The sequence below is a fragment of the Megalobrama amblycephala genome, linkage group LG7, assembly GCF_018812025.1.
Source record: "Megalobrama amblycephala isolate DHTTF-2021 linkage group LG7, ASM1881202v1, whole genome shotgun sequence".
Lineage (NCBI taxonomy): Eukaryota > Metazoa > Chordata > Actinopteri > Cypriniformes > Xenocyprididae > Megalobrama > Megalobrama amblycephala.
This window is the reverse complement of record NC_063050.1, coordinates 56,148,261-56,211,466: the sequence shown is the minus strand read 5'-3', so window position 1 is coordinate 56,211,466 and position 63,206 is coordinate 56,148,261. Positions and strand designations below refer to the sequence as shown.

At 37.2% G+C, this 63,206-nt stretch overlaps 3 protein-coding genes and 1 pseudogene across 3 annotated transcripts; all 4 read right to left on the bottom strand.

The window, feature by feature from the left end:
• Window positions 1-3,048: 3,048 nt before the first annotated feature.
• On the bottom strand, window positions 3,049-37,508 carry appa (amyloid beta (A4) precursor protein a). Its single transcript, XM_048198192.1, is given in 19 exon segments — window positions 3,049-5,084; window positions 5,168-5,314; window positions 5,496-5,578; window positions 7,617-7,670; window positions 8,069-8,263; window positions 10,134-10,233; window positions 12,218-12,346; window positions 14,341-14,499; window positions 14,871-14,945; window positions 15,981-16,114; window positions 17,010-17,177; window positions 18,595-18,628; window positions 18,630-18,711; window positions 18,713-18,829; window positions 20,431-20,621; window positions 20,847-20,959; window positions 21,044-21,173; window positions 21,328-21,495; window positions 37,298-37,508. Coding segments are annotated over 19 exon segments (2,241 nt in total). The 5' UTR covers window positions 37,358-37,508; the 3' UTR covers window positions 3,049-4,982.
• Window positions 37,509-38,151: 643 nt separating this feature from the next.
• Window positions 38,152-44,682, bottom strand: cyyr1 (cysteine/tyrosine-rich 1). Its single transcript, XM_048198191.1, is given in 5 exon segments — window positions 38,152-38,833; window positions 40,671-40,773; window positions 40,776-40,833; window positions 42,352-42,451; window positions 44,273-44,682. Coding segments are annotated over 5 exon segments (474 nt in total). The 5' UTR covers window positions 44,352-44,682; the 3' UTR covers window positions 38,152-38,699.
• Window positions 44,683-49,763: 5,081 nt separating this feature from the next.
• On the bottom strand, window positions 49,764-51,487 carry LOC125273172 (annotated as a pseudogene).
• A 4,324-nt stretch (window positions 51,488-55,811) lies between these two features.
• On the bottom strand, window positions 55,812-62,163 carry adamts1 (ADAM metallopeptidase with thrombospondin type 1 motif, 1). Its single transcript, XM_048198189.1, has 8 exons — window positions 61,284-62,163; window positions 59,536-59,876; window positions 59,324-59,456; window positions 58,784-59,241; window positions 58,257-58,443; window positions 57,993-58,171; window positions 57,709-57,884; window positions 55,812-57,607 (listed from the first exon to the last, which is right to left on the bottom strand). Exons 1-8 carry the CDS (start codon window positions 61,867-61,869, stop codon window positions 56,893-56,895), a joined length of 2,775 nt encoding a protein of 924 aa, XP_048054146.1. The 5' UTR covers window positions 61,870-62,163; the 3' UTR covers window positions 55,812-56,892.
• Between the last annotated feature and the right edge of the window lie 1,043 nt (window positions 62,164-63,206).

The window sequence follows — 63,206 nt, the reverse complement described above, 5'->3', positions numbered from 1 at the left end:
TTATATAAATACATAGGGTACAAAACGTGATATATGTAATTCCACGTGCCACTACAGGAATATACTGAAGCTACAAAGGGCTGTAAAAAAAAAAAAAAATAAGCCATCATTAAACACTAATTATAGATTGCATATGCATTATTACAATTATTAATAAATGCAATATTACATAAATATTAATAAAATATTTATTAATTTATTATTCAAAAAATATAAAAAATAAAATAAAATAAAAATATAAACCATCATTAAACACATGATGGTGCTTAATGATTATTATCTAATTATAGAATATTATAAATAATCTATTAATTAATAATATTAGATCATATGTAAGAAATATTACGTAATTATTACATTATGTAATAATGTCATATTTATTACATTAATATTTTTTTAATATTTATTTATTTTTCAAAAATATAATTTATTCAAATAAAACATAAAAATGTATTTATAATCAATTTATTTTATATTATATTATAAAACTCTAAAATAATTATAATTATAAATAATTTATTAATTATTAATTCATTATAATATAATAAAATATATGATAATATAATACGTATATTATTATATTATATCATATTGTAATATTATATACCATAATTCTGTTATAATATTAACATGTTAAGCACAATATTATCAGCGTGCTTAATTTCTAATTAGAAACATTAGTTTAAATGTGATTAACATAATTAAGCACATTAAAATACAATATTTCAATATAACAAATAATAAGACGTGGTAATATATCTTTCTAAATAAAATCATTACCTGAGAATTCTGTTCACATGAGCACAAAGCCTAATAAGACTATATATATATATATACACACACTTGTTGAGGTTTGTCTACACAGCTGATGTGTTTGATTTTGTTATATTGATGGTGTTCTGCACACATTACAAAAGAGCCATGGCAAACAGAGTCTGTATGTACATTCAAAACTTTATTTATGGAATACAGTGTAGAAAGCGCAGTTGTTTTCCAGTCAAAGCAAATGATACACAGAAAAACGCCACTGAAAGAACCTCATCACCATCTGCAGACCATTCGGCATCTCTAACCACAGCAGCCCACACTGAAATTACCCACGATGCATCACTGATCTGAGAACAGGCCGTGTGAATGAGTGACGGTCATCACTGAGATGATTCTGTAAACGATTGATTGACATTCATTAGACGGGTCGATTATGGATTATGAAACTGTAAATCATTTCACACTGGTCACACCAGATTCTGGATGCCACACAATAATAACCATCAGATTATACTAGTAACCTGATAACCAGCCACACATTCGGTCATGAGACACTTTCTAGAATTGGCTACAACAAACACAACAAGAGGTGTGAGACAAACGTGATGCTCTATGCATCAGAACAGATTCGAATCTCCTCCAACTCATATTTCACCCCAAAATCAAAAGAAAAATGAAATAATATTTTGCATGAAATCTTAGAGCCATTCATAATTTTTTTGCATTGCAACATTATTTTCATGTCAATTAAGCACATAATAAAAAATAATAAATTAGCATTAAATCAGTTCAGTACAAATATGACCATGATAAATACTTTAAAGTGGCTATACTGTATGTACAATTCAGAAACCCTTGTTGTAGCGACACCTGTGGCTGTTGAGTGAACAGCAGCTGCAACTTATTGCTCGTGCTCGCACTAATGTTGCCTTTGGCTTGCTTAGTTGGGGACACTTGACATTTGATATTCAACAGTGCTTTGATCTGCCTGCACTGACACTATTCTTTAAGAGATGCTGTGCAGCCAAAATTATACACCAGTTATCACTGTAAAGCTGCTTTGACACAATCTGCATTGTAAAAAGCGCTATATAAATAAAGGTGACTTGACTTGACTGATCCTGATGCCATCCACAGCGATGTTTAGATGAATATGTAAATGTAAATATATTCGTTTTCCTCTCAATAACGAGATAAACACAACAAACCTGACTGAAAACAGCAGTTTCGTCATAGCGATGTGGATATGCTTGAGATTCACAGGCATCATGTCGACAGATGAGGTAATTTAAATCACACTGGTATGATAGTATGATTATAAAGTAGACTGTAGACTAGATCTTACTAAGCGAGACTATATGTAGCCACGCCTTTTCAGCGCTGCGCTCGTTGTCTTGTGACTTCCGGTTTGTATTTCCACAGCGATCTTACATATTTATCGTTTTAAAATCTTCCCGGTCTACTGACATTTGTTAAGACATCTGATTTAAGCAGTGCTCATGATAACTTTTGTCAACTGTACAATAAGTATCCACTTCACCAGCTAATTATTCTTTGACAGCGATGCCATTGAAATATACAGGACTACCGCAAAACCGGAAGTTCGAAGATTCTCAAGATCGCTGCGCGCATGTTTCTCTGGCACATAAGGTCTTATCTTTGCATGACACGTTGATATTACAGTACAGAATAATTCTTCTGACATTTTCCTGAACATAAGCATTCGTTTGTGGTTCTCGGGAGCGCGCGTAACGTCACATCCTTCTGATTTTCCCGGCAAAACCGTCCCGAATCCTTCACATAAACATCTACAGGCACACTCAGGAAATTTTGGAAGGTCTCGTTTTTTAAGTTTCGTTACAAGCTGTTCACACATTAGCATTAAAAATCAATTAAAACATGAAAATTCTAACATACAGCCCCGTTAAATAATATTTAATTATTTTGTTGCATTATAAATGAGAATTTGGGGTGAAACGAAATATAATGTTGCAATGCAAAACAATCTTCTGGCTGTTTTCTTTCGATTCTGCAGTGAGATGAAGGCGTTTATCTCTCAGTGGATCCTGTGCAGCTTCACCCTGCAGTGCTGCATCTGTTTCTGCAGCAAAGAACGAAAACTGAGAGGAGAAATGAAGAAGAGAGAGACGTTTTCTACATCTGCGAACACAGAGTGATCTGAGAACACAAAACAGACTGGATACAAACATACAGAGAACGACCCGAAAACCCGCCCGCCCCGAACACCCGCTTAAAAAACACACAACCACGAGTCCAATGGAAAATCAAAATTAAATAGCTGTTTATAAAGGAGTAAATAAATCTCTGAAATGCATAGAACGAAAACATTAAAGACAGTAAATGTACATCGACAGCCACCGCTGATAAAAAAAATATTGAAGTAAAAGCATGGATCCGTTTAAATCGAAGTTGTATCAAAGCAGAAGCCAATTGAGTTTATCATTTTTTTGTGCAACTCAAATCACATTTTCACAAGTTACTGTTTAACCCTGCTAAAATGTCTCTACGTGAGAAAAGACCAAGATCCAAATAGTTTTTCCATCATTTTTTCTATCATGCACTACATAGTTACAACTAATCTTTTTTGCATTACTTTAATATTGACAAAAAAAAAAAAAACTTTTTTTTTTTGGCAAATTTCTTTTTTTTTTTTTTTACAATTATTCTTTTTTCTTGAAAAACAAACCAGAAACAATCAAACAATTTCAAGATCTCATTCAGAAGGACATCAAATTTACCACTAGATTTTTTTGTGACTGGTTTAATGATCACCAAACACAGCGCAGCTGCAGTCAGTGTGCGATGACAGGAGGGAGGAAGAGGAGGGAAGGAGGCGTGTCTGACGGGATGAAGTCTCGGACGTTCACCCTTCAGATCTCCCAGTGTTTCACTCGTTTAGTAGTGAGAGCAGACGGTGCAGGGGACACGACACGCCAGTCACTCGCCGGCCCTAAACGCTGAATCTGAATTGTGCATTAAACGGAAAAAAAAGCGTTAATCTGATCATGTTCATGTTCGTCCAGCCAATGGGAGGTCGTGGTTGAAAAATCTGGAGTGAATTCAAATTTGAATTATGCATTTAATTTGAACTGTGATTTGAATATGAACTGAACTTTAGTGGTGCATTCAATTGGATTTGTGATTTGAATTATAGATTCAATCTGACTTGAACTGAATTTGAATTATGCGATCAATTTGATTTGAACTGAATTTGAATTGTGTTCAATTTGATTTGTGATGTGAACTGAATCAGAATCATGCCTTCAATTTCATCTGAACTGAATCAAAATCATTCCTTCAATTTGATTTGAAATGAATTCGAATTATACGTTTAATTTGATTTGAAATGAATTCGAATTATGCGCTTAATTGGATTTGAAATGAATTTGAAGTGTGTTCAAATTGATGTGATTTGAAATTGAATTATGCGTTCAATTTGAATTTCAAATTAATTTGAAATGTTCAATTTGATTTCAAATTAATTTGAAATGTTCAATTTGATTTCAAATTCGAAATTCTGCACTCAATTTGATTTTAAATTAATTCGAATTATGTTCAATGTGATGTGAATTGAATTTGAATTATGCGTTCAAATTGATGTGAACAATTCAAATTGTGCTCAATTTGATGTGAACTGAATTCAAATTGTGTTCAATTTAATGTGAACTGAATTCAAATTGTGTTCAATTTAATGTGAACTGCATTCAAATTGTGTTCAATTTGATGTGAACTGAATTCAAATTGTGTTCAATTTGATGTGAACTGGATTCAAATTGTGTTCAATTTGATGTGAACTGAATTCAAATTGTGTTCAATTTAATGTGAACTGCATTCAAATTGTGTTCAATTTGATGTGAACTGAATTCAAATTGTGTTCAATTTGATGTGAACTGGATTCAAATTGTGTTCAATTTGATTTTAAATGAATTTGAATTATGTGTTTAATCTAATTTGCCATTTGAATTCCAACTGAATTTGAATTGTGCATTCAATTTGAAACGGAATCTTCAACAACCTGAAACTGATCATGTGAATGTTCGTCCAGCCAATGGGAGGTCATGTTTGATTGACAGTCACGGGAACTGGCCAATAACAGGCGTGATGTTTATGACGCGGTGAGATTCGGCTGGTGTCTTCTGCAGCGTCTGGAAATGAGGAGGGTAAGGGGAAGGTGGGGGGGGGGCATTACGCCATCAGTTGTGGATCTGCTCAAAGAACTTGTAGGTGGGGTTTTCATAGCCGTTCTGTTGCATCTTGGACAGGTGACGTTCCTCCGGGGTCACGGCAGCGTCCACCTGTCAATCAAATCAATTCGCATTTCACTCCCATCTAATGTTCCAACATTTCAGCTCATTTAATTCATGCTGAACTCACTGACCTCAATGATTCCGTGGTGGATGGACGTGTACTGCTTCTTCCTCAGCATCACCAGGGTGATGACGATGATGGTTGCTATGACAACGCCTCCGACCATCAGGCCAATAATAGCTCCCTTATTGGAGCTCACGTCCTCCGCAAAGAAAACCTGAACACCAGAAACAAAAGAGAAGCACATGAGGCATCACCTGCGGCGAGATTACAGTCGCACCGGCTGTCCTCTCAACGGGGTTATGTTGCCATGGCGACTGCATCATGTAATACAGCCACAAGGACAACACGAAAAAACCTATCCTCTGTAATAGTTTTACTTATGAGCATGTAGGTACCAGTTTCTGGTGGTAAACTTCGCTGTGTCTCTCTTCGGCTTCCATCCGCAGCTCAGGAACATCGTCAGGCTTCAGTCCAGACACTGAACAACAACCACAGAGACGGAAAATAAATATCGCAAATACACAGATTTTAGCGTTGTGTTGCATTAAGGCCTGTTCACGCCTAGGACAATAACGATACAGGTGTAGTTTTAAAAATCGCTCTAAATATGAAAGAATAGCAGAGTCCACACCACAACTAAAATGATAACGACAGAGGAACGAACATTGTTGGAATATCTTTCAGAACCATTTATTTCCAATTGAATGATAAAAACATTGACATCCAATCAGAATCCATCCTGCTTTAATTACGCGTTCAATTTAATTTGAAACGAATTCACATTGTTCAATCTGATGTGAATTGAATTTGATTTATGCGTTCAATTTGATTTGAAATGAATTTGAATTGTTCAATCTGATTTGTGATTTCAATTCCAATTGAATTTGAAGTATGCGTTTAATTTAATTTTAAATGAATTCAAATTATGCATTTAATTTGATGTGAACTGAATTCAAATTATGCATTCAATTTGATTTGAAATGAATTTGAATTTTGTGTTCAATCTGATTTGTGATTTGAATTCCAACTGAATCTGGAATATGCGTTCAATTTGATCTGAAATGAATGCGAATTATACTTTCAGAATTATTTTTTTCCAGCTGATGAATGATAAAACATTGACAGGCAATCAGAATCCATACTGCTTTAATTATGTTTCATTTGAAAGGAATGTGAAATTGTTCAAATTAATGTGAATTGGAATTGAAGTATGCATTTAATTTGATATGAAATGAATATTGGTGAATTTGATGTGAACTGAATTTGAATTATGCGTTCAACTTGATATTAACTGAATGCAAATTGTTCAATTTGATGTGAACTGAATTCAAATTATGCATTCAATTTGATTTGAAATGAATTTAAATTGTTCAATCTGATTTGTGATTTGAATTCCAACTGAATCTGAATTGTTCGATTTGATTTGAAATTAATTCAAATTATGCATTCAGTTTGATTCACTTTCAGAATGATTTTTTTCCAGCTGATGAATGATAAAAACATTGAAAGCCAATCAGAATCCATCCTGCTTTAATTATGCGTTTAATTTGATTTTAAATAAATTTGAATTGTGTTCAAATTGATGTGAATTGAAATTGAATTATGCGTTCAATTTGATTTTAATTGTTCAATTTGATTTGAAATGAATTTGAATTATGTGTTCAATTTGATGTTAACTGAATTCAAATTATGCATTCAATTTGATTTTAAATTGAAATTGTTCAATCTGATTTGTGATTTGAATTCCAATTTAATTTGAATTATGCATTTAATTTGATTTTAAATTAATTCGAATTATGCATTCAATTTGATGTGAACTGAATTCAAATTATGCGTTCAATTTGATTTTAAATGAATTTGAAGTATGCGTTCAATCTAATTTATGATCTGAATTCCAACTGAATCTGAATTATGCATTCAATTGGATTCACTTTCAGAATGATTTTTTTCCAGCTGATGAATGATAAAAACATTGACAGCCAATCAGAATCCATCCTGCTATTAAAGCTCCAGCATTTAAAGTGACAGACAACAAAATTGCAGCACGCCTAGCCTTATAATAAACAACGATATTGTTCGCTGGTGTGGACGCTAATATAGTTATCATTCTTGTAGGAATGATAACGAGCTTGTTGTGGGTATTTTGCGCATAATATTACTCATTCCCACAGGTTTCACACTCACAACAAAAACCGCTTCTCAAACAGCTCGCGGGTACCAATTAAGTTCTTTTTCGTGGCTTATTGCACTTATACAGTCAAATACACACAAAATTGTCAAAAGGCCTGTCTTGGCGAGTATTCAGGTAAACAGTCAGTTTTGGAAAGTAAAAAGAAAATGCACATTGTCTAACTGTATATTGGATCTGTGCATTCGCTCTTAAAGTGACAGCAGCCTACTTACTGTAGTTCAAAGTTTCAAATAACGCCTCCCTGTGCTGTGTGTAAGCTATTGCAACAAAATTACAGTTGTAGAGTAACTGAATGAGCAGATACACATTTCATCCTCTCATGTACCTGGTCGGGTCGGGAGGCCTCGGTCTGCGACGGGTCGGGCATCTACCGGCTCAACTGCAGAGAGACACGAGTCGTCAGTTACTGATTCACTTCATACACACATCAAAACAATGTCAGCTTTGAAGAAAAGTGGCTGTTTTGCCAACTTAATCTGCCTTTTGATTGACTAATAAAGCGCAGAGCATCATTCTGAGTGCCGTTCACACACAAAAACAAAACACTTGCACCTTTGATACTCTATTTTGTTCATTAACAAAGATTAATAAATGCTGTAAAAGATATTACTCATTGATAGTTAATGCTATAACTAATGTTAGGGTTTGAGCAGCACGTTAATGAATTGCTAATTTGAGGCAGCAGATCTCTGTGTTCCTGTGACGGCGGATGTCAGATCTGCTGCCATATGGTGTTCTTGAGGCAGCCAGGGCTGCTGGGATACGTCCAGCTCATACCTTCGTTCTGTGTGTTGGGCTGGTTGAAGCTCTCGGGGTGAATGAAGCCGAAGCCCTGCGTGTCTTCAGCGGGCAGCAGATCCAGGCTGGCGGTGCTGTCGGGCATCAGGGCGTCGTTACCGTAACTGACCCGCACGTCGCTCTGCAGGTTCGCCAGCTGAGCCGACATCTCCTGCTGCTCGCGCTGCAACAGCTCTGAGACACACACACACACACACACACACACACACACACACACACACACACACACACACACACACACACACAGCTTCAGATTAATGACCCTTAATAATGTGTGGGAATACAAGTCTACAATAACACAATGTTGGCATAATTGTTCATCCAAAAACGACAATGAGGATTTATGAGATTTTTTCCTTTTTATTATAATTTACAACATTTTTAATATGATAGTTTTTTATTCTTTCTTTTTTTTAATTCTTTAATTTTTAATTCTTTATTTTTAATAATTTTATATAATTTTTTAAATTAATAATAATTTTTTAAATTCTTATTAAATTAAATTCTTTATTTTTTAATTCTTTCTTTTCTACATTTTAATTCTTTATTTTTTAAACATTTTTATATAATTATTTTTATTTTTCAGTTTTCATAAGTTTTATTAATTTTGTTGAATTTGTCGTCACTTTGTTTTTTTTAAATGTCTATAATTTTTATTCATTTTATTCGTTTTAGTTTCAGTTATTTTAGTACTTAGTTAAAAATAAAGAAATTCCTTGACAACATTTTTAATATTATAATGATAGTTTTTATTAATATTTTGAATCAAGTTTTATATTTTGTTGTAATTTTGTTGTGTTTTTGTCATTTTTAATTCTTTTTTTTTAATGTCTGTTTATATAATTTTTATTAATTATTTATTTATTCATTCGTTAACTTAAAAGTTTGAATAACTTTATCTAAACAAGAAAATTTTAATTTTCCTTATTTTTTTATTTATTACTCATTTTATTTATTTTCATATAGGAACAGAGTTTTCTTGTTATAATAAAATTATGTTTATCAATGATAATGTTGCATGTTTATTTTTATTAAAATTCATTTTATTTTTCATATATAAACTGAGTTCTCTTTATTATTGTTATTATATAATTATAATAACAACAAAACAAATGATAATTATTTTTATAATTTTCTCATGATTATTCCCACTAGATTCATTTTGTTGTCATTTTTATATATTACAGTAAAAGATAATGCAGATACAGCATACACTAAATGCAGTAATACAAATAATTACGTGTAAACAATTTAATATTATATATATATTTTTTAATTTAATTTAATTTAATTTTAATTAAATTATTTTTACAGTAATGAGAACTAAAAATTTTTTTACCAATTATATTTTAAGTGGGAAAATGTTTTTGTCCTTTGATATCTGTCAAAAAATAAAAGGAAATTATTTTTATTGTAAAAAGTAAAAATATATATATATATATATATATATATATATATATATATATATATATATATATATACACAAATTTTAAAGCTATTCCAATATGATTATTATGGTTTTATATTTAAATATTTTAAACGTAAAATGTTTACATTTTTAGATTTTTTGTAGTTAAACTTAAAGGCATACTTTGACAAAAATAAACTCATTGTGATGCTGAACGGGAGTTTGATGATGGGCAGAAAACGATGCGGTGAGCAAATGAAAGAGAAGAAACTGCAGACATCAGAAAGAGAGAGCGATGATGAGGATACGACCGGATTACAGAGGAAACTCCATGCTGATCAGAGCTTTAATTACAGACACACTTAATGACAGACGAGCTGCTGCCGAACGCAGGACTGAAGCCAGAGAGCAGGCGGCCGCGGCTCACAGATGGTGCAGTGACGCACGCCACAGATAAACGGCAGTCGATGAAGGGCACGTGAGATCAAGACCGTATACGACATCTGACTGTCCACGTCACTCGATCGATATATTCAAATGTGAAATAGTTCGTCATCATTCACACTGATGACTCTCTTTCCTAAATAACATCATGCAGTGATCATGAGCCGTCTGTTTTTATCGTCACAAACTCACCGACTTGGTCCTGGATATCATCGGCGACTCCCGGCACCTTGTACAGCAGCCCGAGAGACTGATTCATCCGCTCCTCGATCACACGCAGATGGGTCAGCACCTGAGGTCAGAGGTCAAAGGTCAATGAGCTTTTCATCTTCTTCAAGATCCAGCTAACTCACAGTGTGCTCATCTTCACAGGCTTCAATCAACAGCTTCGATATAAAAAACTAAGTAAACTAGCTTGCTGTCTATGGCCTACATAGACAACATGTGACTGATTTAAAACGCTCAACGTCAGTCAGTCAACTAATCATTCATTCCAATAGAGTGACGAATAGTTTGATGGTTTATAATATAATAGTTTGTAATAGTGTGGTAAAAACAGTTTTAAATTAAATTAAATTATTAAATTAAATTGGTGTGGAGAATGGATGGATGCAAGGATATATAAAATAAAATAAAATAAAATAAAATAAAATAAAATAAAATAAAATAAAATAAAATGTCACGCAATTTGAGGAGTGTATTTAATCAAACACTTATATTCGTAAAATAATTAAATGAAAATAAATTAAAGTGGTGTGGAGAATAGATGGATGGATAAATTAAATAAAAAAAAAAAATAAAAAAAATAAAAAAAAAAAAATAAAATAAAAATAAAATATGGTCACCCAGTTTGGGTGTGAGTGTATTTAATCAAAAACTTTAATTAAATTAATTATTAAATGAAATGAAATGAAATGAAATTATTATATTAAATGAAATGAAATGAAATGAAATTAAATTGGTGTGGAGAATGGATGGATGGAAAGGTAAATAAAATAAAATAAAATAAGATAAATAAGATTTAAAATAAATAAATAAAGTAAAATAAGAAAAAATAAAAAAATAAAATTTAAATAAAATTAAATACAATAAAATAAAATAAAATAAAATTAAATAAAATTAAATTAAATTAAATTAAAGTGGTGTGGAGAATGGATGAATGGATAAAATAAAATAATAAAATAAAATGTCACGCAATTTGAGGAGTGTATTTAATCAAACACTTACTTATATTCGTAAAATAATTAAATTAAAATAAATTAAAGTGGTGTGGAGAATAGATGGATGGATAAATTAAATAAATAAAAATAAATAAAAATAAATAAATAAAATAAAAATAAAATAAAAATAAAATATGGTCACCCAGTTTGGGTGTGAGTGTATTTAATCAAAAACTTTAATTAAATTAATTATTAAATTAATTATTAAATTAAATTGGTGTGGAGAATGGATGGAAGGATAAATTAAATAAAATAAGATAAGTAAGATCTAAAAAAAAAAAATAAAGTAAAGTAAAATAAAATAATAAAATTAAATACAATAAAATAATAAAATAAAATAATAAAATTAAATACAATAAAATAATAAAATAAAATAAAATAAAAAAATAAAAAAATAAAATAATAAAATAAAATATGGTCACCCAGTTTGGGAGTGAGTGTATTTAATTAAAAATGTGTATTCATGCAATAATTCAACAAATCTCAACACATAAATAAATGATAACACAAGCCGGTCAAAAATAAGAAATGGCAGGAATCCTGATGCACAGATGAAATATATATGAGAGGCCATATTAAACATTTACATCAAATACTGTATTCAAACCCACACCAAAACTTCACTTGCTTAACTAGTTCACAATTACTCTCTCTCCAGTGATCAATCTCACTCAACAAAAGCATGATATAATAAAATAAAAAAATAATATATCTTTATCAGTATTACATCAGTGAGGTTTCTTTTGTTTACTTTAGTTAACATGAACTAATGAAAATGACAAGCATTAATTGCAGCATATTAAAAAAAAAAACTAAACATGAAAAATAAAATTATAAAAATAAAAGCTAATTCAAAATATTAATAAAACTAAAATGAACCATGATGGGGCCTGAAGTGTTAACTTTACATTTATACTGGCTTCGTCAAGTGCAATAGTTACGGGGAAAAAATATTAATTATTAACATAAAACATACTGTACTTGGGAAAAGCACAAGAACACTGACTGTGAATAATGTGATGTTAGTTATTATGCGTCACAGCGAGCGTCACGTACCTGCGGCCGAATCTGCGCGGCCTTCTTGGGGTCGACCATGCGCACGTGTTCGAAGTGTTTGAGCGTGTGCTGTCGGTCCTTCTGCTCGGCGCGCACGTACTTCTTCAGCAGGCTGAACACATGCCGCGGCTGAGAAGAGGAAGACGGGGAATTAATGCACACGGATGCACTTTCTTTCTCGCATTCATAAGTAATATGATTTGTGCATCTATATCCTGCATCCCAATTCACCTACTTACACTACGCCCTGAAAGTATGTACGGCTTTTGTGAAGAAAAAGTACATTCTTTAGTTAAGTGAATCCTGTCACTGTTTAAATCAATCATCTTGACAGTTAAAGTCCTCCATAATCAATTCAGTTTAATTACTATATCAGAATTAAATGTGTAAATCTAAATCTCAACGCAAGCTAAAAAAACAAGACTAAACTAAAACTTTATTTTACATTAATTTGTTTTATTTTGTAACTCCTGAGCCATGATTCATGAAGTGAATCAGTTCATTTGAGTTTCAGAAAAGATTCACATGTTCATTTGACTTCCTGTGTGGCATTTCAGTGTTCAGTTAATATTTTGTTTTCAGATCTGATTTAATTAAATAATTCAGTGTTTTTACTATTTTTTATTAGCAGTATTTAGTGTGAATGTACAGTACAGTCCAAAAGTTTGGAACCACTAAGATTTTTAATGTTTTTAAAAGAAGTTTCGTCTGCTCACCAAGGCTACATTTATTTAATTAAAAATACAGTAAAAAACAGTAATATTGTGAAATAATATTACAATTTAAAATAACTGTTTTCTATTTGAATATATTTGACAAAGTAATTTATTCCTGTGATGCAAAGCTGAATTTTCAGCATCATTACTCCAGTCTTCAGTGTCACATGATCCTTCAGAAATCATTCTAATATGCTGATCTGCTGCTCAAGAAACATTTAATGATGTACAATTGTACAAAATATTTGTGTACAATATTTTTTTTCAGGATTCCTTGATGAATAGAAAGTTCAAAAGAACAGCATTTATTTGAAATACAAAGTTTCTGTAGCATTATACACTACCGTTCAAAAGTTTGGGGTCAGTAAGAATTTTTATTTTTATTTTTTTGAAAAGAAATTAAAGAAATGAATACTTTTATTCAGCAAGGATGCATTAAATCAATCAAAAGTGGCAGTAAAGACATTTATAATGTTACAAAAGATTAGATTTCAGATAAACACTGTTCTTTTGAACTTTCTATTCATCAAATAATCCTGAAAAAAAATATTGTACACAAATATTTTGTACAATTGTACACATTAAATGTTTCTTGAGCAGCAGATCAGCATATTAGAATGATTTCTGAAGGATCATGTGACACTGAAGACTGGAGTAATGATGCTGAAAATTCAGCTTTGCATCACAGGAATAAATTACTTTGTTCTAAATATATTCAAACAGAAAACAGTTATTTTAAATTGTAATAATATTTCACAATATTACTGTCTTTACTGTATTTTTAATTAAACAAATGTAGCCTTGGTGAGCAGACGAAACTTCTTTTAAAAACATTAAAAATCTTAGTGGTTCCAAACTTTTGGACTGTACTGTATAAACTACTGTTCAAAAGTTTGGGGTTATTAAATGCTTTTCTTCCGCAAGGATGCATTAAATTGATCAAAAGTGACATTTATAATGTTACAAAAGATTCTATTTCAAATAAATGTTGTTCTTTTGAACATTCTTTTTTTTTTTTTTTTTTGAAAATAAACTGTTTTCAACATTGATAATAATCATAAATGTTTCTTGAGCATCAAATCATCATATTAGAATGATTTCTGAAGGATCATGTGACACTGAAGACTGGAGTAATGATGCTGAAAATTCAGCTTTGATCACTGGATATAAATTACATTTTACTATATATTCACATAGAAAACAGCTATTTTAAATTGTAATAATATTTCAGATTTTTTCATGTATTTTTGATCAAACAAACACAGCTTTGGTGAACAGAAGAGACTTCTTTCAACCGACCCCAAACTTTTGAACGCTAGTGCATGATGCATGTGAGTTTTTGAACGTGTTTCTGCAGGAACCGCTCGTGTGTGGATCTGTGGAACATGTTAAAGGACAGGCGTGTACCCGGGGCGGATCGGCCTGCAGGGCGGACAGGTAGCTCTCGAGGGCCAGACGCCGGCGGTCATTCAGCAGCGCCTCCACGCGAGCCATGTGCGTCTCCACCAGCTGCTGGCGCTCGCTGGCCGCCTCCTGCTCCAGTGCCTCCACCTTCTCCTGGAAGTGCTGCGGGAAAACGGACAATCAAGCAAAGCCTCATGGAAAATCAAACCATATTACAATAGAGTGCTTCATGGAAGAGGGCGGAGCCGAAGAGCTCTTTGTTTTGCATGCTCAGTCTCTGATTGGTGGAATTTTCTGTAAAGCATCATGGGTAATGTAGTTCACTAGGAATTCTGCTGATAAATGTGATTATTTTAAAACTAAGTTGAAAAAATGTGGGCTGGCGTCTTCAATAGAGGCAAATACCTCATTTAATATCAATTAATGGTTTATAACTTAATGATGGAAAAAAAAAAAATCACTTTTAATTTAATTTGAAAATCACTTTTAAAAAATTTCTTCCTGGTAAAGGTTGTATTAAGGACTGAACTGACCTGGATCACGGCCTTCTTGTCATTGCGCGGTAAACTCTTCGCCTGTCTCTCAGCCTCTTCCCATTCCCTCATCACCTACAGAACAAAATCACATGACATCATGTTATATTAAATGCCATATTTCTATAGAAACATCTTCATTCACACACATTATATAGTAAAATTTGGGGTTAGTAGGATTTTTTAAGTCATTTATTTTGATAAAAAATACAGTAAAAATTGTGAAATATTTTTACAATTCAAAGTAATTGTTTTCTATGTGAATATATAGTAAAATATAATTTATATCCAGTGATCATTCACACACATTATATAGTAAAATTTGGGGTTAGTAGGATTTTTTAAGTCATTTATTTTGATAAAAATACAGTAAAAATTGTGAAATATTTTTACAATTCAAAGTAATTGTTTTCTATGTGAATATATAGTAAAATATAATTTATATCCAGTGATCATTCACACACATTATATAGTAAAATTTGGGGTTAGTAGGATTTTTTTAAGTTAATTATTTTGATAAAAAATACAGTAAAAATTGTGAAATATTTTTACAATTCAAAGTAATTGTTTTCTATGTGAATATATAGTAAAATATAATTTATATCCAGTGATCATTCACACACATTATATAGTAAAATTTGGGGTTAGTAGGATTTTTTAAGTCATTTATTTTGATAAAAATACAGTAAAAATTGTGAAATATTTTTACAATTCAAAGTAATTGTTTTCTATGTGAATATATAGTAAAATATAATTTATATCCAGTGATCATTCACACACATTATATAGTAAAATTTGGGGTTAGTAGGATTTTTTAAGTTAATTATTTTGATAAAAAATACAGTAAAAATTGTGAAATATTATTACAATTCAAAGTAATTGTTTTCTATGTGAATATATAGTAAAGTGTAATTTATATCCAGTGATCAAAGCTGAATTTTCAGCATCATTACTCCAGTCTTCAGAGTCACATGATCCTTCAGAAATCATTCTAATATGATGATTTACTGCTCAAGAAACATTTATGATTATTATCATTATAAATGTCACTTTTGATCAATTTAATGCATCCTCGCTGAATGAAAGCGTGAATTTCCCTGCGTGTCGAACCTGAGACATGCGCTCGCGGTGTTTGGCCTCCAGACTCTCTTTGGCCTTCAGGAAGTGAGTGTGTTCGTTCTCATCCGCCGGCGTCTCCAGATATCGGTCCACTGCATCCGGAGGGCTGGAGGAGGGAGTCGGCACTGCGGACCGGAGAGAAAAACGCTTTTATTTTCGTGTTTAAGTCACAGATAATCTCTGTAATGTATCTGTGACACTATAAAACAATGCTGTTGTAAATGATTCACATCTCAAACAAGCATCAGAATCTGACCTGAAATGGCTTGACAAGCACAATTTTATGTCTCTTGGTGATGCATTACTTACCATATCAAAAGACTTGATTGAAAGCATGACTTAAAAGACACTTACTAAAGTCTAAACAGCATTTGACAGATAAAGTCATGAAGAGAGAAGCGAGGAAGTTCAAGGTTTGTAGTGAAGACATTGAGATAAACCATTTTATGCATGCAAATGAAAAACACACACTTCAGTTGAAGAATAATTGAGTTACAAGAGAGAAATTCAGTGAGAAGATCCGAGTTAATCAGCAGCCAAAGCCAAACTCACACACACACACACACACACACACACACACAGAGCGTGTCACAATAACACACGTGTGTGTGAGAAAGAGTGAAAGTGAAAACGCCCGTGAGAAACTGACAGTCAGTGCAGATCAGCAAGAGTCTCATACTGAAGGAATAATTCAGCTAAAATTAATTCACTCGCCATCATGTCCTTCCAAACCCGTGTGACTTTATTTCTTCAGTGAAACACAAATGAAGATGTTCAGTGTCTATCAAGCTCCAGAAATGTATCATAAGCCTTGTGAAAAAGACGTACACTTACTTCTACGTATTATGGAAATAATATACTTATAGCAATATTTTTAGACAGTTTATTGCATGTTAATTGCAGTTAACTTGTTAAACGTCTCTTGTTGTGTTTCGCTGAAGAAAGCAAGGCGTTTAATGGGCATGAGTGCGAGTGAGTGGAGTGTTAGTGGCACACGTGGCGGTTCTGTCGGTGACTTACACACGCTGCTGCAGACAGACAGACAGTACTCCTCCGACTCAAAGTTATTGCGGTTTCCTCCGCAGCCTCCGTAGATGAAGGGCGCACAGCGGCCCTCCTCGCGCACAAAATACCAGCGGGGCAACATGGCCCTGCAGGGGCCCGTCTCTGCGCTCGCAAAGCACACCTCTGACGGGACACACACACGCAGACACGCATGAAGAGCAGCGTCTGACGACATGAGAACTAGTGGTCGATCCGATATATCGATATTTGGCTTCAGTTTTTAATTATCTGCATCTATTTTGACAGCGTGTGTGACTTTTATTTTGAAAGTGTTGTGAATGGCAGCGAATGAGTGTCCGAGCGTCTTCATTAGGTTACTGTCTCTGTATAACAGTTCTGTCTAATAAATGTGACTTTAATTTTGACATAATATGTGACTTTTATTTTGAAAGCATTGTGGATGGCAGCGTCTGAGTGTCTGAACGTCTTCAATAGTTTACTATCTCTGTATAACAGTTCTGTCTAATAAATAGGGTGACTTTTTTTGACACTGTGCAGAACTTTTATTTTTAAAGCGTTGTGAATGGCAGCGCCTGAGTGTCTGAACGTATTCAATAGTTTACTGTCTCTGTTAACCAGTTCTATCTAATAAATTATGTGACTTTTATTTTGACATTGTGCATGACTTTTATTTTGAAAGTGTTGTGAATGGCAGCGCCTGAGTGTCCGAGCGTCTTCATTAGTTTACATATCTGTTTAACAGTTCTATCTAATAAATGATGTGACTTTAATTTTGACAGCGTGCGGGACTTTTATTTTGAAAGTGGTTGTGAATGGCAGCGCCTGAGTGTCTGAGCGTATTCAATTAGTTTTATCAGTCTCTGTTTAACAGTTCTATCTATCAAATTTGATGTGACTGGTTATTTTGACATAATGCAGTGACTTTTATTTTGAAAGCGTTGTGAATGGCAGCGCCTGAGTGTCTGAACGTCTTCAATAGTTTACCGTCTCTGTTTAACCAGTTCTATCTAATAAATTATGTGACTTTTATTTTGACATTGTGCATGACTTTTATTTTGAAAGTGTTGTGAATGGCAGCACCTGAGTGTCCGAGCGTCTTCATTAGTTTACTGTCTCTGTTTAACAGTTCTGTCTAATAAATGTGACTTTAATTTTGACATAATGAGGGACTTTTATTGTGAAAGCGTTGTGAATGGCAGTGCCTGAGTGTCTGAACGTATTCAATAGTTTACAGTCTCTGTTAAAAGTCACATCATTTGTTAGGCAGAACTGGTTATTTTGACATAATGCAGGACTTTTATTTTGAAAGCGTTGTGAATGGCAGTGCCTGAGTGTCCGAACATCTTCAATAGTTTACTGTCTCTGTTAATCAGTTCTGCCCAACAAATGATGTGACTTTTATTTTGACATTGTGCATGACTTTTATTTTGAAAGTGTTGTGATGGCAGCACCTGAGTGTCTGAGTTCTTTAAAAAGAGACCAGCCTCAGGTCTGCATTCAGAAGCATTCGTGAATCACATCTGTGCGATATCGCTCGACCACTAGTGAGAACAGCATGTGACCGGATGCGCTCGCTCACCTCGCACCACCTCCTCCACCGACTCGGTTGTCGTTGGTCGTGGTGGTCGTCATGGCAACGCTCGTGCTCTGGCCGATGTCGCGGCGCTCGTCGATGACCTCATCATCTTCGTCCTCCTTTCTCGTCCTCGTCTCCGTCTCCATCCTGGTCGTTGTCCACAGCCTCGTCCACTTCCTCGTCCGGATCCTCGTCATCCTCTACAACAGCAGGTTCAGTGTCTGCGTCTCGAGTCATGCTGCGGGAAAACATCAAAATGCATTTGATTCGTCAAAAAGCATCTTTATAATCCTGCATTATAATACCGTCATATTGAGACACCGTCACCATTCAATCAGAGGGGAAAAAAATATCAAGTCCCATCCTTCATCTTTTTATTTAATATCCTTTCTTACTTGGAGAAACATGACCTCCTGTTAAAAATGGCTAATTAATTATAGAAAAACAAGTGAAAATGTGCAAACATCATGCTAAAATGCTAAATCATGTTAACCACAAGCAAAATTATGTTAACATAGCATAGCACAGCCTACGTGTGCTAAGACATGCTAAAAACATGCTAAAGACATTTTAACATGCTCGCAATATCTAGTGAAACGTTAGCATCAATGCTAATGAAATGCTAATCGTGTTAACATTATGAAAACATATTATAAATCTTGCTAAAACATGCAAACAACATGCTTAATTGTATTATAATGCTAGCAACGTGACATCAAGCTAGCAACATGTTGTGTTAATATAATGCTAATAACATGGTAATCATCTTGTTAGAACCATGCTAACCATATTAGCATCATATAATCACAATGTTAATTGTGTTAACATCAAGCTAACGACATGCTAATTGTGTTAACATAATGCTAATAATGTTATCATCTTGTTAAAATCATGACATCAACATGCTAATCATGTTAGCAAAGTCTTGCTACGCGTTAAAACATGATAGCAACATCTAGTGCAAAAATGCTAACATCATGTTAACGAAATGTCAATCATGTTAACATTATGATAAACATATTAGCATCTTGTTAAAACATGCAAGCAACATCCTATTGTGTCATAATGCTAACAACATGCTAATTGTGTTAGCATTATGCTAATCATGTTGTAATCTTGCTAAAAACATAATAGCAAAATGCTAATCATGTTAGCATCATACAATCACAATGCTAATTGTGTTAGCATTATGTTAGCAAACATGCTACTTGTGTTAACATCAAACTAACAACATGATAATCATGTTAGAATCATACAATCACCATACTAATTGTGTTAACATTATGTTAGCAACATGCTACTCATGTTAACATGATAAAAACATGTTAGCAAAATGCTAATCATGTCTGCATTATGCTAGCAACATACTGTACTTGTACTTGTGTATTCATCAGGGACAGTACATATAATCAACACTCTGTGATCTAAATGTGCCAGATTTAGCTAAAACATGGACATCTCCTCTAGTGGTCTCGGTTAACCCTTAAATGCCTGAATGTTTCGCCAATCATTATTACATATGTGGGTCTTTCGCGACCCGGATCAATATCTAACACTAAACACTGCGGTGATATAAAACTCTACTGGTATTTTAATAATTACAAAAGTATAAAATAAAGCAAGGTGGAAGGGTTAAATTTGAGCAGATGTTTTAACAGGAATACAGAGAAGGTTGACGTCTAACTGTATAAAACGGGTAGTGAATGACATCCTGGGTCTCTAAAGACCCGAGGTGTGCGTTTAAGGGTTAATGTTACATAGATTATATACTCTCACTATATTTGAGGATTTCAGGCACCAAATAAGATCTCTGAGCCAGTATGGAGGATCAAGATGTACCTGTTCTCGCTGTAGTCTGTCTCCGCTCCTCCCCACCAAACATCAGAATCATCCTCCTCCACCGCAGCGCTGTCCGACTCCTTCTCCGCTTCCGCAGGGCAGCAGACGAACTCAACGCCACGGAAACGGTCAATACCGCACGGCAACAGCATCCCATAATCATGGAGATTCATGCTACGGTCGCCGCATGACTGTAGAGAGATGCATTAGATTGAATCAGCGCCAAGACGTGCGTTTATTGACATTTAGTTAATGTAATAGATCATCTCTCTTAACATCATTTCACTCCTGGTATGAACATCTATCATTCTGTTTCTCCAGTAAGAGCACACGTGCGGTTTGACCTCGTATAATCCGTACGGCACTAATTAAATAAGCAGCAGTGTGTATTGAGAGTGTGTTGTGTGGTTTCTGACCTCTTTGGCAACGGTGTGCCAGTGCAGGTGACTCTCACACATGTCCATGCGCTCCTGGTGCAGGAACTTACACTTATCGGGAACCAGCAGAGCGTCGCTCACGAACTCTCCCACTGACAGAGAGAGAAACGGCACATGATGAGCACAGAGAGGACGTGATGATGAACACCGTGCAGCGTGTGACCGAACTCACTCACCCAGGCAGCGGTAGGGCACCACGATGTGCATGTGACTGCGGCACTGCTTGCGGCCCTTCTTGCACCAGTCCCAGATACTGACGGGCTGATTGGCCTCCACCACATTCGTGATCTGAAGCTCTGGATACACCTGAACATGACAGACGAAACACTCGCGCTTAGTGCTTTTTATATGTGATGCATTCAGAACATATGCACTTTATTATCTATCTATCTATCTATCTATCTATCTATCTATCTATCTATCTATCTATCTGTGTGTCTGTCTGAGTGTCGATCTTCACCTCCTGGCAGTACTGCAGGATTCCCTCTTTTGTTCCGATGCAGCTCTTGGTTCCAGACGGATCGGGTTCCCATTTTCCGGTCTGAACGTTGATGTGCATGTTGAGTTTCCCGCAGAACATGGCGACCTGCGGCTCGGCCAGCAGTCCAGTACTGGAGTCTGACGGCACCTGCGAGCAGAACAAAACCACAACTGTCACCAAACTGAAACATCTGCAGCCTTAAAAGGGACCTATTATGCCCCTTTCACAAGATGTAATATAAGTCTCTGGTGTCTCCAGAATGTGTGTGTGAAGTTTCAGCTCAAGTCAAATTTGCCCCTATTTGGGTGTGAGCAAAAACACACCGTTTTTGTGTGTGTCCCTTTAAATGCAAATGAGCTGCTGCTCCCGCCCCCTTTCCAGAAGAGGGCGGAGCTTTAACAGCTCAACAACAACAAAGCGCGAGAATCTCACGCAGACAAAATGACGAAAGTGTTCAGCCTTACATTGTTAAAACCGGAGTCGACACTGATGGAGAGACTCAAGAAGAAGTTACAACTTTCTGAATGGTTAGTGGATAAATTTATGTTGATTCAACTCATCCACTAGCATGTGCCGTCATGTTCATCTTTTGTGTTGAATTGACCCTCGTTTGTGAAGCAGTCCGGCGAAAAATGACGGCATGACAACAACACTCTACTACAACAACTCTTCCTCTTCTCTAAAGCAGCCCAACATGGCCCCGCCCCCCTTGTTGTGTGTTCTCGGGGGCGGGGTTTATGTAAATTTTGGGGTTTGTCCCTACCAGCTGTTTAAAAAGTGATTTCTGTAAAAGAAAATATCTCTCTTTGCATTGAACTTTGAGCGTCGTAATATTGCAGATGTTGTTTATGCTCAAACAGCAACATTACACACTAACTAAAGTTAAAAAAGTGAAATCATAATCAAGGATTTCTTTAAAATCAGAGATATAAAAGTCCTGGAACGAATTCAAAGTCCGTTCCCACCACCGGTGAAGGTCAGGTTTAGTACAGAAGGTGGATTAGGATGAAGTCAAAACACTAGGATTGGCCTGATATAACGGCAGAACGTCAGTCTAAACATGTCAGACCTTGACAACATAAACAAGCTGCATGTTCAACTTTTATCAGCTCTCAGGACGTTACTAAGTAAACACTGCCTCACGCCTGAGTAAATAAACTCTTCCTGGGTCACAACAGGTCAGTAAACGATTACTCAAAGTGTTACAGGAGAAATCCATCCATCAACACTGATTTAAACTAACTACCAAAGGAAACTTTTCAAACATTGTGGGAACGTTACTTTTGAATGTTCTCTGAACGTAACATTTAGAAAATGTTAGATCCACTAAAAAACATTCCATGAACGTTGTATGAATAACGTTTTTGTGCTAACGTTATTAAAGACCAGATAACTTTGAACAAACGTTCTATTAACGTTACTGGTAGAACGTTTGTTGAGAACCGGGATAATGACAGTTTCAGTGAAGGCTGAGAAACGCTGCTCAATGAGGGCATTGTTATCCGAAGGACAAAGACACGTGAGGGAGGGCGAGACAGACAGAAAGAGGAAGACATGCTAACGTTTTGTGCTCGCTAATCTTATTAGCAGACCCAACGTGTTGGCAAGAAAACAACGTCGTATTTGTGATCAGGCTGTGATGTTATGAATAGAGCAGCGTATGAGAACCATCTGATACGAGACTGAACGCACAACACCGATGAACCAGTCAAAACACTTCAATCTGATGAACTTTACTCCAGAAAAATGAAGGTTGCACATTAGCATAATTTCATTTATTTATTACAATGACTCTTTTAAAAACTAAAAAATGAACTGCAACTGAAAACAGACTCACTAAAGGATAAATGAGGGAAAAGTATGATTTCTAGTCATGGAAATTAATAAACTCTTTAAAAAGTCATGGAAGTAGAATAGCCATGTGTGAGTTAAAAATAATTTTAAAGTGCCCCCATTATGCTATTTTAAAGGTTCCTAATGTTGTTTCCAAGGTCAAAAACACTTTAATTTTCTCATAATATCCACTGCAGCATCAGCTCTTTTCTCTCAGTGTCTGAAACGCTTCGAATCAAGGATTCTGACTCTCTAAGCCCCGCCTTTCTGAGAGCTGCTCTGCTCTGATTGGTCAGAAACCAAACGCTCATTATCATATCTGAATCTCAGCTCTTGATTCACAGTGATACAGTAACGATGGCGTCGGGTTTACCGTATCAATCTCATCAAAGTGGATTTGATTTGGCAGCAGAAAACAGCATCTTCTCGACACAAACTCTTCCAGTCTCAGATACAACTACAGTGATTGAGGGCGGGGCAAAGCAGATGCTGTTCGCTGGCAGCCAATGAGCTGTCTTTATGCAAATTAGTTACAAACCTAGTGAGAGAAGTGAGACTGGAATTGCTGATGACACAAAACATGAAACATGAATAAATGTAAATGCAAACAAAGTTATTTTTGGAGAATTTCAGGGTGAATTGTGCAAATGTGTGTTGATTTAATAGAAGCAGACACAGATTATCCTACAGAGCTGCAAACCCTGAACACACACATTTACTTATCTGTCTAAATAGGAAATGTTGCATAGAATTCAGTTGTTTTATATATATATATATACACAGTACAGTTCAAAAGTTTGGAACCACTAAGATTTTTAATGTTTTTAAAAGAAGTTTCGTCTGCTCACCAAGGCTACATTTATTTCATTAAAAATACAGTAAAAAACAGTAATATTGTGAAATATTATTACAATTTAAAATAACTGTTTTCTATTTGAATATATTTCACAAAGTAATTTATTTCTGTGATGCAAAGCTGAATTTTCAGCATCATTACTCCAGTCTTCAGTGTCACATGATCCTTCAGAAATCATTCTAATATGATGATCTGCTGCTCAAGAAACATACAATATATATATATTTTTTTTTAGGATTATTTGATGAATAGAAAGTTCAAAAGAACAGTGTTTATCTGAAATCTAATCTTTTGTAACATTATAAATGTCTTTACTGCCACTTTTGATTGATTTAATGCATCCTTGCTGAATAAAAGTATTCATTTCTTTAATTTCTTTTCAAAAAAATAAAAATAAAAATTCTTACTGACCCCAAACTTTTGAACGGTAGTGTATAATGCTACAGAAACTTTGTATTTCAGATAAATGCTGTTCTTTTGAACTTTCTATTCATCAAGGAATCCTGAAAAAAAAAAGTACACAACTGTTTTCAACATTGAAAATAATCATAAATGTTTATTGAGCAGCAAATCAGCATATTAGAATGATTTCTGAAGGATCATGTGACACTGAAGACTGGAGTAACGATGCTGAAAATTCAGCTTTGCATCACAGGAATAAATTACTTTGTCAAATATATTTAAATAGTACACAGTTATTTTAAATTGTAATAATATTTCACAATATTACTGTTTTTTACTGTATTTTTAATTAAATAAATGTAGTCTTGGTGAGCAGACGAAACTTCTTTTAAAAACATTAAAAATCTTAGTGGTTCCAAACTTTTGGACTGTACTGTATATAAGTTGTTATATATATAACGTTTTACTGTCCCCCTAAAAGGAGGTTTTGTCTCACTTCTGGATATCCATATAAATTAGTAAGTAGATACAAACACACACACACACAAACACACACACACACACACACACACACACACACACACACACACACACACACACACACACACACACACACACACAAACACACACACAAACACACACACAAACACACAAACACACACACACACTCTAAATTAAAATCCTTCCACCTCAGGCATTTCTTCACACAGCAGCACATGGCATCCCGACACGCTGACATGTGTGGGATCACAAGGTTAACCGGGGATATGGGATAAAGCTCCCATAAAGCTGCTGGTCAGTGTCAACATCATCTGAGTGTTTGAGCGTCAAACTTCCTGCTGAAGACCAGGAAAACTCAAGGGAAAATCTATCTCACGAATATAACTTTTTCCAGCTTTGTCAAGATCTAAAATAGCTACTGATAAGTGCTATGTGTTAAAAATATACAAATACTTATCCCAGAGTAAAAAATCAACCAGTGAGCAAATATTTGATTAAATGCCTTTAATATGTTGAATTAAAAGGTTTAAGATTAACTGTAATCAGCCACTGGAAAACTAGTACAGTTAACCAATAAACACAATCCAGACGAATCCACGTCTACATTTATCCACATGCTGAACTGAAAACCTGATAACAGCTCACATGATATAAGAAGGTCATTCAGTTCCTGGACAAACAGATTGATTTTGATCAGAATGAAGAAGAAAGCCAAAATATTAAAATGTCACAGATGTATATTTACTGAGTAATCCACTATTTTGTAGAGGAGGTCAAAATGACCATTTTCACCTGAGATTTGGAGCCAAATTAGAGGTGTGTAAACGTGACTTTAGAAAGATGGCAGCATCATTATTTTATTTTTACACAGAGATTGGTTAATCTATTAGTGAAATCTGTTGACTTTAGCAATCTTTGTTTCATTAAATGAAAACAGTGACTGTTCAAAAATGGGAAAGAAGCACTTTTTGTGTTTTTTTCCCCTCAAGTTTGCATGCCTGTAACTCAAGAAGTGTTAAAGATATCTTAATATCCTTGTAGATTCTGATTCTTCATAAACTTTTCTTTTGGTGTCTTCAATTTAAAGGCCCAATATGGTTCATTTCCAGAGATATGGAGATCTTAATGCGGCTCCATGAGTAAACTGGTAAGTTGTAACCACATTTTCAGCGGTCAAAAACCAAATGTGACCCACTTTGCATACAGCTGATACTTTTTTAATTTAAAGAGGAATATCTGAAGAACAAATAATGTTGACACTACAAATCTAAATTGTTTTTTTTTTTTTTTTTTACTATTAACAGTATTGCACAGAATATACCTGTCTGAGTGCCATAAATATTATTTTACAAAGTTTTTATAAAACAAAAATCTATTTTACAGACTTATTTTTAATTTTAACATGTCTCCACACACACACACACTTACACATTTACAGGGAGAAAGTGAAGTGAAGACGGTTCACACTAAAGCTTGTAGCCTTAAACTGTTCTCATGAAGGCAGAACTAAACGCACACACACACACACAGCGCTGATATCCCGTCTGTGCACTGATTATGAGTGTGTGTGTGTGAGAGATAATATCCGCTCCTGGCTGATACCGGATCTTCAGGGTGGGTGTGTGTTACAGTGATTACAGGCCAGTCATTTACACACACACAGCGACGCAATCAAGACGTCTGTTCCCACAGAGACTGTTGCTATGACCACCCCCACCCCCCAACTCTGCTGCCATGGCAACGGTCAGCCTCACGCCCATTAACCCCCAGTGTCCTCTGGGAGAAAGTGTCTCTGCCGAGGGGCTCTTCTCAGACGACAGGAGCCTCTCACACACACACACACATTTAAAATCTCACACACATAAAATCACACACACACACACACACACACACACACACACACACACACACACACACACACACACAATTCTATTCATGGCATGACAATTGTTACAAAGTATTGCCAAAGCATTTATATCATCAACATACAGTGAATCACATGCACAAATAGAAACATAAAAAGCAGAACGATCAATCAATCAACATTTAGAATTCTATGAACAATTTAGAATTCTGTGTGTGTGTGAGAACACATTACTGATTAGTCGACTCCTCCCTCTTTTTGTGACAGGTATCAATGTATCTTCCTGCTAGTAGGATCTCTTTTTTCACCTGATAAATGTTGTGTTTTATTGTTTACTTTTATGAAGTTAGGGTAAAGTATTTCAAATTTTGGATAAAATGTCTTTCTGATTTCCTCATGGTTGGGGCAGCTGGTGAGGAAGTGTTGCTCTGTGTCCAGTACGGGCAGATGCGTCTCTCTGGGCAGCAGTTCTGTCTGTATCTGCCCGTCTCTACAGTCAGCGTGTGATTGCTCGGTCTGTACCTCGTCATTCTTCTTCTTAATTTAGTCTTTCACTGTACTCGGATATTCTGCTGTGGTGTAGTCTCTATTTAGGGCCAAATAACATTCAAGTTTACTTTGTTTTTCTGCTGTTTCAGTCCAATAGGTCAGGTAATTGTCTTTTTGTGCTTTTGTAACTCTGTGTTTGAGGGTGTCAGTGTCCTGAGACTGGCTGTTGTTAGTCGTGTTAGTTTGTTTTTGCAGCTTCAGGATCATCTGAATCAGGGGGCTTTTTTCAATGTTCATTTCATGGTCTTTAAGGGCTTTAGAATGATAAGAGTTGGGGTCACTCGTTTTTAGATGTTTCCAAAATTTGATGGCTCGTTTCTCAATGTGGATTAATAGAGGGTACCTGCATTCGTTGTTCGGTGCGTTCCTCTGTACTCTCAAGATACTCTCACAGAACTCAACATGCAGGGCTTCGTGGTTCAGGAGAGGACCCCAGACTTCACTGCCATATAGTGCAATCGGTTCTATGACTGATTGGAATATTTTGAGCTAGATTCTGATTGGTATTTCAATTTGGATTGAATTTTCGATGGCATAGAAGGCCCTTCTTGCTTTCTCTTTCAGTTCATTCACGGCCAAATTTTGCTTTCCAGTTGCACTTATTTTCAGCCTGAGGTATGTGTAGCTTGTGGCATGATCAATTGTGGTTGTACCTAGGGTGAAACTGTGTTTCTTTCCCTGACATCTAGATCTTTTCTGAAACGTTAGAATTTTTGTTTTAGTTGGGTTAATAGTCAGGGCCCAGGTCTGACAGAACTGATGCAGGATGTCCAGGTTCTGCTGTCGACCCTCATCTGTTGGAGATCACCTGCATACAAGAGGAACTTTATGTTGGAGTTATGTAGTGTGAGATCAGGTGCTGCTGATTGGTCGGTGATAGTGGGCAGCCCTGCCTGATACCTCGCCCTGGAGTGAAGAATTCTGTTTGTTTATTGCCAATTTTAATAGCGCATTGATTGTTTGAGTACATTGTTTTTAAAATGTTGTATGTTTTACCCCCGATACCTGATTCTAGAAGTTTAGACAGAAGACCTTCATGCCAAATTGAATCAAAGGCCTTCTGGAAATCTACAAATCAAGCAAAATTTTGGTTTTGTTTCAAAGGATATGTAGGGTATCAGGATATGTAGGGTGAAGATATGGTCTGATGTTCCATAATTTGGTAAGAATCCAATCTGACTTTTGCTCAGGACATTGTGCTCTGTTGATGATACTGCAGAACAGCTTCCCCAGACTACTGCTCACAAAGATGCCCCTGTAACTGTTCAGGTCTGATTTGTCTCCACTCTTGAATATGGGCGTTATGAGTCCTCACACATACACACACACACACACACACACACACACACACACACACACACACACACACACACACACACACTCAGAAAACATACTTTCATTGAATCAGTGGTTCTTCAGCACATATTCACTGTAAATATAAATGTGAAGCGATGCTTTAGATCGCTGGTGTTTTTTACAGCAGTAAAAACACAATAACGCAGTATGTGTGTGTTGATATCTGAGAGAAAGGGACAAAACGACTGATCCCACTCAACACAATCCTTAAAACTGTCCTGCCCTCGCTGCAAATGTAGGTCAGCCGTCAAACAGATGCATTACTTACAAACGCTATCTAGATGAATCTGAGAGATCACACACACACACACACACACACACAGATGAATTTGTGTCCGTACTTCAACACAAAAACTGGACATCCGCTCTGGGAGTAAACAGGAGACGGAAGCAGAAAGAGCCGCCCATGTTCCGCATTACTGAAAAACACAGAACTTCTGCTATGTTCAACTACAAATGCGCTATTATTTTATACAAAACTTGTCTTATTAAAGTGGCCCTATTATGCTTTCACAGATTTTCCCTTTCATGTGGTGTGTAATAGAGCTGTTTGTGAATGTAAAATCCCTGCAAAGTTTCAAATATCAAAGATAAATGGAGTTTTTGTCTCCTAAAAGAAAGAAGTGATTCTGAACTGAAACGAGTCGTCAGTAATTCCAGTCTCACTTCCTGCTGAACCTACATTGGTTTGGAACTAATTTGCATAAAGCCAGCCCATTGGCTGTCGGTGAACAGCGTCTCTTTGCCCCGCCCTCAATCGCTGTAGTTGTATCCGAGACTGGAAGAGTTTGGTTCGTGTTGTTCGTGTCGAGAAGACGCTGTTTTCTGCTGCCAAATCAAATTCACTTTCATGAGATTGATACGGTAAAACCGACGCCATCGTTACTGTTCGAATCACTGTGAATCAAGTGCTGAGATTCAGATATGATAATTAGTGTTTGATTTCCAACCAATCACAGCAGACTGGGCCATCTAACCAATCAGAACAGAGCAGCTCTCAGAAAGGCGGGGTTTAGAGAGACCGAATCCTTGATCGAAGCGTTTCAGACACTGAGAGAAAAGAGCTGATGCTGCAGTGGATATTATGAGAAAATTAAAGTGTTTTTGACCTTGAATGAATGTGATCCTGTTGTAAGAGACTCTAAAACAACATTAGGAACCTTTAAAATTGAAAAGTGGCATTTTATGTTTATTCACAATTATCTTTATATAGTTTGGAAGACAAATGGAAGGGTGGAAGGACATTGGCTTTTGTTGACAGATGAAGCAGTCGACTGTACTGACCCACAAACGGAGGTTATTTCACACACACCCTTAACTACTGCAACCGACGTCTATATTCTGATTCTCACGGTACGGCGTCAACACATCCATCTCTATTTACAAAACAACTCCAGGCGGATTCTATAATGGAAGCATCACAGGAGTAATCAGAGGAAGGCTGGAAATCTTCGAGGGAAGGAGAGCAGGGACAGGAATATGTGCCGCGCCCCGCTCTCGCTCGCTCTCCTGAGGAACTCTAATTATAGCGCGAGAGAAGCCCACGAGACCAGGAAACACTGAGCTGCTGTTTATCTGACATCTGCAGTCCTCCTTCACAACTATTGTTGCATTCTTTGCATTAGAACAGGACAAGTTTATGAAAACAGGATAAATCTTGATTTAAAACACAAACACTGTTAGCCAAACACAGAAGCAATATCATCAAAACATTTGAGGAATCATTTTACAAATAGCCTCTTTCCCCATCATTGACGACTTTTCCATGTTTTCACTGTTATACGGTAGGGGGCGCTATTATGCGTCTAGAGAAAGATACAGAATCTCCTGATCAAAACACAGGCGAAAAGAAGCAGAAACAAGCGATAGAAGCATTGCTGACGCACATGTCAATTATCAAACATTAAAAAGTTACGAAATGAAATGTTGAACCCATGAAGAGGAAATGACTGTGAAGCTTTGGGGGTGCTGATGGACTTGATCATCTGTGTTTTGATCATTGTTCTAAATCCCATCCAGACGAAGTCTTTGACAAAAAAACTTCCGTTACTTTAGTTAAGAACGTTTTGCCCCTATTTGTGTGTGAGCAAAAACACACAGTTTTTGTGTGTGTCCCTTTAAATGCAAATGAGCTGCTGCTCCCCGCCCCCTTTCCAGAAGAGGGCGGAGCTTTAACAGCTCAACAACAACAAAGCTGGAGAATCTCACGCAGCCAAAATGAGGATTGTCAGTAACGCTGTTCAGCCTTACATTGTTCAAACCGGAGTCGACACTGATGGAGAAGTTGCAACTTTTAGACGTTTCTGAATGGTTAGTGGATAAATTGATGTAGTTGCTGTGGAGTTTCAACTCATCCACTAGCATGTGCCGTCATGTTCATCTTTTGTGTAAATCCCGTATGGACGCCTACTATACATAGCGTACCAGAGATATACACACCAGGCTAATGTTTATGATTGCTATCAAATGCTGTGAATGGTCTAATATTTTTTCCAAAATATCGCTCAGACAGATATATAGCAATATATATAGCAATCGAGCTCGTCAGGGTCAACTTGCAGGCTATCCAAGCTAACGAGACTCCAAATAGTGTTCAGTGCTCATCTGTGCAGACAACGACAGAACAGTTAGCATGCTTTGCACAAACTTTTGCCATGGCGTTAGAACTGGTACACCGTTTCCGCTTACGAAAACAAAATGGCGGAACTGTGGGTGGAAACGTGCAGATTAAGGGACGGTAATATTATAATAAGATCCCCTTCCTACGTCACAAAGGGAGTGAAGTCTGAGCGGCTCATTTTTTCAAATGCTTGCAGAGAAAGGCTTACCAAAACAAAGTTACTAGGTTGTCCTTTTCCACATTTTCTGGGTTGGTAGATGCACCGGGGACATGATTATAGCACTTAAACACAGAAAAAAAAGTCAGATTTTCATGATATGTCCCCTTTAAGAGAAGAAAATGATAATGGTGCACCTGACTAACCGCTCTCATGTGACGCTCTATGAACGTAGAACGCATCACTAGTCTGTTCACTCAGAAATGTGTTATTGTGTTGGAAAAAAAACGAAATGCTGGTAGTGGAATGGGAAAAAAAGCAAAGTTATTAAACGTTTGACCTTTTTTTAACATGGTTTCATGGGTGAGACGCTGCAAAAGACACGAGACATGAGTGCAACAGCCAAACATGTCCACAAAACATAAAAACAAAAGGAAAAATAGCACGATGGAATGAAAAAACTGTAAAGAACTACTACTGTATGTTTGATATTTCATGTTTGCATAATGGTGACAGACGCTGTTATTTGCTGTTTTTACAAAGTATTTGCTTTTATTTTTTTGCAATTACTTTTTGGCTAATTACTTAAAATTTTATATTATTTCTGAGTATATAGAATGATTTTTTTAACCAGATTGTTAATAAGGAGAACGTTACTTGAATTATATTGTAGTTGTGTTTTTAAATCGACTAGTTAAACAAATGAAATCATTTTGAAAAAAAAATTTAGATTTTATTTTTTTGCAATATCACCCAGCCCTAGAACATTCCATTTCATCTTCCTGCAAACATTATGAAATGTTACTTTTGATGTTCTCTGAACATTCCGAAACAAGTAGTTACATTTAAAAAAACGTTACATGAACATCCAATAAAAGGTGTCAGGAAAGTTCCATGAATGTGCTAACGTTCTGAGAACATTATTACAGATCAGATAACATTGATCAAACGTTCTATTAACGTTACTGGAAGAGCGCTTGTTCATAACTTCGAGAGAACCTTCCCTGTTAGCTGGGAGTGTGGTATGAGTTATAATAAATCAGATTTCATTTATTTAACAGGAAACATACACAACACAGTGGTTGAGCTTGGTTCAGATTTATCTATAGACGATAATTTGCATCTGCGGTTCAAATTAGAATAAGCAATAATCAGGACGACAACACCAGCTGTTATTTGCATAGAGCTTTTCACAATCCAAATCGGTTCAAAGCAGCTTTACAGAAAGTGCACGTTTTGTAATATTAATTTCCTGTGAAACAACCGGTGCAGCACCTGTACTAGCATCACGCATATACATCAAGGTAACCGCATCATTAACCCTCCTCTGGGACGAGGCTGCGGCGTCCTGCGGGACTGTGCTAATCACGCTTCCATGTTGCGGTGGCTGTGAAGGTCAGAGGTCAAATCTAACCACTAGAAACATCTGTCATATGATATGGATGTGTAATTCGCAGCGCTCTCGTTATTAACGACCCTCCACGGGGCTGTAACCATGACGACAGGTGCACTGGGGCATATATGCGCTTCCCGTGGATTTTATATTCGGCCCCGTCCGACTAACAGCGCATAAATCTCATGAATCAATCCATCATTACTGGGAGGAAGGGCTGCAAGACGAAATCATTTATGAATTTGCTCTAAAAATCACTTAACGCAAGAAAATACAGAAAAAAATCTACTTTAAAAATGAATAATATTTATACTTTTATGTGCATTTTATACATTTATAACAACAATTGGCTACATGTTTTACTAAAAGATTTTAATATAGCACATCAAGACTTCAATGCAAATGAATCGCTGATGATGAATCATATTATTCATTTTGATTTACATGCACCATTATTTATATTTCACTAACACATTTTAATATATGAAAAATTCCACAGGGAGACTTTTGATTCACTGAAACAGACACTTCAAAAGAACCGATTCACTGAAATCAAACCATTTTTCCTACTGAATCTAGTTTAAATACACTAAATGAACAATAAAATAATATTTATACTTTTTTTTGTTGCATTTTATACATTTATACGCACCAATATAACAACACTTGGCTACCCGTTTTACTTAAAAGATTTTAATATAGCACATCGAGACTGTGTGATTCATCATTGATGATGAATCATATAAATTTAAATCTGATTTGCAAGTACCAATTTTTATGCACATATATTTTACTAACACATTTTAATATATGAAAAATGCCACAGGGAGACTTTTGATAACATTTCTGAGTGATAAACAAATTTATTCACTGAAACGGACACTTCAAATGAACCAATTCACTGAAATCGATCCATTTTTCAGAAAAAAATTTGGTGTAGAAGCCATCTCGAAAAATCATTTTTTACAGTGTATCGTCGTAACGCTCTCTTCACAGATCAAAGGATCTCTGTGAATGCACAGCAAATAAATGCATTCAAATAAGTGAGATATATCGGCACAAAAATGCCTGAAATATATACCATGAATATTTGATATGTGTCGGCCAAGCACAAACTCATCCTGATTATTCAAGAAGCTGTTGTTTTGGCCATCAGCATCGCTCACCTGCTGACACGCCATGTTACAGCCAACAAAGCCGTGCATTCAGTGTTCAAACCCGCCGGTCATCTCAAAACAGGCACTGAATGCCTGCCATACCAGTGTGGGTCACGTGACCTACCAGATCTATAGTTTTGAATAAAAGCGAATGACGACAGCAGCTAATTGGAGCACAAACAACAGAGAACATACGATATGGTGTTTTATGCAAGGAGGTACAGATGAAAACAAAGACAACTCTGTCCTTGCAGCAGTTTTGTGTTACAGTATTTGTGATGGTTATTATCTATTTGGCCCTTAACCATCACTCAAAAATGTTCACAGAAGAATTGTATGAGGAAAACAGGCCATGACTGACAACTAGATTTGGACTGTATTTTACTTTTTGCCATTAATAATTGCTGTTTTTGTTGAAACGATGCATTATTTTAGCCTTTTCAGAAAACTACATAAACATTGAGATGCTTATTAAATATGGTCAACATATAACAGCTATATCGGCCAATCCTATAGTTTAGACAGGACACGTCCTCATCGCAGTCTGTCTGCTTTAACATATGTCCACGAACATCTGTCAAACCTCCATTTCTCCAGACCTTTTGGTGGCAAGACCAACAAAACCACAAACCTGTTAAACCACTGTTAAATGCCGTTTAATGCAATCCCTAAAGCAAATCAATATCTCACATTAACCTCAAAAACAACTTCATCACACATACTTCAGATCAAGCTAATGTTGTTTACATCATAACCATGTTCATTAAAGAGCTTCATTCTACACTCACAACGCCTTTAAAAAGAACTGATGGATGGGTAATACCATGGTATTTTATATAATATTCATATGTATTGTAGTACTCCAAGAATAACCTTAGTTTATGCCCAAAAACTCCCACAGTAGCTTGTTATAATATCCTTCAAAAGTCTGGAAACGTGTTGAGAATGCAGTGGAGACACACGACTGTGGTGGTGTGGAAGATTACAGGCTTAGACCAGAGCAAAAACAATGGTGTCTTGAAGTAAAAATAAACTTAAACCGATTGTTATCGTTTAAAAATAGCGTGTTTCCTCGAAACACAATGTAGCTGCAGTTCTGTCAAGAGTCTCTATCATCTTTAACAGCCTAACCTGGTTGACTGGTTTTATCTGGTCTTCCAGCCTGGTCTGGTTTTAGAGGGGTTTTGACCAGTGTTGCCAAGTCTGCATTTTTCCCACGGAATTGGGCTATTTTAACACTGTTGTTTTTCATGTCTGCGGGTTGAAGCGACCCCAAATAACATGATATTTATCTCCTAGAATGCAAATTTTACTAGTGAAACACCATCAAAAACGTGGATTTTACCCCCCGGAACACGTTTTTTACGCCGCAAAACTAGTTTTGGGTAGCAATTGGGTGGGTTTTGTTGTGAAAACCTGGCAACCCTGGTTTTGACCACTTCTTTAGCTGGTTTGACCACCTTAAACCAGCCAAGACCAGCAAACCAGAGCAAAAACAATGGTGTCTTAAAGTAAACCGATTGTTATCGTTTAAAAATAGCGTGTTCCTTTGAAAACACAATGTAGCTGCAGTTTTGTCAAGAGTCTCTATCATCTTTAACAGCCTAACCTGGTTGACTGGTTTTATCTGGTCTTCCAGCCTGGTCTGGTTTTAGAGGGGTTTTGACCAGTGTTGCCAAGTCTGCATTTTTCCCACGGAATTAGGCTATTTTAACACTGTTGTTTTTCATGTCTGCGGGTTGAAGCACCCCAAATAACATGATATTTATCTCCTAGAATGCAAATTTTACTAGTGAAACACCATCAAAAACGTGGATTTTACCCCCCGGAATGCGTTTTTTACGCCGCAAAACTAGTTTTGGGTAACAATTGGGTGGGTTTTGTTGTGAAAACCTGGCAACCCTGGTTTTGACCACTTCTTTAGCTGGTTTGACCACCTTAAACCAGCCAAGACCAGCAAACCAGAGCAACCGATTGTTATCGTTTAAAAATAGCGTGTTCCTTTGAAAACACAATGTAGTTGCGGTTTTGTCCAGATTCTCTATCATCTTGAACAGCCTAAACTGGTTGACTGGTTTTAGCTGGTCTTCCCGGCTGGTCTGGTTTTAGAGGGGTTTTGACCAGTGTTGCCAAGTCTGCATTTTTTCTGCGGAATTTGGCTACTTTAACTGTTGTTTTTCATGTCCACAGGTTGAAGCAACCCCAAATAACATGATATTTAGCTCCCGGAATGCAAATTTTACCAGAGGAACCCCTACAAAAACACGGCTTTTATTACGATTTTTACAGGGGACCCCTGAAACGCGATTGGGCTAGATTTGAGTAACAATTGGGCGTGAAAACCTGGTTTTGACCACTTCTTAATCTGCCTTGACCACCTTTAACCAGCAAACCTACATAGGCAGGCCTTTCAGCAGGTAACGGAATGTAACGTAACGTATTTAGCGATATTAACGCTTCAAGCGCAATGAGTCACGTCATAAAGAAACATAACCGAAGGCTGCAAACACATCAAATGCACCCCGACGTCATAAAAATAATTCTCTCTACACGCACCCAACATGAAGGAACAGTGAATCATAATTTGGAATCAATCCTTAGCCTACTTTCAGTTCCAGGTTATTATCCGATATCATTTGATTCCTAGAGGATTCGTGTTTGATCCTATTATGATCCCTGTGTTGTTTGATCCCAACCCAACTGAACGCATTCCTCCGTTAACTATCTGGATCTAAAGCAGAGTCGAAATAAAACGTGTAAAGCTTTTAATATGTGATGATGATGTCACATTATGTTCATAAAGACCTTCGATCACGCGACCGCAGCAGATTTAAGCGATCTGGTGATTTAGATCACCTTCAGCATGACAGTTCGCTTATTAATATTAATTAGTGGATCTGTTACACAGTATTTCTGGATGTCGGATATAAAATATCGCTCATTTAACAGCGCGCGATACATTCCGCGTACGCAGTGATTAATTTAATCGCGAGAAATTTCCGGAAAAATTCCACACCAACCGAGCAAACAAAATTCCTTGGGTAATATTATATGACTCAACTACAAATATATTATCGTTTAATATTTAACCTCTTCTGGCCGAAAGAAACATCGTCGCGTTGTTTGGTATCGAGTCGCTGTTTCCAGTATCGTTGTTTCAGCGCGTTCTGGTGTTTCTAATATTGTGATGTTACATTTGTTACACTGATGGTCACATTGATCAGCGTTCGGCGTCGCTGCGATCTTTTGTCGATTTCTTACCTCCACCGCGAGCGTCGACGTCGCGATCATCAGTAATATGAAAACCTCTCGACACCCCATTCTGCTCCTCTTCTCTGTGTTTCCAACAAACAGCGCTGCTTTTATCGAGTAAATATCCGTTTGGTGTAAAATGTCGGTGTGTGGTTCGCGTCGACTCCCAGAAGAATGCGATGCGCCTGCGATGGCGAGTCAGAGCGGCGCGTCATCTGACGCGGGAATGAATGTACGGGAGGGGGAGCAGGGAATGCCGCCTTACACTGAAAATACTGCAAACTAACGTGAAAATAAAATCAAAGACTGCACTTCGATTTACAATATTATTTTAACTTATTTTATAAATATTTTTCTTTTAATTTAGCCCTAAATGTGTTTTGTATTATTTTTATTTTTGACATTATTTTTGTTATTGTTGTTTATTTTAGCTTGTTTGGTTGCTGCTTGCTTGAAACATACATTTTATGAGATATAAAATATATTTTATATATTAATATAAATATTTAACGAAAAATGTTGCTCCTCAGTTGACTATTTGTTTTAAAAAAATTTTTTTTACTTTATTATTTTACATTTTCAAACATATTCAGTTTATTTTTATTAGTTTTTACTATACCTTATGTCATTATTACTCATTTAATACATGCATTTTATTTTACATTTGTAAAAATAAATAAAATAAAGGCATTAAATGCCTTACATACAGTATATAGAGCAGAACACTTCTGTTATTTGCTGCCCCCGTGTGGACATTCAGAGGGTTTCTGAAATGAAATCTTAATGTAGTTTCTTGGCTGTATGTGAAAATGAGCTTTTAAAGGCCACAATGAATAAAACATAATAAATTGTGCGATATATGAGCATCACCTTGCAAAAAAGAGCATACAGACTTTTATTATGAAAGCTAAAGACTGACATGAGAATAAAAGTCGGAATCTCGTAATTACGGTAATTCTGACAAACTACAAAGTATTATTTCCTCAGTGGATTAATCAAGACACATTGTAGGTATGAGAACATTATGTTACTCTGTAAAACACATATAAAGTTTAATTCCCATATTAACAGTTCATTTCACTGTATTTTCATTTGTCATTAAAAGAAATAACACTGATTTTGAACAAACCGCATCACAATTACCCAAGCACATGAGAGTTTATAGGCCTGTCCTGGTCTCACGCTGCTTGAAATAACTTTTATTAAAGTTCATTAGATTTGTGAGACCATAAATGTCCATTGCATTAATAAAAAAAATATTCAAATCCAGACATGAGAAGAATTTGCGGTCGAAATCCTCTGCTTTGTTCCCAGAGCGCTGGTCTTGTGTTGTGCAGGAATTCTGTGCAATTCCGAGTGCAACTATCTTCATCTTCGTCATCAGCAGCAGAAGAAGGGCTCGAGCGCTGGCTCATTTCCTGCTGTCGCCCGGATAGGGTGGAGGCGGAGAGTAGTTTGCCGCTCTGGGTGGAGTCGGTGTGTACGGAGGCGGCCGCAGATCAGGAGGATACATCTCACAATCATAGCTGTACGGAGGTGGAGGGCCTGTGAAGAAAGAGACAGAACTGGAAATGAATGTTGCTCTTACTGGAGTGACGAGAAGGAGGACTTCCTGTCCAGTTATCTGTGAAAATGATAATATGTTAGCTTGTTAGCTTCTTCTTCTGAGAATTTTATACAGCATCTCCTAGAGCTTTCAAGCTACAACCACCAAACTCGGGTCAGACCTTCTGACTCGGTATATCTTTTTGTAAACCGGGCGATCAAATCTACAAAAAAAATCCCATAAACTTTCATTGAGGGTGTCAAAACATTTGTACAATAAGAGTATTTAAGCTGTGTATCAATAGCAAAGCTTAACGACTATCCTAGGACAACATGCTAATTCATGTTAGCAATGTACTAATCATGCTAACATGCTAGCAAACATGTTACCAACATGCTACCAATGCTAAATCTTGTTAGCAAAATGCAAAAACATGTTTATAAGGTGTTAAATCATGTTAGTAACATGTTAAAACATGGCAACAACATGATAATTCATGCTAACATTGTGCTAAATCATGCTAGCAATGTGCTAATCATGCTAACAACATGCTAGCAATGTTACCAACATGCTGCCATGCTAAAAAATGCAAGAGACATGCTGGCAACAAGCTTAAACATGCTAGCAAAATGCCTAACAACATGTTAAATCATGCTAGGAACATGCTAGTAATGTGCTAATTCATGCTAGCAACATTTGTTAAAACATGGTGGCAACATAATTGATGCTAATATTGTTACCAACATGTTACCTGCATGCTACCATGTTAAAACATGTTAACGACAAGCTAAAAGATCATAACAACATGCTAAATCATGCTAGCAAAATGCAAAAACATGCTAACATTGTGCTAATCAGGTTAGCAAATGTGCTAATCATGCTGACAACATGTTAACAAAATGCTAAAACATGTTAGCAATATGTTAATTCATGATAGCAATGTACAAAATATACTAGTAACATGCTGAATCATGCTAGCAGCATGGTAATTCATCATAACAATGTGTTAAAACATGTTAGCAATGTGTTACAACACACTAATAACATGTTAAAACATACTAGCAGCAAAATGCTAAAACATACTAACAATGTGTTAAAACATGCTACAGATGCAACAGGTTAACGTATTGGTAAGACATGCTAATAACATGAAACCAACATGCTACCAATGCTAAAACATGCTAGCGACATGTTAAAACATGGTAACAACATGGTAATTCATGCTAACAATGTGCTAATCAAGTTAGCAATGTGCTTATCATGCTGACAACATGCTAACAAAATGCTGAAATTTGTTAGCGACATGCAAATTCATGCTAGCAATGTCCACAATTTGCTAGCAACATGCTAAATGCTAACTGTGTGCTAATTCATGTTAACAATGTGTTACAACATACTAACAACAAGCTAAAACATACTAGCAACAAAATGCTAAAATATGCTAGCAATGTGCTAAAACATACTAACAATGTGTTAAAACATGCTAGCAGCAGCTTCACATTTTGGTAATTAATCATCTAGTTTTTGAATATTCTCTGATGTTCCAAATGTCAGACATTAAAGAAACATGAACATTCCATTTGATCATTTTTCAAACATTATCTTTTGAACGTTCTCTGAACGTTCTGAAACGAGTAGTAACATTTAAAAATCGTTAGACGAATGTCCAACTAAAACATTTCGTGAACAACGTATAAATGTTTTTGTGCTAACGTTTTGAGATAACGTTGAACAAACGTTCTATTAACGTTACTGGAAGAATGTTTGTTCATAACTTCAGCCGCGGCTCCAGTGTGCCAGTGTGCGTCTGAAGGGTTGTGTGTGTTGTTGTGTTACCTGGGTAACCCTGAGTCACGGTGTTGATATATGACGAGCCGAAGACGCCCACTCTCGCCCCGCGCCCGTTTTTCACGCACATACAGATGCACAGAAAGATGGCAGGCCACTGCGCCCATCAGAAAACACAACGCCAAACACGATCCCTGAAATAGCCGTTCCCCTGAAAAAGAGGGCAGAACAATCAGCAAAAACTGACAAACACACGCGCCGAAATTTTATTCTTACTATTGTCTTCTGTAGAACAGCTGAATCTGACTCATATTTGATGAAGTTTGCATCATTGAAAGTCTGTACTGTAGGAATAAACGCACTAGCACAAGTGATGCTTATTATAACTCTAACTACCTGTTTTATGGCAGGATGAACTCAGTATTTGCTCTACATGTGTTTTTGTGAAGTCAGACCACCCAGAATGCTCATATTTATTTGCGTCCTGATGGATCCCATCCACTCGTGAGTCAGCGGTTATCCGTCTCCTGTGCTAACAGGCACCTGATTAAACACCTCTTTGTTGTGGCAAAAAAGACCAAATATGTTGCTTTTCAGTTGTCGTTTCAAGTATGGATTAATGTGGGAGTGAGAGACTAAAGGAAAATATAGATATGGATGCTCACATGTGAGAGTGAGATTACTGAAGTGGACAAACTGCAGCAAAAGCTGTCATTTACCCAACTAATAAAAATATAAGAACGTTGTGCTAACGTTAGGAAAAAGTTATTTCGGAATGTTCTTTGAACGTTTTCAGTTTTTTAAACGTTTGGTTGGTTGTTATGAGAACGTTAAGGGAACATTCCATTTCATCGTTCTGCAAACATTACTGGAATGTTACTTTTGAATGTTCTCTGAAACAACCAGTAACATTTAAAAAACGTTAGACAAACATCCAGCTAAAACATTCCATCAACGATGTATAAATAATACATTCTATTAAGAACGTTTGTTCATAACGTTGAAAGAACCTTGCCAGAATGTTCCATGTTAGCTGGGAATTAAAGAATTAAAGTTGCTTTCATCAACATTTGATTAAAAATAATGTTTGATTTATGCAAAACGTAATTGGACACAAGTTTTTTTATGGGCTGGATTTCAAGTTGAAGTGAAAAAACAGCTGTGTGTGTGGGGGGAGGGGAGGGTCAAAGGTCAACTCAATGGTGATGTTATACATGAGTAAAATAGCAGCAGTGAGGAAGTGTGTGTGTGAGAGAGTGTGTGTGAGAGAGAGAGAGTGTGCGTGTGTGTGTGTTTTTGGTGTGAGAGAGAAAGAGTGTGTGTGAATGTGTGTGTTTGAGTGTGAGTGTGTGTGTGTGTGTGTGTGTGTGTGTGTGAGAGAGAGAAAGGGTGTGAGTGAAAGTGTGTGTGTATGTGATGTGTGTGTGCATGAGATGTTTGTGTGTGTGTGATATTTGTGTGTGTGTGTGTGTGTGTGATGCTTGTGCGTGTGTGATGTTTGTGTGTGTGCGATGTTTGTGTGTGTGCATGAGATGTTTGTGTGTGTGTGATATTTGTGCGTGTGTGTGTGTGTGCGTGTGTGATGTTTGTGTGTGTGTGATGTGTGTGTGTGCATGAGATGTTTGTGTGTGTGTGATATTTGTGTGTGTGTGTGTGTGTGTGCGTGCGTGCGAGTGTGTGTGTGTGTGCGTGCGTGCGTGAGTGAGTGTGTGTGAGTGTGTGCACTTACGAAAGCACGTCTCCCACATACGCGTAGTAAGAGCAGCAGAAAGGAGGAACTCCATCGCAGCAGTACTCAACACAGCTGTCACACTGAGCGTCTCCACATCCTGCAAACACACACACACACACACACACACACACACACACACACACACACACAACATGATGACCTCAAAAATTGGGGAAAAACACCAAATGCATACAATACAAAGATATACGCTAAATGTTAAGTGTAATTCACATTTACACCATTCAGCGATGTGTGTTAGGTTTGGGGCAAATCAAATCATATCTAAAAAGTTTTAGTGGAAAATAAGTCTAATAATAATAAGGAATATGATATATGATATTTCTTCAGCGTGCTTCAGCTGTTTTAGACCGAACAATATAAAAGTGAAATATGTCTTTGCAGTGTGTCTCTGTATCCAGTGTTGTGTTGGAGGGCCGATCTCGACTGATCCCATCATTCCTGCCGCTGACGGACGAGTCTGATCCTGCAGAAACAATCATGTGTTGCTTCTTGCTCAGAGCTCTTTAATGCATCAAACACACCGCTGACAGAATCCTGCTGGATCGATCAGTGACGAAGAGCGCTTTATGGGTGTGTGCAGCTTAATTATTGCTTAATGCAAATCCTTTCCATTATTTGTATCTGTGTTTGAATATATATACATCTCATGCTGGAGGATGAGGATGGTTGGAACACAATTACAGCGCTATCTTGTCCTGCCCACAGTCATCACAGTATAATTGGTGTAATTATGACTTCTGAAGCACCGAAATTTGGCTTCAATTTGAGTGGCGTCTGTTTGCATCTGGCTGAGCAAACTGAGCAAATGTGGGGCCCTGCAGACTGGGTGGTCCCCCAGAGGCCCTCACTTTACCTCTGGGTCCTGTCGGTCAACACTTTTGGGACAAAGACGCTTTAGAAGCACTGGTGCCTTAAATGTCACTGCACACACACACACACATCACAAAGCATGTCTGTATGGATAGTGTTGTTGCAGTACTGGATGAAAATACAATGATATTTTCCTGATATTCCAATGTATTTCAAAGAATACCATGGTATTACCAAGGTAGCATTAATACACGCTAGTAAAATGAGCATTATCAAAACTAACAAAACAATAACGTCATTTCTAAAGGTTTTCTGAACATTCGAAACATTTTGCATTATTAGAACGTTACTTTGGAATGTTCTCTGAACGAAAAAAAAATGTTAGACAAACGTCCAACTGAAATCATTCCATGAACGATATATAAACGTTTTGAAAACATTATAGATAAGGTTCTATAAATGTTACTGAAAGAACGATTGTTTTAGTTGGGTAATGTCGAAAAGTTGAGTGAGAGATAATCAGACTTTACTTTTAAAGTTTTTACTTTTAAAGACTTTACTAGATAACTCATAAGAAACTTTAATTGGTTTCTAAGTCATCGCACAATAAGTTTTCTAAACATACCCAACTAACAAAAAATTACGTCATTTCTGAAGGTTTTCTGAACATTCGAAACGTTTTGTTTGGTTACGCGAACGAACATTCCATTTTATCATTTTGCATTATTGGAACGTTATTTTGGAATGTTCTCTGAACGTTCTTAAACAAGTAGTAACATTTAAAAAAAATGTTAGACGAACGTCCAACTAAAAACATTCCATGAACGATATATAAATAACGATTTGAGAACATTAATTGATAACGTTTTATATAAATGTTACTGGAAGAACGATTGTTTTAGTTGGGTAATGTCAAAAAGTTCAGTAATTTAAGACTTTACTTTTACTAGATAACTCATAAGTAACTTTAATTAGTTTCCAAGTCATCGCACAATAAAACAGTTAAATCAGTTAAATGTTTAATTGATGTAACGTTACTTCCTGGTTGTTGTTCGTGTGTAACTTCTGAAATATGAAAACGCGTTACCGGCGAATAAGCAGAGCAGCAGCGAGTCCCGCACGAACTTCCAACTCTTCTGTGAACTCGGCGTCCTCGGATTTTCCATAATGTTCCCGTTGATTTATGGAAAACAAACGCATCTGACCAACTTTCACATGTTAGTTGACAGTTAATTCATCGAACCGATGATACGTCTATGTTGGTCTGACTGTCAAGTTTTAGACGCTTAAAATAAAGTCCATAACGCTCCACGTGTTCCACGAGTCTCTCAGAACTTCTCCTTTTGACTCCTTCCTCTTTGTCTTTAACTTCTTCCTTGCGCTATTTTCTTTTCTTCGCTCGATCCCCTCCCCCAGGAACTTCGTCCTGCCGCTCAGGGAGTCTGGATGCGACTGAAGGGCCGCGCGGCGCCGCCCGCCTCCACCGTCACGACTCATCATCATCATCACACGAGCATTACCGGTTACCTCAGGAACAAAACAAGAGCCGCACGATCATTCTGGGAACACGTTCGGCCTTTTCAATAGCTGCAAATTGCATCATCATCATCATCTTCTCTCTGTAGTGTCCCTGAAGTCTATATTTAGGTCTCTCTTCTATCGTGTTTTCACGAATCCTCTCTGTGTGCATCATCCCTGACCTCAACCAAACACGAAGAGTAAACAAGAGCATCTCACTATGATATGCACGAGCTTCAGACTGTAATTCATAGGATTTATTGTTCCACGTCTTCATAATGTATACACCTTAAGTAGCTGACAAACATATAAGCTAACATATTAAAGGTACAATATGTAAGATTTCTGGATTAAAATATCCAAAAACCACTAGAGCAGTGTTATATATTTTGTTGGCTTGTGTACTATTTTATCCCAAATGTTTCCAAGAATGTTTAAATCCAGAGAAATAAGCAATTTTAACCAGGTCACGGAGCATGTCTATGCGTCGCCTATCAATGACATCATATCTGCGTACCTACCCTTGGTTTCCGGTTTTATTTTGTAGAAACCATGGAAACACCAATGTGTTTTTATTAGACAGGTGAGCAACTGATTGGATACATTCATAGACATAAAACTAATCATGTTATATTGCTCAGCATAGTAAGTCTTATTGTTTGAATTTCGTTTTTTCGTTTTACCGTGTCTAATATCAAACTAGCTTACTGCAGTGTGCTACTAGTGTCTCATTGCAGCCGCCAAGCGAACACACAGAGTAGGATTATTAGAACTTTCAACATATAAATGTATCTAAAATGATAAACAGTGCTGTATTACCCCACATATGCTTGACCGGAAGAAGCGGAAGCGGCGACTATGGCATAATAAAAGTTCCGCTGCTCTCGAGACGTGTGTCGCGCTCGTCTCTCATTAGCAATCGCTCCAGCAGCCTCGTCATCAATGAATATGATTTCTGCCCGAGTCCCATCAGATTATTTTCCACCGGCTGTAGACGTGAAGACAACACTTCCCATGACCGCACGAAATCAAGGAGTCATCAAGCTATGCCTTTGTTTTGATTAAGCGACCTCTAGTGGCGAAATTTACATATTGCGCCTTTAAGTTATTTGAATGTTCTCTAAATGTTCAGTTTTAAGAAAACAAACCAGAAAAAAAAAATGTATTGGCTATGCAAATGAAATGTTAACTGAACATTCCATTTGATCATTTTGCAAACATGTTACTTTTGAATGTTCTCTGAACATTCTGATTCTGAAATAGTAACATTAAAAAAAAAAAAAAATCTTTTTTTAAAGATTGTTACTTGTAATAAAGGAAAAATCTTGCTATCTTGCATATTACATATTTACATCTCGCTTGTTTCACCCTGTGCAGTTTTCAGACAGTCAGAGATAAAGGTTTTCAGTAGATCATGGTGTGTAAAGTCACTTGTTATTTTGCTGAGCGGCTGGTTGAATGTATTATTCAGCAGAAGGACTGGCTTGGGTTGAACGCGCTTCCACTTGAACCACCCTTGTAACATAATGACTAAACCACACAGTGTCCTCTTTAATTATTAAAGCTTGTTATACAACAAAAGACTTCATCGTTATGATGAGGTGATGTGATTATTACCTGTGCTGCTGAATATGCCAGTCAAGCAGGTTTTCTCTGAACAGCTGTTGGGAGCGCTAATATAACTGAATTAATTTAACTGATTTCATTTGCCCCAGTGAGCTTTCCTTTTGTCTTGTTCATAATATGAGCAGATAGACATTATTGTCATGACTAAATCTGGTCATGATGATGCTCTTTTGACTGCATGTATTTAAACATAATTATATAGAATGTGTATACATTTGTGTTCAGACTTTATTAAAGTTGTAATTTACAAACCCAATTCCAAAAAAATTGGGACACTGTACAAATTGTGAATAAAAAAGGAATGCAATAATTTACAAATCTCATAAACTTATATTTTATTCACAATAGAATATAGATAACATATCAAATGTTGAAAGTGAGACATTTTGAAATGTCATGCCAATATTGACTCATTTTGGATTTCATGAGAGCTACACATTCCAAAAAAGTTGGGACAGGTAGCAATAAGAGGCCGGAAAAGTTAAATTTACATATAAGGAACAGCTGGAGGACCAATTTGCAACTTATTAGGTCAATTGGCAACATGATTGGGTATAAAAAGAGCCTCTCAGAGTGGCAGTGTCTCTCAGAAGTCAAGATGGGCAGAGGATCACCAATTCCCCCAATGCTGCGGCCAAAAATAGTGGAGCAATATCAGAAAGGAGTTTCTCAGAGAAAAATTGCAAAGAGTTTGAAGTTATCATCATCTACAGTGCATAATATCATCCAAAGATTCAGAGAATCTGGAACAATCTCTGTGTGTAAGGGTCAAGGCCGGAAAACCATACTGGATGCCCATAATTTTCGGGCCCTTAGACGGCACTGCATCACATACAGGAATGCTACTGTAATGGAAATCACAACATGGGCTCAGGAATACTTCCAGAAAACATTGTTGGTGAACACAATCCACCGTGCCATTCGCCGTTGCCGGCTAAAACTCTATAGGTCAAAAAAGAAGCCATATCTAAACATGATCCAGAAGCGCAGGCGTTTTCTCTGGGCCAAGGCTCATTTAAAATGGACTGTGGCAAAGTGGAAAACTGTTCTGTGGTCAGACGAATCAAAATTTGAAGTTCTTTGTGGAAAACTGGGATGTCATCCGGACTAAAGAGGACAAGGACAACCCAAGTTGTTATCAGCGCTCAGTTCAGAAGCCTGCATCTCTGATGGTATGGGGTTGCATGAGTGCGTGTGGCATGGGCAGCTTACACATCTGGAAAGGCACCATCAATGCTGAAAGGTATATCCAAGTTCTAGAACAACATATGCTCTCATCCAGACGTCGTCTCTTTCAGGGAAGACCTTGTATTTTCCAACATGACAATGCCAGACCACATACTGCATCAATGACAACATCATGGCTGCGTAGAAGAAGGATCCGGGTACTGAAATGGCCAGCCTGCAGTCCAGATCTTTCACCCATAGAAAACATTTGGCGCATCATAAAGAGGAAGATGCGACAAAGAAGACCTAAGACAGTCGAGCAACTAGAAGCCTGTATTAGACAAGAATGGGACAACATTCCTATTCCTAAACTTGAGCAACTTGTCTCCTCAGTCCCCAGACGTTTGCAGACTGTTATAAAAAGAAGAGGGGATGCCACACAGTGGTAAACATGGCCTTGTCCCAACTTTTTTGAGATGTGTTGATGCCATGAAATGTTTCCCTTAAAATGATACATTTTCTCAGTTTAAACATTTGATATGTCATCTATGTTGTATTCTGAATAAAATATTGAAATTTGAAACTTCCACATCATTGCATTCTGTTTTTATTCACAATTTGTACAGTGTCCCAACTTTTTTGGAATCGGGTTTGTAAGAATTTTTTACTCATGTAACAAGATTTGGATTATAGTGCAGAATGTGCTGTTTTTTATGGTGTCTTTGGCTATAGTGTCTGTCCTTTAAAGAGCTTGACATCTGTCATTTTATGGAATATATCCAATTTTTAGCCAAAATTTATATTCACTGATCAAAGTTGAATTTTCAGCATCATTACTCCAGTCTTCAGTGTCACATGATCCTTCAGAAATCATTCTAATATGATGATTTTCTGCTCAAGAAACATTTATGATTATCATTTGTTGAAAAAGTGTTGAAAACAGTTGTGCTGCTTCATAATTTTGTGGAAAACTTGATACTGTTAGTGACAGTAAAGACATTTATAATTGTATTTCAAATAAATGCTGTTAATTTCAACTTTCTATTCGTTGAATAATCCTGAAAAAGTATCAGTTTCCAAAAAAATATTAATACACAAACAGTTTTCAGCATTCATAATAATAAGAAACTTTATTATAATTAATTATAAATTATAATTGTTTATTATAACTATTTATAATTGAGCACAAATAATAACTGATTATAATTAGGCAGCAAATCAGCATAATTGAAGACTGAAGACTGGAGTAAAGATGCTGATTTAAAATGCTGGATTTAAAAATATTTCAAAAACCAAAACCATAATTTTAAAATGAATATTTCATTATATTAGTGTTTTACTGTATTTTTATATCAAATAAATTAAGCCATCTTCTTCCAAAAACATTAAAAATCTTTTATTTCCAACTTTTGACCACCAGTGTTATAGCTATAATAATAATAATGTATGGCTCTATAGGCTAGACTACACAGAGCAGTCCGGCGACATGACAAAGAAAGCTGATCCTGATTGGTTCTTGTGTGTGCATTCAAAGTGCTGATTGGCTCACAGAGAGAACAGAATCAAGTTAGAATTCAACTTTGTAGATTGAACTTTTTTGTTTTCTAAAAAAAAGTCCCAAAATGTACAAAACATCACATCATGTAAATAAGAGAACCGAATTCTTCTTGAATTCATCACATAATATAAGTGACTGCTGTGAAATTGAGATCGTTTTACTGATCACACAGACATGTTTAAAATCATACCAAACCTGAAAGGGGAAAAACAATGACTGATGAGAAGATACATCATAGTCATTCTTGATGAGCTTTTCAGGTCTTGAGTCAGAGTGAAAGGAGGGGAAGTAGAGAGAGGGATCTTGATGATGAGAAGATAAGTTTGGTTGTGCACTTTCTTTGAGATCTTTTCTCCAGATTAGTGAGATTTATTGCATGATGTTGTTTGTGTGAAGTCTTGTCATGAATTCTGTTTGCAGATTCACATCATATGCATTTTTGAGAGATAAAATAAAGGATTTCATATCTTCAGTAAAACTGAAGCCCCCCATAACAGTACTCCGTAGAGAGAGAATAAGAGAAATAGAGGAGGAGGGATGCTGGAAGAATTGTCGCTGGGAAATGCAGTGACTGCTGCTTATATACACTCGTAATGATGATTGACAGGACTGAATGTTTAGGCCTCTCCCGAACCTTCGTTTGGAATTACATTTATTTTCACTGATAGAGCAGAATCTGTTTTACTTTTGCATCTTGAATATTCAGATTTTATTCATTTTTACCTTGATTGAAAAGTCTGTAAAATCTTTGTTTGCATCTTTGGCCAAAAGCCATCAGATGCATTAAAGCTCCCTTATTTTTCTGTTCTTCTCCAGCTTTACTCAGTTCCTCCAGGTTCTTCATCCAATCATCTTTTTTCTCCTCCTTCAGTCTGGGAATCAAGAAATCCAGATGATGAAGAGTGAAAGCGCTGTCTGCTTTCAGTGCGATATCAGACAGACTCATGATGGTCACATAAGCTTCCTCCAGCAGCCGAGACTTTTCGGTGTTGATCTTCTCCAGATCACTCGTCAATTTTTGTTCTATTGCTGTTATATTCTCTGACTCTTTCACGTTACTTTCATGTTGCTTTTTTGTGTCGTCATATTTATTTTCGTCAAAGCTGGTTACAGTCGTTTTACCAGTGCCTTCAAACTCCCTTTTGAGCTCATCAAATATCATAGTGACTTCCTTTGTCTTCCTCACATATTTTTTGTTCTCCTTGACATGTTTGCTATAATGACACTTCTTTGGACACACAGTGCAGTGGTTGGTTTTCATGACCCAGCAGTTTGAGGGATCTTTTGCCCACCAGCAGCTCTCATGACAGTTTTCCTCACAGACGGAGCAGCAGGTTGTGTTTCTCTTCCACCACCGTTCATTTTCAATGGCAACTTTTTCTTTGAAACTTCTTTTGACTATAAACTGAAAGTTTTCACATTTCTGAATCTTCTCTCTGTTCTGTCTGAGGGCTTCCTTAATCTTCTTCAGTTCTTCAGATTTTTCCTCGTTCTCAGAGATTCTCTCTATCAGATTGTCGACACAGGCCTCAAGTCGACTTCGCTCTTTCAGAACTTCTAATGTCATCAGAACACTTTTTCTGTTCTTTTCTTCCAGGATTGTCAAGAACTCATTCATGCTTCTCTCTCCCATTTCCCATGATGGTCTGTAAGCATGTTCATACCGTTTGTCTTTTTCTCTTTCTGTCGGTTGTTGAATAAGAAGTGAACAGGTTCATTGTCTTCATCTCTTCTGCAGGGTATTTCTGCTTTCTTAATAGCATTAAGAGCATCTATTGGAGGTCCTCCATCTGAATATGTGAGCAGAAACACTATGTTGTTCTCTATATCTCTACCAAACAGAGACAGAACTGAGTGAAATATGTACAGCTCTTTTTCAGACAGTCGATTCTGAGATGCCTTCATCACAAAACACACTGCATCAATGTAATGAATCCCATCCTCATCTGAAAATAATCTCATCAGATACTCAGAAATCTCTCTGTCTTTCTCACATCCTTCAGTGTCTGCGTATCCTGGAGTGTCAATGATGGTCAGAGATGTTGGGTTTTCTTCAACAAACACCTCATAAACAGTGACTGTGGATGTCTGGGATTTTTTTTGATCTTTATCTTCAGTTTCTTCAGTGATTTCATAAAACTCCTGATCGTCAAACTTCACTTTCAGTAAGTTGTTGATCATGGCATTGATGAGGGTTGTTTTCCCAGTGCCGGTTTCTCCCACCATCAGTATTACTTTGTTCTGCTTGTTTCTGTCTCTTCGTCCATATGTCCAGTGTCTGACCTTTTTATTAGTCCCATCAATATATTTTCTTTCAGTGTTCAGACGGTAAAGTACTGGAGGACCATTATTCAGTAGTGTGGCATCATGACGTGATCTGCAAAAGATTGACTGAACTGATTTAGCATCAGCATGTTTTGAAATCAAACTCATTAATAGTGTTTCGTGATTTTTACGTAAACATATTCTTGGTTATTTCCATATACATTCACAATAATTTATTTTCTCCTCTGAGAAGTTTGACTGATGAGTAAACAACAACATAGCGAACAATTGCATTTTTGTTTACACACAAAATTATTCTGAGTAAAATGAGTAAATGCAAAATAACATTTACTTACACAAAACTAAGAGGTTCATCCATGCTGCTGTGCCGTGAGTGTGAAAAGTTTGTATATGCTGCCATTATTTCTGTGATGAAAGAAAACACTGAGTGAATAAGTGAATACTTCATTTGCATATATCAGATTGTTACAAAATCCCTTTAACAAAACATGAATTCAGAGGTTCATGATGAAATTATTTAATTTCCTTATTTATAGGGTCAAATCTTATGATTTATAACAGGTTGGTCTGTTTTCATGCGCCTCCAGATCAAGACATTGACCAATAGTTATATATATCATCACACTGCCATGTTTGTTATAAGAACGTTCTCCAGATATTCTGTGTTGTTTCTGGGAACATTAAAAATGTCCAGTTTTCTTGACATTATAGAGGAATATTTTTGAACAAGGAATGATGTACCTTGATGAAATCAACTGAAGATAAATAACATTAAATCTCTCTAGATACCAGCAGAGGAGGATTAAACAACTCCACAAACAGCATTACAGCTTCATTTTACTGCTTTTAATGTTGCTGGGAATGTCAGTAAAGTCAAGCCCAGACTGTAGCAGGAAACTACTGTTTATAAATCCAATGATATTTTATACAGCTCATCAAGAGCGCACTGTTGGATAGTTTGAAAAGACAATGTTTAGGAATAAACAGCACAGTGTCTGTTAATAAAACACAATTCCAATTAAATATCGTTAAACTGTCATTTTTACTGCGTCATTTTTAAAACCTAGGCCTATAGTAAGTTACTTTCAAAAAGTAAGTATCTACATTGGAACTATTTTTACAATGACATTCTTACAAATAACTGAATAATTGTTAATGAAACACTTAAGGAAAATGTTTGGGAGAATTCAGGTTGACTGGGACAATTTTCCCCATCATTTCAATGGCAAGATCTGTCATTTGAATTTGTACATATATATTTAAGTATAGCACAATTCATATACAAATATGCTTTAATATGGATGCAAATGTTATACTGATTACATGCTATACAGTTCTGTTTTAATACTAATATTAAAGTAATACTAAGTACCAGTAATTTGCCATCAATCATTCTATCAGTGAGGGCTTTAGTTATACACTGTTATTTAATAATAATAATAATAATAATAATAATAATAATAAAAGGGGGTGATAAATAGTGTAGATCATGAAATGATGGCAAAGGGACCCTCGCACACTGTCTTTGCATAGGGCCCAATGGACCCTTTTCACGGACTGTCTTGATTATGCATTTTAACAGTCATCAGCATTGTAAATCTGGGTTTTTATATTTTAATTTTTTAATGTATATACATTTATAACACTATAATTAGTATTGTATTACCTTTGCATCAAATTACAAATAAATAAATAAAATAAATAAAAATAAAAATAAAAACACTGCTGTGACAGTAAAGTTAACATCTTTCTTCTGAATGCTGTTATCAATCTTTCTCTTTTTTTCCCCTCTTGTGAAAGTTTTGAAAACACTGTTGTTGAGCTTTTCTTTTGCAATTTGAGAAAATGGGGACACAAAAAAATATATTTAATGTTTTCTCTCATTCACTGCCATAGAATTTTACCCTCTTCCGAGAAACCCATTCCAGACTTGTGAAAACGGTCTGTATTCAGTTCTACATCTCTGATCAGAGAGATCACACACAGACATAGTGTCTGCTTCACCATAAACTAATCCTGTTGTAGCAAGCACTTGATAATGTCCTCTAATATGAGTTTAGTTCTTTTCTAGTCATTCATAAAATGGCGCGGTGTTGTGAACGTGATGTCTGTCTCTTCAGGAAGATCTGTTCACCTATTTTGACACTCGACCAAAACTCAATTTCCTACTGCTGGAGCGTAAAATCATCTATAAAAAAGAACAATTGTGATATTTTGGACAAATTTTACAGCATTTAGAGGTTGCTTTATTATTCCAAACTAAGCCTATTTAAAACAGTATTTTATTTCTATTTAGCTTACTAAATTACCATCATGACTCCTATTACAACTTAATCATGAAAACTTAATAGACCAACCTTGTCATAGGCAGTCTTGATCGAAGCGTTTGTGAATTTGTGTCCTAATGAAGATGAGATGAAAGCAGAGAATCTCGAGCTCAAACTCCACGCACTGCAAAAGATTAACTCTGTTTTACAGCGTTCATATAAGTTAAGAACTGAGTTACAATTAACTTGTACTGAACCAGCCTTCTGAAAAAAAAAACAATAGAAACATTACAGAAATTGTACTGCTAATACCGCTGCTACTCTGTAAACCCCAATGTTGTCCTTAATAAAGATATCAAGTTATCATAACTTAATATTACTTAAAATCCCAAGTTTTGGCACCAAAACTTAAACAGGTGTGTTTAATGTACTCATTTGCCAGCAAATGTGTACATTTGAATTTTGAATTAATATTTTAAGTGTTGTGAACTCAAAATTTCAATTTATTTAAATTATTTGCTTTGTCTCTGTTTAATATGAATGGTCATGCTTGAAATTGGGCGCTTGCCCATAGTCAAGCGCCTCCAGCGTGGCTTGGGATACGCCAGCAGTGCCCCTCAGCGTCACAAACTGGGAACTCCATTGCTTTCAATAGGAAACCTTTTGAAATCACGCTGAAGTCTCCTTCAGAACACATTGCGATATTTGGCATCAGTTCACGTGTGCCAGATGTTGGTAAGTAAATACGCTGTTCTAATGTTTGCTTTTCATTGCTTTCTAAATTAAAGAACCTTATAAACACTGTCACGTGACGTGCAATAGGTTCAAAGAAGTTCATATAAGGTTCAAAGTAGTACAGTAGTAGTAGTTTCAAAATGGTATTTGTAGTAGAAGCATGGTAAAAACAAAACTTACCATGCTTTTACCACAGTATTGGTAGTTTTAATGTGATATTTGTTGTCAATACGGAGTAACCACAACACTTACCATGTTTTTAATGCCTAATAATGTAAAATCCAAAAATTGTAAGGTCAATCAGTACTTTTTTCCTATATATAATCCCATATATTATAAATAATGACATTTTCTTTTCTCTTGTTTCAGCTGAAAAGACCAAAAAGGCCTTTCGTTAATAAATGGAGGAGACAGAAAGCTGCAAAGGCAAATATTTGCAATGGTGTGTATGTGATGTTTTTAACCCTTTATCAAACATTTTATCAAGCATTTGTTAAATAGTCTCATAGTCTTAAATTAAAATTAAAGTCAATTCCTGTACATATTTATCACCATATTTGTGAATCAGTTGTGCCCCTTCTTGGACAGTCGGATGTCCCACACACTGTCAGAAAGTTGACATTAATTCCACTGAATTCTTTAAATTATTACAAATTGGGTCCAAAATGTTCCAATGACACATGTTGTCTCTCCGCACCTCATAACTACCTCTGTTTGCAAGAGTGGAAATGATCATTTGACTGGTCACATGACATCAGATGTTCGATTATTTTGTCATAATCAGTTACACTGCTGATAATGTCCTGCTTGCATGTGAAACATGATATTTTTTTTTTTTTTTTAATTATATGAATATAGCTTACTATTAAAGACATACTTTTAATCATGGAAATGCCCACACATCAGTGAACTTATTACATAAATGCATTTAACATTTAATTATGCAACACTCTTTACAGAAGGAAATCCTACAGTTATGTATAAATTGACAACTTGAATGTAATCTAATAAAATACCTTCCTTTCTGTCTTGCAGGATTACTTGCAGATTACTTAGTCCTTCTTTTTATTAAAGTTGTAATGTCTGGACTACATATGATAATATAATATTGGTATACCTTATAACTTATATCCCTCCTGCTAAACTGTGTTTTGCAATTATCCACGTTTTATTAATTAATAATATTATAAGTGGTGGCTGTTATTTTAGACCTTGTCGGATTTACTGTGCAACTGATTTGCATTTGTGTATAGAAGCAACTGAAATATAAAGATAAAAACCCAATTTACTATTTATTCCATTCATTTAGAACAAATTATCTACGTTAAAAATATACTTTTATAGTAAAATACTCTTATCAGTCCACAGAGTAGCGTTGCAATCCCCTGCAGTACCTTCATCAACCGCTAGGGGGCCTCAGACCAGGATTTAGACTCAGCAGCCACACCCAAAATAAGCCAAACAAATCATTTTGGTCCACAAATCAATGTGATACTTTATTCATAAACCTAAGATCATAGATATTGTATAAATACTCTAATATAATCTACATCCTTCAGTTATTTCAATAACAACAATAACAATAACAACAAATAGAAATACAATAATTATAAAAAAGCAACAAGATTATATTAAATGGGCTGTACAAAAATAAATAACGTTTGGATATTCTGTACAAAAAAGACACACCTCATTACAAAGATACCTTCTCAGAAGGCAGGAGAGGATTACTTATGAAGTAGTAGTAGGAGAGAAGACCTCCACACAATCACACAGAACTAACCCACACATACATAAACATACACTCACACAAACACACTCTCTCCTCAGGTATAAATCCTATGCTCTTTGGTCACCCTCCCCCTTAAAAAAAAATATGATCCCTCTTGATCGGGTATGGCTTTGCAAAATGCTGAAAATATCAACCTATGAAGCAAAACGTAAAGCTAATGTGCGTTCTTAAACTTAATTATGCTGAAATGCATAATACCTGTTGTGGTGTTTGATTAGCAGCATGTGTGCCTAGCTGAGGTGAGATATGGCGTTGATTTTGGCAAGAAAATGCATTTATTAAATATGTGCTTTGAGTTTGCAACTTTTAAATATAGAACCACTAGAGGGTGCTTTATATAAAACACCACTACTAATGAACTCCTTTGTCTCGGTACGGCTCTTGACCCTAGGAAAAGACATTAGCTCCTATATGCCCTCTTGTGACAAATTAAACCTGTCTATCTAGTCCAGCTCAGACAGACACTACAAATGCATAGCTGTTTCATGCACTCTTTCATGAATCATCCATCATACACACCCATGCACACTCAAAATCTAACATGCATGACATCAGCATCCAAAGCAGCAGAGGTGTTCGTATTCTTCTCCTCCATCACAGCTGTCAAGACAGGTACACTGTGTGCCAGCTTTGTGCCCTGTACCCAGTGTTGGATGGGTGAAAGAAGTTTGGTTGCAGTCTCTGTCATAAAGGGCCCTTTGAATCCAAAGCACCAACTTACAGCCGTTCAAGGTTGTTGCAAGCCTCAGTGTTCAGTTTCAACAGGGAGTCAGGTTGCACAATTCCAAGCGAGGTCGTGGCTGATTTTTTGCGTTGCAGCTCTCGTTAGGCAAAATGCGACCATCGTGTCCGATGCAGCGCAGTTGACGCTTGCGATAGCCTCTGCCGCATGCTTTGGAACAAACGGACCACTCCCCCTGCAGCCAGGATGGGCACGCCTGCAGAGCACAGGATTGTGATGAAGCAGGGCGCAGCTCCTCAGGACAGTCTTTTGACTGATGGCCGTAAGGATCAAGGCAAAGGACGTCCCGCTTCTGGATACCACCACCGCAGGTCTGCGAACAGGGTCCCCACTCACGGAGGGCCCATTCGGCATCTCCTGCTTCACTAATGGCATTAATGGACGGACGATTTGACCCACTGGGACGTGGAGCAAAGTAGCTGTACTTTACACGAGGTCTTGGGGAATCGCCGACTGACAACACCTGGATAGTAAGAGCCTCAGGTAAGGGAGCGAAGCTTCGGAGGCGCTCTAGTGTGGCAGAGGAACCGCTGTATCGCAGAAGTGCACCTTTCAGAGAGATATCAGTCTCTAAAGTCGTCAGCTTATAGTCGCCGTTCAGTAGGTATGTGCCATCTTGCCGGCGAACTGCTAGGTAGCTATTGTCGTTGCGGCGGCCTACAAGAGAGCGCTGCTTAACATCTAGGTGCGTGGCACCAGCTGGAATCGTCACTATGTCTTGGTAGCCCGGCCTAAAGTGCAGAAACAAGCAATGGTCATTAACGGAATCTGAGGAAGTATGTTGGAAAACTCAAACTAGCTGGTAACATTCATGTGCAGGTTGTGGACTTACTTAGCACGCTCCATTGATCCAGAAACTTTCTTGCAAGTAGATCCATCTCCTCCACAGATGCCGCATTTGTCAAAACGCTTGTTGGAACCAATGACCCGGTCACAACCAGCCTTCACACATTGGCCTTGGACACAGACTGAGGTGGAATCTGGGGTGCATGGTGTTCCATCAGCCACCTGAAGGGATTGGAGGGAACGTCAGATTACACACTTGTCTTGCATCCACCAAACCAATTACAGATTTTACAACAACTCTAGGTGGATCAGGCTAATTGAGACACTCACCTTTGGCTTCAGAATGAAGAAGTACCCAGTTCCCTTTGCTCGGCACACCAACTTGCAGCGGTCCTTGGGAGAGACTCCCGCATACTTCGGCACCCACTCGACACCTTCTCCTGTGCCGAATGACACCTGAGAGGAGATGTCATTGTGGGCCAAACACTGTTCCTCACGGAATGTCAAACCTGCGCAAACATATACAGTTTAGTATAAAGCAGCTTGCATTTGGTTTGCATTGGTTGAAGTAGCAGTGAAGAGACAATCCCATACCATTGCTATCAGGGCAGGCCTCGGTGTTGCAGGAGCGGTACTGAATTCTCTTGCCCTCACAGTATTTGCCTCCATTTTTGGGTTGGGGACTGTCACAGTCCCTAAAAGAGTATTGTACACCTCCTCCACAGGTACGTGAGCAATCTCCCCAAGATCCCCAAGTTCCCCATCCGCCATTGACTGGAGTCTTAAAGGCAACAAGACAGAAGCATTGTCAGTCACAAATCAGAATGACACCACTTGCATATGACAATTCACAAGTTCACACTTACAAATAATCAGATATTATAAAAAGTGTGTGTATTTGGCATGCTGTCCGAGGGGAGGGCTCCGAGCTCGGAATTTTGTCCCGAACCCAGAGTACTCCCCCCGTATCTCTGGTTAGGATAGTAACTAGGCAAGTGTGAGGAGACGGAGTGATGGAGGGATGCAGAAAACTGTCAACAAACGTGGTTAGGCAATTTGACGTGTTCCTCCCGAACTTTGTTAATAAAACATCATCAAATGGTACACCAAATGGTGCTCACCTGATATCTGGCAGCCTCGGCCTTGCTCAAGCATCGTCCTGCCATACAGTAGCTGTCAGACCCGCAAGACGTCCCATCGGCCCATGGAAAGTTCTTGGTTTGGCAGACCAGCAAGCCATTTGTAGCTGTGACGGTGCACCAAAGTGCGGCACAAGTGGTGCTCAGGTCAGGACAGTGCTGGGACTCCTCTCCAAATGTGAGACGGCACTGTTTGTCGGCATCGTAAACTGAACCTGGCAGAGCCTGGGGCAACTGCTGAGGCTTCTGGGGCTTGTCCAGTAAACACTGACCATGGCCATTGTCCAGGAAGGTTGTGACCATCAGGGCACTGCAAGGAGACCAGGGCTGTAGCTGGTCCAGATTGGACAAGGTTGAGGCCATCATGTGGGCGCTCCACTGGTCTCCATTAACGCTGGCACATTGTTTGGCATCATCATGGGGCATGTTGAACACGTGACCTACAGGAGGAGCACAATTTATTGACTTGTTCTACACCTGCATAGAGTCTAGTTTTACATAGAAACATGGGAATGTACCTACCAAGCTCATGTGCTACGGTGAAGGCTGCTTGGAGGCCGTCATCTTCAACAATGGAGCAACTTCGATCGGGATCGCACACGGTGCCCACATCCGCCATTCCCAGAGTGTCACAAGAATGAGCTCCACAAAGATCCTGCAAAATTCACAACTATGAACGATGCAACATAATTTGCTCAGATGAAACCAGTTGTGGTATTTTAAGAGAAACGTACCTGTCTGGTGAACAGTACTGCTGTGTCGTAATGCTCAGGGTGTCGGTCACTTGGTGGGTTGTGCTGCTTTTGCCACTGGCAGAAGTTCCTAAGGGTAAGCGCTGCATTGGAGGACACCTGGGGACCGTGCTCTTCATCATACACAACAAGAAGCTTCACAACTGCCAGACTGATCGAGTTATGAATGGTAGGGTGTCGATACAGACGAGATGCCACCGCCATGATGGTCAGCAGGTAAGGTTTGAGCCCAGCTTCATGAAACTCTGCCATTGACTGGTCTGCCACAATCATGATCTCCAAATAGCGAGGAGTCGACACAAAGCGACGGGATCTGTGGTGTGCTGGAGGATAGGAAGACAGTGATTAAAACCAGATTTTTTGAAAAAGTGAAATCTAAATCACATGCACTATTTTGTCTATTTAAAAACCCTGTGAAATGACTTTTCCCATGTTGATGATCAAAGGGTCTTGGTCTTTTTTATTTAAAAAGCCAATAGGCTTTAACTCACATGGTTTAATCACAATTTCCTACTTCCTATTGCTAGTAGTGTGATATTAGGGGGCGGGACATTCTTATTCCAGAGTGCATTTTATTGGACATGCATTTATATACACTCTAAAAATGCTGGGTTATTTTAACCCAAATTTGGGTTAAATATGGACAATCCCAATGGTTGGGTTAAAAAAAGTAATTTAACCTAATGGTTGGGTTTGTCCATTTTTGACCCAAATTTGGGCTGAAACAAAACAGCATTTTTAGAGTGTACACCTGTGAGTGCATGATGATGTCATCAATATTTTTGGTCTGTTTTTCTGGAACCAAAAGACTGTGTGTTTAATTGAATGTAGATGATAAAATGTACTTTGTCAACTTTTAACAATAAAGATTCCAAAAGAGCTTTTTTTTTTCCTTTTCAGTGATGCCTCAAAAAACCTTTCAGTTCTTAAAATAACCCTTTTTAGAACATTTTAATAATCTCAAGGAATGTTTTTCGATATAAAGAACCTTTTGTGCACCATCAATGCCAAAAATTGAACTTTAATTTTTAAAGAGTGTACATATAGATGCCTCAAATGAACATAAATGCATTTTTGATTGCAAATAGTTAAGTAACTGTGTACTTAAAAAGATGGAAAGCTATTGGGAGCAAGTGCTGAGCTTGCTTACTTCTTAATTTGACTATAAGCTTCTGCTCCGCCCTGCTAATAACGTCTCCAAAACTTGCGCACTTTCACGAGAAACGTTGGCGGAAATACAAGTCCTCCGGTGCTGATCTGCGCAACATGCGGTACCAGGAGGAGAACTTCCACGTCTCTCCAGCGCATTCTCTCCCACCTCCCACTCCCCCCATCCCTACGTCCCCTTCCCTCCTCCTGCGTATGTGGAGAGATTTCTGCCCTCTCCAAGTTAACCCTCGCCTCGCTTTTGGGAAAGGCTCTTCTGCACTTTAGAAAAACGTTTATTTTTTAAGATGAGTTTAAAGGAACAGACAGAACATCTGTGCAATGAGCAATCGATTTTATTTTCCATAAAAATTTGGCGCGTAATGCGTTAAAGCAGACGCAGAACTCTCAAACCTGCTTAATTCGCTCCTCATGCGCCAGCGCGCACCGAATGACGCGGAGTCACCGAGTTTATTCGGGTTACCGGAGGCGTGCGTGAAATATTCATCTGAGTCGCTCAACAATAATAAAGTGTAAAGAAACTTCTCTTGGTAGAAAATAGATACATATTCTGCAATATTTACCTTTAGACTCAGATGGGATGTGCTCGGATTTGGTTGCAAATGGTTTCTCGGCGACCCGTTCCTCCTCCTCGTTCACCCCACACTTAGAACCGTTCTCCTCAGCCAACAACCCCCGTTTTCTTCTGCGGATGACATGGATGTCTCCATCCGAAGCCTCTCCGCTGGCGTTCGCGGGTTGGATGAAGTACTCTTCGCCGCCGACATAGAAGCCGCCCCGCAGTCCATTGCACAGATTGATCGCCGCAGCGGAAAGTTCTTCTCCGTTCACGGCCCCCGAGAAGAAGCACCGCGCCTGTCCCGCGCTGTCAAACTCCTCGGACTCCGGTTTCCCCACCATCTGGAACACAAACCCAGGCGCTAAAAAGGTCTGATCCGGTTCCAGCACCAACACCATCTGATTTCCAAAGACGTCCAAGCGATAGATGCGTTTCTCGGATTCCTTTTCCCGTGCCTCTGCAGTATGGGTCGGTTCGGTGCCGTACGAGTCGAGTCGGACCGGCACCACGGTGCTCTCCTCCCACGCGCTCTGCGCCGCGTTTACGCACAGCGCTGCAACGAAACCCAGTATGAGGCGCAAAAAAGACATTATATTCCTGTTGGGTTCTCAAGAGCAAAATGATGGACCAATCCTTACAAAGTTTTAGTTCTTTGAGAATTTGACTCCCGGAGCTGGTAGACAGAAACAAAACCAGAAAACTGCAATAGGTACCAATCCAGAGCTGAAGTCGACTCAAAGTGGAAATAAATAAAATGATCGCAGTCTCTAGCAGCAGTTGAAAAGACGAGTCTTAAAAAGCATCAAAGGTGGGCAGTTTTCCCTCACTGTCTCCTCGAGTTTCAACTCTCCTTCTGTCTTAGAAGCAAGAAGCCCGGCTCTCTATATATGCTCCAGTGCAGGACCACCCCTTTCCTGAAGCCCCTTTGATCTACTGCGGCCAAATCTAGTACGCAACTAGAGTGCTGGAGCACAGCCACAATCATCAATCATCAGAGTGCAGCACTTACGACCCAAAGCTTCTCTTCTGGCCCTTTTATTAGTCATTCGAACTCTTTATCTGTCTATACGCGTGCTTTGTGCATTTCCACGACTTATGTAACTAGCAGAGTCCAAGTCCATTCATACTCTGAGAGTAAGAAGTGCGTGAGTCTCCTCACAAGATTCGGATTCTAACTCACAGGTTTTTAAATGTTTTAAAAGCGTGTATTCGAACATTCCAATTTATCATTCTGCAAACATTATTGGAACGTTACTTTTGAATGTTCTCTGGACGTTCTGATACATAGAAACATTTAAAAATGTTTCAGAAAAAACTAACATTCGAAAACATTAAGAGCAGAAAAGTTTGAACGAACGTCACTGGAAGAACGTTTGTTCAGAACCTTGAGAGAACCTTGCCAGAACGTCCCCTGTTAGCTGGGAAAGGGTGTTAAGGTGGACCGCTCCTAAAACCCGGATCCCCTCCTCCAGAAACGCATCTTGTGTTGGGCAGGAACTCCATCCAAAATTAATTATGAGGGGATTATCGCTCCCGCCTCACAGTGTCGGAGGAAATAGTTTGTGTCTCGCGCGTTTAATGGGCTAAATTTAATTTAGATGGTCGGATGACCTTCTAAAAGAAAGTACATGCCGTCCGAGAGTTTTGAATGAAAGGAACATAATGGCAATAAAGTGTGGACTTATTGAAAATGAAGATTCACTTTCATAATTCTGTAATTAAACTTTATATTTCATTGTTCTGAAGCAGATGCTTCAGGCGTTGTGCTTAATAATGCATTTATATTGAAGAATATCTGAATTTGAGGCAACAATATGTTAATTTATGCATGCATCTGCAACTTATTATGAGCTAATCAATAGTTTTCAGTCAATCCTCAAATTCAGAGAGTTGAAAGTCCACCTTAACTGCTTTTAGTGTCATTTGG

Excerpts from the sequence above, each read along its gene's own strand:
- adamts1 (XM_048198189.1), bottom strand. The coding sequence starts at position 61,869 with ATGTCTTTTTTGCGCCTCATACTGGGTTTCGTTGCAGCGCTGTGCGTA. Across the intron at positions 59,457-59,535 it reads CAGTACTGTTCACCAGACAG|GATCTTTGTGGAGCTCATTC; the intron begins GTACGTTTCTCT and ends TGAATTTTGCAG. Across the intron at positions 57,608-57,708 it reads GGATCAATGGAGCGTGCTAA|GCCGGGCTACCAAGACATAG; the intron begins GTAAGTCCACAA and ends TCTGCACTTTAG.